This window comes from Mya arenaria, chromosome 8, assembly GCF_026914265.1.
Source record: "Mya arenaria isolate MELC-2E11 chromosome 8, ASM2691426v1".
NCBI classification, from domain to species: domain Eukaryota; kingdom Metazoa; phylum Mollusca; class Bivalvia; order Myida; family Myidae; genus Mya; species Mya arenaria.
The window spans coordinates 39,708,476-39,771,447 of record NC_069129.1 but is presented as its reverse complement, the minus strand read 5'-3'; the positions used below and the strand labels follow the sequence as shown (position 1 = coordinate 39,771,447).

Sequence of the window (62,972 nt, the reverse complement as noted above, 5' to 3'; positions counted from 1 at the left end):
AAACATGGGCCAATGTGCACCTTGATGGCGAGCATGAGCCGGTATTCATCCTAGATGGTGCGAAATGGACCCATACGCATCCAAGATGGCGAGCATCGGCCAATTATCATCCTGTATGGCGAGACTGGGCGCATATTCATCCTAGATGTCGAGACATGGTGGTGAAACATGGGCCAATATGCATCCTAGATGGCGAGCATGGGCCAATATTCATCCTGTATGGCGAGACATAGACCCATATGCAACCTAGATTTCTATATGGCGAGACATTGGGAATGTTTTTTTTTTCTAAATAGCAAAACATGGGCCCATATTCATTCTAGATGGCGAACATGGGCCCATTTAATTCTAGATGGCGAACATGGGCCCATATTCATTCTAGATGGCGAACATGGGCCCATATTCATTCTAGATGGCGAGCATGGGCCCATTTTCATTCTAGAGGGCGAACGTGGGCCCATATTCATTCTAAATGGCGAACATGGGTTCATATTCTTCCTTCATGGCGAACATTGGCCTAAATTCATTTTAGATGGCAAACATGGGTCCATATGCTTTCTTCATGGCGACCATGAGCCTAAATTCATTCTAGATGGCGAGCATGTATCGATATGCATCCTAGATGGCGAGACATTGACGCATATTCATCTAAAATGGCGAGACATGGGCCCACATGCGTCATAGATTGTGAAACATAAGCCCATATGTATCTTAGATGGCGAGAATGGGCCCATATGCATAATAGATGGCAGGCATGAGCCGATTTGCATCCTAGATGGCGAGACATAGGCCTATATGATTTATAGATGGCGAGACATACGCACATAATTATCCTAGATGGGGAGACATTGTCCAATATTCATCCTAGATGGCGAGACATAGGCCCATATTCATTCCAGATGGCGAGCATGGGCTGATATACTTTCTAGATAGCCAAACATTGCCCATATGCATCATAGCTGGCGAAACAAGGGCCCATATGCATCCTAGATGGCGAGACATAGGTTTGTATTCATTATAGATGGCGAGACATGGGCCCATATTCATCCTAGATGGAATGACATAGGCCTATGTGCATCCTTGATAGCAAGACAAAGGCACATATTCTTTCTAGATGGTGAGACATGCGGCCATATGCATCCTAGATGGCGAGCATGGGCCTATATGCATCATAGATGGCGAGCATGGGCCCATATGCATCATAGATGGCGAGACAAGGGCCCATATTATCCTAGATGGCGAGGCATAAGCCCATAAGCATTATAAATGGAGAGCATGGGCCCATATACATCCTGTATAGGCATAGGTCCATATGCATCCTAGATGGAGAGCATGGGCCCATATACATATCCTGTATAGGCATAGGTCCATATGCATCCTAGATGGCGATCCATAGGCCCATATGCATCCTGTATGGCCAGACATAGGCCCATATGCATCCTAGATGGTGAGCCATAGGCCCATATGCATCCAAGATGGCTAAACATGGGACATATGCATCCTAAATGGCTATACATGGGCCCATATGCATCCAAGATGGCGAGCCTGAGCCGATATGCATAATAGATGGCTAGACATGGGCCTTATGCATCATAGATGGCGAGAATGGGCCGATATGCATCATTGGTGGCAAAACATTGGGCCATATGTATCCTGCATGGCGAGATATAAGCCCATATTCATCCTAGGTGGTGAGACATGGGCTCATATGCATCATAGATGGCGAGACATCGGCCCATATGCGTCCTAGATGGCGAGACATTGGCTCATATGTGTCCTAGATGGCGAGACATTGGCTCATATGCGTCCTAGATGGCGAGACATGGGCGCATATGCTTCCTCGATGAAGAGCATGGGCCTATATGCATCATAGATGGCGAGCATGGGCCCATATGCATCATAGACGGCTAGACATTGGCTCATTTGCATCCTAGATGGCGAAACATGGGTACCGATTCATCATAGTGGCAATACGATGGTCCATTTTCATCTTATATGGTGAAACTATATGCTTTTATAACCAGGTCACCAGCTCATATGTTATGTATGCTTGTAATTCATGTCGAAAATAGCTCATTGAGCTTATGTTTCTTGTTAGCATATACAGTCAAACGCCGTTGACTCGAAATCCCAGAGACTGGCGAAAATACCTCGAGCCTCATTAAATTCGAGCCAAGCGGGAATGCTTACTTTTAGTTTATAGAAATCGGTGCTTAACATCCAGTTCGAGCCATCGAGGAATTCGAGCCATGCGATTTCGAGCCAACGGGGTTCGACTGTACCTGACTTTAGATAAAGATTCTCGTATCTTGTGAACATTGGCCCGTATTCATCCTTGATGGCGAAGCATGACCCCATAATAATGTTATATGGCGAGACATGGGGAATGTTTTTATTCTAAATGGCAAGACATGGGCCCATATTCAGTCTAGATGGCAAAACATGGGCCCATATCTATCATAGATGGCGAGAAGTGGGGAACATATTTATCCTAGATAGCAAAATATGGGGCTATATTCATCCTATATGGCGAGAAATGGGGCCATATTTATCCTAGATGGTATGACATGTGGTCATATTCATTTCTGATAGCGAGACATGGGCCCAAATTAATCTTATATGGTGAGACATGGGGATCGTTTTCATTCTAGATGGTGACACATAGGGCCATATTCATCCTAGATGGCGAAACATGGATTCATATCCATCCTTAAATTGCGAGGGGTCATAATGGGTCATATTCATCCCAGATGGCGAGACATGGGGTCCATATTCATCCAAGAAGGCGGGATATGGGGCCATATTCATGACATACTAGTATAGCGAGACATTGGCCCATATTCATCCCAGATGGCGGAACATGGGGCCATATTCATCCCAGATGGTGGGTCATGGGGTCCATATTCGTCACATATGGTGGGACATGGGGTCCATATTCATAACAGATGGCGGAACAATTGGGGTCCATATTCATCCTTGATGGCGAGCCATGAGGGTCATATTCATCCCAGATGGCGGGACATGGGGGCCATATTCATCCCCGATGGCGGAACATGGGCCCATATTCATCCCAGATGACGGGACATGGGGTCCATATTCATCCTCGATGTCAGGACATGGGCCCATATTCATCCCAGATGATGGGATATGGGCCCATATTCATCCCAGATGGCGGGACATAGACATGGGCCTATATTCATCTCAGATGGCAAGACATAGTGACTATATTAAACATATGTGGTGAGACGTGCGGACTGTATTTATCCCAGATGGCGCGATATGGGCCTTTATTCACAAGGATGACGAGGCATGGGACTATATTCATCCTATATTGAGAAAAAGGGGCCATTGTCATTCTAGATGTCGATACATGGACCCATATTCATATCAGATGGCGAGGCATGGGGCTTTATTCATTCTAGATTGAGAAAAACGGGCCCATAGTCATCCTAGATGGTGCAACATGGGACTATATTCATCCTATATGGTGAGGCATAGGACTATATTCATCCTAGATGGCGGAACAAAGGGGCCATATTCATCCTAGATGGCGCGATATGGGCCTATATTCATCTAAATGGCGAGGCATGGGGCTATATTCATTCTAGATTGAGAAAAAACAGGCCCATATTATCCTATAGATGGTTAAACATGTGCCCGTATTCATCTCAGATGGCGAAATATTTGGCCCATGTTCATATACTAGATGACAAGACTAGGCGCATTTTCATTCTAGTTGGCATAGAGACATCTAAGATGGATATGGAGCCATGTTTCGCCATTTCGGATGAAAATGGACATGCAATCTTCCCTGGCCGTTTAGTTAAGGCCCCAAGGAGCTATTTCTCATGGAATATTCACAAATCAGGTGACTGTCAATCCAATCCAGAACCACAATACAAGTTTCCTTGCGGAGCATATCAGAATAAAGCCATGCCGAGCAAACCAACCACCTGTACCATGTGACACTAACATGTAACATCAGGTACCATACCAAGGGCATGCTTGAATCTGCCGTGTTGCCTTGCCTCAAGGACTATGGATGGACATGCCTTACCTATGGCATACCAAACTTTTTGTCAACTCATCTTCACATGATATCTGCTGATACCGTGTATACAGACACTGCCACCAACAATATACTTAAATGTCCAGTACATGAGTACATCACATAGCTTCAGTTCCATCTCTTGTTCGATCGGATCGCCCCCAGTCTGCATCAGCTCTTCGATCGTGTCCTGGTAATCAACTCTTCGCCAAGAGATCATCCATCTGCAACCAATTGTATAAAACCAGTAAATTCCTTTGTCTGGTTAAATTTCTTTAATTCTTAAATTTTAATCTGAATTGCCTGTGCAAATTTACCGAAAATGCCCTAGCTACAAAACACGAGCCAACGGGAGACAACGGAAAAAAACTTTAATAAAAGAAACGCAGTTCCTACATGATTAAGGAATAATTGAGCTCAAAGCAAGATGTCGACATCGCACACACGGGTGCCAAACAAGACCTCCCAAAACAGGGGCGTGATCGTCAAGCCGTAGTGGCGTCATTATACAGTAAACTATGTACATGTAATATGCGAGTCTGTAGAAAATTAGAACGCAAGGGGACTTATATAAGTGATGAATCGGAACACAGCGAAACTAACATGATTGAAAATTGTTGTAACAGAAGAAAATCACTGGGGTCGTAAATGTTCCAGGGGCTCCCAGTAGTAAAGCCGATAAGAGCTAATAAGAATTAGAGCGGTAGAGCTTCTAAGAACTTAAGTCAAGACTGAGGTACTAAGAACTAGTAATAGTTGCTAGTTTTAGAGATACTTTGATGCATTGATATATTATAAATGCATATTAAGAAGTTTAAAGAGGCTTTGTTAAAGGACTAATAAAAATAAATATTGACGTTATTCTTGAAAGCCATTGGAATCCGTTTTTGTGGTAATTTTCGGCTTAGTCATTCCATAGCCATTAACCTAAAATGTCATGAATTCGCTGAATTATATTTCTACATAAATGTATGTCTATCTATGATTTAATATTATCGGTACCACTATTCTCATCGTTGGCAACCACGGTGCATTTTCCGTTACACTTCATATGAAACACAACAAAAATGGCCGAAGCATGGCGCAGTAGTTTCTTGCTTTTCTATGAACAGCAGTTATTTCCTAAATATTGAGGTACAAAAAAATTGGAACAATTTCATAATTGAATTCCTTTCTGAACTTAAAAGGGCTGTCTCACGTATGATAAAATAGCGAAAAAAAGAGAAAATTATCGAAAACTGACATAAACTTGGCATCGATGTGTACAATGCATGGAAACTTACTAACTAAAGTACCACATAGTTCACAATTTATTTAAGTTTAGCAGTTATTTCGTATTTTTCCATTAAAAAAGATTACTGGGTATGTCTACCAGGAAGAATTCATTCCTTATGCGTGATTGGCTAGTCGGTGTTATCACGTGATATTACCGAGGTAGGTGTATAGCTTAAATATGTCACGCAATTTGTATTTAAGCCTTTGTAGCTCAGTGAGTAAGACGCTGGACTTCAATATTGACGTGGGTTCGAACCCGGTTTCCAACACAATTTATTTTTTACATTTAGGTACTTTTTTTACAATTATGATATCAAAGCGTAACACATTCTATTAGATAATTGTCCTGAGATTCGTTACAGAAAAAACTTATTTTGGTGCCAATCTGTGACACAGTCCCTTTAAAATATTGACATAATCACTTATTTCATTACATTACTACATTTCATAGTGTTTTTAAGTACACCATAGTGAATTCTTGCAGTTCTTATAAAGTAGCTCTTTTATATATATCTAGTAACTCTAAGCAGCTGTTAGTGGCATTTAGCAGGACCCGTTCGAGGCACATACATGTACAATCCTGTGACAAATAAAATCTGGTCGACAAGTATATTTGAAATGTCCAAATCAGGCCTGTCGGAAATCACCCGATGTCTTATTTCCCTGTATCCCGGGCCTCACGGTGGGGTAACACATTGATACCTAATAGCTGGTGAATCGTAAACATGTTAAAAAATGCCATGTTTGCCATTATTAACCGTGTAAAAGTCCGTGTCTTAAATGAGAATACTGTCATTTCTGAAATTGACGGCCATATTAAACCCGGACTGTTAACCGCACGAGAAAATGGATTGGCCTTTTCATTTATATATAGAACGAAAGTCGGTCAGGTTCTTTCCTTAGTAACTGGGGAAATCCAGAAAAAGAAAAACGGGAAATCCGGATAAGTGTGTACACTTTTTGTAAATCAACATAAAAGAAGTAAAACAGTGCAATCAAATGACAGAAAATGCACCAAATGGTAAAAAAATTGAACATGAGTGATCAATACGTCCGACCTGTTGATTTTATCAATTTTATATTAGCAAATCTATTTTTAGAGTGCATTGCTCTATAAAATAGCATTTACATACGGGCACTTGTTCATGACCTGATCGTTCATTGGCCGAAGAAGTGATCAGCACTGAGATATTCAATTAATGCAGTCAAATGTAACACTGCTTCTGATTGGTTGAATGGTGGAAGTGGTCAGTTACTCGGTTTGGCTTCTACAAATTATTTCAGATTTCATGTCCCTTAAAAAAGCCTTTATTTACTAAAACACTCAATTCCAGTCAGCATTAAACACTTTATGTATACTGTTATGGGTGATAAAATTAAAATCATTCTCGAAACTACTTTTAGCTTCTATTGCGTCTTGTCCAATCAGAATCTAGCTTTCTCCCATAGTTATTGTCGATACATGATGTTGAGAATTAGCGGTGTGATCTACAAAGTCATTCTTTGAAATTTGTGAAAATTTTCAACACTTTTTGCAGGTAAAACTTTAAAATGTATAGCTTATCTTAAGTAATAATTATTTTTGGTGTTCTGAAATATGTTTTGACGGTAAATTTTGGTGACAATATATGAAAATTATCACATTTGAATGCGCTTCTGTTTTGATAATTTTGTCCAAAAAATCGACCGAAATGGCGATCAAATCACTCTTTTTGCATAATGCATATTTTGCACATTCAAATATAAGACTTGATATGGGCCATGGTTGACTTGAACAAGTGTGATAGTGTTTGTGGACAAATATTTCTCAATTTTCTTCAGTACTACACGTGTTTCGGATAGAAATAAACACTGTATCCGAATTTGATTGGGCCAACAAGTTTACTCGTCAAGTATGGGGCCATGCGTCACGCATGAGTGAACTCACACAAAAAAGTTTTGTTTCTGTTCATTATATGTTTAGAATGATAATTCCCATGCCTTCAAATGACCAAACATTGTACCTTGACCACATTACCAGGAAGTAGCTTTTGTTTTGTTGAGGTTTTATAGGTCATTAGATTTGGTGTGTTTGAAAATGAAAATGGTGTATTTTGGTACTGGTCAGATTGGGAAAATTTGCATATTTTCCTGCGAAATTGATCATTTCAACATAATAACTTGTTTTGGATATCAAAAAGCTTTGGAGGTAAATCTTTTCAAGTATCATTATCCCGTGTGTAGGTCCAACCAAACCTGCCAAAATTTCACTATGTTTTTTGAGTTCACTGGTTCATCACGAAACTGTATAACAGAAATACTACTGGTTTAATGTTTCTGGTGTATGGCCACAGGTTGCAGCTTAAATGTGAGCAATATAATTTTTGTTTTTACAGTTAATACAGTGCACATTGTATTCCATGATGTCTGTCAACTGGTTTGTTATTATTCTTAATCATTTCAGGACTCTATTGCCCTGCAGCCTCTTTTTCAAATAAAAATGACCACGTATCTACAATAGAGGAACACAACACAAAAACCAAGGATGGCAGATAATCTGGGAGGCTTGTTTGACTCTGACCCAGGTTTTCTTGAAGAGCTTGCCAGTGGAGCAGGTGTGTACTGATATAAATTTACATTGTTCCATAGATCTATATGAATTCCGAACTGACTCTTCATTATTTATACAAAATAGTTACTGAAATTCAGTTTTTGTCTTAATTTGTTCACACCACTAGCTCATTCGGGCTGGTAAGCCTTAATTTTTCAGAGCACTAGCCTGTTCAGACTGGCTTCTTAGCAAAACTACTAGCTCAAAAGCTTTTTCACTAGCTTGAAAAATAAACACTATTTCAACCAATTGAGGTATATATTTTTGGATGATGCTTTCAAAAAAATCATGAAAAAAATCTTCGTTTTCATTAACACCAATTTCACATCAAAATTAGAAATCCAGTCTTTTCTCTCTCTGAAGGACATAGTGATGACGAAAACCAAATCTTAAGACATTTCCATGTCCCTATCATCGACATCATCACTTAAACATCTTTTCCCTTCTTCAGACGCCTTTTTATTCGCACAAAATAATCGCTTGCTATTATGTTGAACTGCTATATTGATGCACCTCTACTAAGATTCAATATGTATTTAGTGATCCAGATGATGTGCTTAAACTATTATGGCATCATTGTTTTGTGCGTAAATAATAAATAACTGACATTTCAAGTCAATTTTTAGACAAAATTAATTTTTTGAGAGTATAATTGTTTAAAAATAGATTTTAATCATTACTATTATTGAAAAAGCACTAGTCTGAATTTCTGCTAGCCTGAAACAAAGGTCACAAGCCCCGGGCTTTGGGCTAGTGGATAATGACCAAGACTGGTCAAATGAGCGCTTTTTTCAATGTGATTTTTTTTTAAATTGGTGAAGCTTGAATGAATTGCATCAAAACTGAAAATATCTTGTAATTGTTTTAGATGACACTGGCCAGCCACAGCCTCAGCATGGTATTCCAGGAATGATGCAGCAGTCAGGTCCTGGACAGATTCCTGGCGGGATGATGCAGCAAGGCTATGGCGCTTTGGGTGCGGGCATGCAGCAGGCCCCCGCCCAAAGCTCCTTCCAGAACATGCAATACCCGACACAGCAACAGCAGTTTCAACAGCAGAACTTTGGACCTCAATATAACAGCCAGCAAGTGTACAGTCCACGTATGAACCCTAGTCAGCAGCCGCAGGGCCATATAAATCCTATGATGTCGCCAAATCATAGGAGCCAGTTTGCAGGTCAGCCAGTGGGACATCAGATGTACCCATACACTTCTGGTAGCTCTAGTCAGTCAGGGCCTCGCTTGCCAAATCCTGCCCAACAGCAAAGCATAGGGCAGATGCCGGGTTGGAATCAGAATCCTGGAATTTATAATCAGCAACAACAGCAACAGCAGCAGCAGTATCTACCTCATAACGAGTATTCCATTCCGAATTCCAGCAATCAGCAGATGCCACATATGCAACAGACACAGCAATACCCAACACAAGCCCAGCAAAAGCCTGGCATGTATGTGCAGAGAATGACCTCATCTGGATCTTTGAACAGATTACCAATGACTCAAACTCCAAGTAGTCAAGCAAACATTGGAATGCCTCAACAGATGTACACCCAACAAGGAATGATGGGTTCTCAGAACTTTCCAAACGTGAATATGTCCAACCCCATGACCTCAGACCCCATGATGATGCAGAAAACACAGCCACAACAGCAGTATGTACAACAGCAACAACAGCAGCAGTTTCAGCAGCAGTTTCCATACCGATCACCTCCACATGTTCAGCAACAGAAAAAGCTTGCTGATCATAGCATGACACCGCAGCAGCAACAAGCAAGCATGAGGTTTTCTCAGTCCAGCCCAACGCAGACTAACATCCCTCAGAGCCAGAGAATACCCTCTTACAACGCCATGCAGAGCAATATGAACCAGCAGCCTCGCCCAAATGTGCCAATGCTGTCTCCACGTCCCACTCCTCCTCCCCCCTCCCCATCTGTTACTCCAGGGATGCTCTCACCCACAGGGTCATCCTCCTCCCACCAGGGAAGCTTTAGCCAGATAGACTCCTCACCAAACCCGAACCAACCAACCTTACAACCCCAACAACAAAATAGTGCTAGTGCTCTGCCGACAACAGTATTGGAAAATGCTTCAGGTGATATGAACATGTCAAACTTTCCATTCAATCAATCATCAAATATGAACCAACAAACACCAACTATTAATCAAAATCAACAGCAGAATGTGAAAGCCAATGGACCATCAGGAAATGTTAGTCCTGTGAAGAATGTTATGTCTCCTACAAAACCAGTTACATCTCCACAAAATGCTAATATCGAGATACAGAACCTCAATCAGCAGATTCAGCAACTGTTCAACATGCCACAGACTCCGAACACACAACAGAAGATCCATGAATTGCAGGAGAAGGCTCAAACTCTGAAGTCTCAGCAGTTACAGCAGTCACCCAGACCTGTACAGCAACAGGTACAAAATTTGCAGCAGCAGCCACTGCTGAGTAATATACCTGCCACTGTTCAAACTCCAGCTGTAAGTCAGCAACAGCAGCAACAACAGCTGCCAAACTCTTCATCACCTCAACAAAAGTCCCCACCAAATACTGCAAAACAAAGCCCTAAACAGCCCGCTATTAACAACCAACAGCAGCAACAGGAGACAACTCCCTCACAACAACAACAACAGCAAGTGGTGTCACCAAATCAGCAGCCTGTAAACAATCAACAACAGCAACAGACTGCAAGCTCTCAGCCACAACACACACTAGCTAGCAGCGTGCAGCAGCCATTAATGCCGCAGCCCAGCATGGTCCAGGCACAACAAAACCATGCTCCTGTAAGATTTTTTCTTTGTTTTTGTTATGATTTTAGAATGTATTTCCATAAAAAGTAAAATTATGCTTGGCACTTTGAAAAACATTCAGAAGATGATTAAATATTAGGGATGGCAACGAGTAGTAAAATTAATACTCGAGTACTCTGACGATCGTTCGATCGACTACTCGGGTACTCGATTACTCGGAAAAATTGAATGTGTTCGCGAAGACAAGATTGTGTATACATGTATCGTTAATGGCGTATATTGTGTGTTGGTCGTATTATTGGTCATTTTCACCTTGAAAGTAAACTTTCATTACGTATTTTAACAAAAAATGATATAAAAAGAAAACAAATGTTGTTTCAGGCTTTTATTTTTTTTTATTCGTTTTATTTTATACAGGTTTGCACTGCAGAAATGAACAACAATCAGAATTTCAATGAACGAAAATTAATAGCATATGTAAAAAAGTGAACGAAATTCAATACGAAGTTCAGTTTTTTAGTTGTTTACAATTTTTTTTTTTTTAATTATAGTTTTTCGTACTGTGTAATTGTTGTTTACCTCAATAATATTCATAATTCTTGATTTAAAATATCAAACAATCAATTGTGATAATAATTGCAAAAATAATTAAAATACGCCCATTAAGAAATCAATTCTCGTAACGGTTGATACTCTTTCGCTCATAAGCGTCCATTGTTTGGTGAAAGGTCTCTAATTGGTATTTGGTTGTCCGGTTAGCGCAGTGGTTAGCGCACTAGCTTCTCACCAAGGAGACCCGGGTAAGATTCCCGGCCTGGGCACATGTGAGTTTGGTTCGTGGTCACAAAGCCGGGTGCATGTGAGTTTGGTTAGTGGTCACAAAGCCGGGTCCTCCGGTTTCCCCCACAACACAAGGCCACACTCTCGCGCAACATCGTGCCAACGAGAGTGACTCAGTACAAGCTATCTTAGCTTTCTTCACAATCGTTGTAAAATATATTATGTTTAAACTAATTGGTATACAATAGAATTGTGTAGGTGGAAGTACCGCTATCAAAACTTCGCTAATTGACATCAGTGCTAATTTGAAATAGGGGTCCTTTGTTGACAGTTTGCAACTATCACAACAACTGTCAACTAATTGATTGAGGTCAATTGAATACACAGCGGGGATTAGAGGGACCGTAAATTGTCCTTTTGGCAACTAACCAGATCTGATATTTTGTCTGTAAATCGTGTATTTGGTGATTTTTATAGATTTTTTTTCCGAGTACTCGAGTAGTGATTTGGTACTCGAGTACTTGGACGTTCGATCGAGTACTCGGGTACTCGTTGCCATCCCTATTTAATATATATAACTGATTGCAAGGTAGTTTTTGAATTTCATTATTGAAAAAAGCATACTTTTTAGCGTCTTCGCTTTCTTTTGATTATGGTTTATTCCAAGTGATATAAATTTCAATACCTTTCCATATCACAGACTGGCCAACTAGTGCAGGCTGGAAACCCTATGCCCCAGGGTCAAGTTCCCCCTACAAGTATGATGACAATACAGACAGGCATGTCAGGAATGATTCGTCCTCAGGCCCCAATGCAGCCCAGTCCTCAAATGACATCATTGTCTGGGCCTCAGATGTCTCCAATGGCTGGTCCTCCAATGTCATGCACACCCATGCAGGGGCCTTCTATGGGTATATCCCAGATGTCACCTATGCCAGGTACCCAAATGTCACCTATGCCCGGTACCCAGATGATGCCTGGAACCCAGATAGGTTCAGTTCAACATATGAGGCCCGGAGCTCCAATGCTGCAAGGGCAGATGCAAATGAGACCTATGAACCAGCAGGGAGGGCCTCAGAATGTCCTCATCTTGCAATCACAGGTATGTCCCGGCATTTTCTTTACATCTACTTTGTTTCATGGGTGTGCTGCAATGCCTAAAACAAATCGGGTCGGTAGGTATAGATTTTTTATGCCCCCAAAGGTGGGCATATTAAAATCGCTCCGTCCGTCCGTCTGTGTGTCCGATAACTCGTGTCCGGGCTGTAACTTTCCCTTGTATGGACAGATTTTAAAATAACTTGCCACATGTGTTCCACATACCAAGACGACGTGTCGCGTGCAAGACCCGTGTCCCTACCTCTAAGGTTAAGGGTACACTTAGTGTTTATTCACAATGGAGTGCTGCATATAAGGACATAGAGTATAGGTTATCGTGTCTGGGCTGTAACTTTCCCTTGTATGGACTGATTTTAAAATAACTTGCCACATGTGTTTCACATACCAAGACAACGTGTCGCGTGCAAGACCCGTGTCCCTACCTCAGGGATAATTCTATGTAAGATTTTCAATGAGAGAATTGCTCCCATTTGTCCAAAATTGGTGAGAGAATTTTAATTTCAGTGAGATTTTTATAATACATGGATAACGCAGTGAAAAATTAATGCATAACAGTAACTTTATTCATAAATATCAATACGGTATATTTACAAATTTATTTATATAGATATATAGATATGATATATACATTTGTTTGACTAGAAGAAAACACTTGTTAACAGTTCCAACATCATGAACATTCATACTCATCATACTTGAGCAAAAAATAGGATTTAGCCATTCTAGCTGATAGGTGCATTGACTTTTTTTGGGGGGAGATAAAGGCTTTCCATTTTTGTTTTCATCTGAAGCTGGTATTTTATTTTGGTCCAGAGACTTTTTTTCAAGGAATGCAAACAACGTTTTCTGATTTGACATTTTGATGCTTCCAATATTGTAGACGCCTCTAAAATGCAGTGGTAACCCGTGTAAACAAAATTATTCCGGGTCGCAAAAACGCTTGAAAACAAGTGCGTGGACGATATCGATTAAAACAGTCGATAACACAAATGCGTTCAATGTAGGGGAGGCATTTGTCCGTAATTCAATTAATATAAACAAAAAGCCATCAGCGATTACGATGCTTTATTTTGTAAAACAACAAAAGGGGAAAGACACAAAATACACAAACTGCGATCAAGCGCGAGAATATCTCGCATTTATATGATTTGGATGCGATTTTTATGCGAGAAATTGCGGAAATCGATTACCAGAATTATCCCTGCTACCTCTAAGGTCAAGGTCACACTTAGTGTTTATTCACAATGGAGTGCTGCATATAAGGACATAGAGTATAGGTTGTTATGTCCGGGCTGTAACTTTCTCTTCTATGGACACATTTTAAAATAACTTGCCACATGTGATCCACATACCAAGACGACGTGTCGCGTGCAAGACCCGTGTCCCTACCTTTAAGGTCAAGGTCACACTTAGGTGTTTATTCACAATGGAGTGCTGCATATAAAGACATAGAGTATAGGTTGTCGTGTCCTGGCTGTAACTTTCCCTTTTATGGACTGATTAAAAAATAGCTTGCCACATGTGTTCCACATACCAAGACAAAGTGTCGCATGCAAGACCCATGTCCCTACCTCTAAGGTCAAGGTCACACTTAGGTGTTCATTCACAATGGAAGGCTGCATATATAAGGACAAAGAGTATAGGTTGTCGTGTCCGGACTGTAACTTTCTCTTGTATGGACTGATTTTAAAATGACTTGCCACATGTGTTCGACATACCAAGACGACATGTCGCATGCAAGACCCATGTCCCTACCTCTAAGTTCAAGGTCACACTTAGTGTTTATTTACAATGGAATGCTGCATATGAGGACACAGAGTATAGTTTGTCGTGTCCAGACTGTAACTTTCTCTTGTGTGGACAGATTTTCAAATAACTTGCCACATGTGTTTGACATACCAAGACGACGTGTCGGGTACAAGACCCATGTCCCTACCTCTAAGGTGAAAGATACTCTTAGTGTTTATTCACAATGGAATGCTGAATATAAGGACACAACAGTGTAGGTTGTCAAGTATGGGTGGTATTTTTTTATGTTCAGAGGCAATTTAAAATGACTTGCCATATGTATTTGACACGTAAAGGCAAGATCAACTTTTCATGTACTGACCTTGTTCATAGGTCAATGTCACATTCGGGGGCATTCGTCACATACTGTGACAGCTCTTGTTTTTATTAATTTTGTTTTTGCAGTATTTTATAATATTTCATATTTGGTAATTTCGTAAAGACTGCAAATCACTTAAAAATAAATAAATAAATCTGTTTAAGTTTAAAAAAACAACACAGTTAGTAGGGTATTCTGCAGCAAACCTATTTTTCATAGGCCTAATTATGAAAGTTCAAGCTAGAGGGAAACCTGGGGGAAGTCTTGTGAAACTTTCAAACTCCTTTCAATGTCTTGTGTTGTTAGGGAAACCGGAGTCCCCGGAGAGAATCCACTCATTCGGCTTGGTGACCACTAACCAAACTCCCAACTCAGGATTTGATAGAAACTTTTACCATGACACCTTCTCCTTCAGACCTTGTGTTCTTAGTTAAGCATGATCCCTGGCTTTATATAGTGTCTGGTTGTGAAACATAAAACTTAATTGTATCACTATGATTACGTAAATGTTCAAGGCTGATTTGATAAATGAGTTCTCCTTAAGTTATATAATGTATTGTTTTTTGCAAACATGAAAAAAACAATCTGTATGGATCTGTCAAGTATAAAAAAGAATGCCAAAATAGTTTTTATAAGCATTTTACAATTGTGCTAAAAAAGTAATGGACAATTATGAGGTGTTTAAAAAGTTGTTTAGGAAATGCTTCCTTGTGGCAATGACATATATGCTTGTTAATTTCTTTAAAAAAGTGTGAACTATTAAGGGTTGATAGTAAAACAGTCTGATTAAGTTTCAACTGGAAAAATACATGTTGAATATTGAAGTTGCAGATAAGATACTGAAAAAATATGTATTTCCTGTTATACAAGAATAAGGCTGGATTTATAATAGGTGTAGTCGCATATAACTTGTCATATAATTTGTAAGATGTAACTGTTTAACCATCGTCTGCATGATTTATTTACAGCAGAATGAAATGTTCCATTGCATGATGGGCCACTGGGTATTTATATTGACTAGTTGTGTTGTGGGTGCTGAGTGCTTTAAGGTCATTTGTTATATTGACCTCAGAATCTTGAGTGTATTTATTGACCAGTGTTTTCATTGGTGGTGTGCAGTTTTTGGGGTGTTTGATAATGGTTGAGGGTATACATGTACATCTATCATTATAATAGAGAGGTTGCCAACACTACATGTTCACTTATCTCTGTACTACTGTTTGTGCGCAAAGCCATTAATGTATGTTTACTTTATACACGTTTAAACAGCATGCAAAAAAGCATGAGGAACATGATTAATATGACTATCAGTGAACATACAAGTACAAGATTAACCAGATGATACAATTGCAAGAAAAAAGAGAATTGTCAGAAATGTACATCAAATTTATATCTTTGTGAACAACGCATTAAATCTTTCTTACTGCTTTATCACATTGCTTACAACACATGCACCTTGTCAGAAACACAGTTTTTGCGTATTTTTATCCTCCTTGGAAAGGCGAGGGGATATAGTAATGGTAGGTGCGATTCCGTGCGTGTGTGCGTGCGTCCGTCCGTCCCACATTCATTTCTTTGCATCTCCTCTTTCATTTCTTATGCGATTGCTACCAAACTTTCACAGATTGATGATCAGCGCATATTGTCGGGCTTTCGCGATTCAACCATTTTTGAAAGAGTTATTGTCCTTTGCTTATTTTACATTTAAAACTGGTTTCTTCGCAACTTCTCTTACGTTTTTCATGCGATTTCTACCAAACTTTCACAGATTGATGACTGTATAGTGACGCAGCGCATATTGTCGGGCTTTTGCGATTCAACCCTTTTTTTAAGAGTTATAGCCCTTTGTTTATTTTATATTTAAAATTGGTTTCTTCGCAACTCCTCTTACGTTTTTCTTGTGATTTCTACCAAACTTTCACAGATTGATGACTATATAGTGATGCAGCGCATATTGTCGGGCTTTTGCGATTCGGCCATTTTTGAAAGAGTTATTGCCCTTTTTTTACATTTAAAATTGGTTTCTTCACAATTCCTCTTACGTTTTTCATGCAATTTCTACCAGACTTTCACAGATTGATGACTATATAGTGGCGCAGGGCACATTGTCAGGCTTTTGCGATTTGACCATTTTTGAAAGAGTTATTGCCCTTTCTTTATTTTACATTTAAAATTGGTTTCTTCGCAACTCCTCTTAAGTTTATGACTATATAGTGACGCAGCGCATATTGTCAGGCTTTTGCAATTTGACCCTTTTTTGAAAGAGTTATTGCCCTTTCTTAATTTTACGCATTTCTTATGTTCATGAGAAACTACCCTTACCATTGATTGGCTTTCGTTACAAAAAATGCCCCCATGAAGAGGGGATATAGCTGTCTGTGACCACTCTTGTTCCAAGTTGAAATTTACTGGGTAATGCCAGTAAGTTTAAAAATAGCTTTGGTATATTAACTTGTCCTCATCATGTGACTTTCACATGCTAAATATATACACGCTTCATGGCTTCCCAGAAGAAAGGACATTGCCATCACATGACTTGCATGGTGTTTGGAAAAACCATTCGGCATTTTTTAAACTGGGAAACTCAGTTGAGATAGCTACATGATTGTTGCATTTATTCTTTATATCACGCAGAATGGTGTATTATCGTCCTCATTCTAGCTGGCATTGACAATTCTAGGCTTGTTTTGAGGAAATACTGTATTTGCTGAAAAAACTCCGACTTCATCTAAACTGCAAATATGGCATATACCAGTGATTTTTTTTCAAAATAATTTTACTGCCTGTGCCTTTTTCAATTGGGAAAATAAGCATGAAAAGTCCAAAAGTTGGGAAAATTATATCATGGTTATTTTACTTATAAAAGATTTAATTTTCTGCTTTTACTGAGGTTATTATAAATATATGTGTCCATACAGACTTTTTCTATAACATGGTGATGCAAGACAGCCGTTAACAAGCTTGTCGGATTTTTTTATCTTCTTATATTAAACATTGATGATTAATATGAATACTGTACTGAGAAATGCATTTTTGAATTCAAAACAATACTCACGACAACATGTTTAAAATGGTTGTTAATGTCCGTGTATTTGAAGTCTGTGTATTAAGTTTTACTTTCAAAATCCAATTTAGTCAATATTTTGAACTAAACAGTTCAGTACAAAACATTGAGATACTTAAAACACGCATAAATAAATTGCCTTTGACTCTGTGAAACTGCTGTTGTTTACTGAATACCATACTTCATTGACTATGGCAACAATTGTCAGGTTAAACTGTATTTTGCATTATGAAAAAATTAAAGTAGACTGAAAATTTAAACCGGAAGCAGAAAAATTACGGTGCGACCTGCAAAATATTCCCGGCAAAAAAGACTGTAAACAACTATCAGCTATTTTGCAGTTACCCGGACCGGATTTTACTGGATACATGGACAGATAATCTCTCAAAGTTTGCTATCAAAAAATGTATGAAATGGAAGTAACTTCAATGAAATAACTTTGCAGGTTTAAATTGTAAGTAAAGCAAAAGTCAGGAAATCGGGGAAAAATTAATTGTGTTTTGGGGGAAAACAAGCGATTTTTTGGGGAAAAATGGAGGCTTTTTGACCAGGGAAAGTGTCGATATTCGGCCCTAAAAATAGCCAAAAAACCCCACTGCATACATATGTTTAGCTGCACGTACTAGTACACATGCATGGTGTTTTTGCAGTTTCGCAACCTCTCTAGTACTCCAGTATCTATGATGAAGGTTTAAGGGCTAAGGATATATGCACATCATTGGTATTGTTATGTTAAACAAAAAAAATCTGATTATTTTTTCCGGACTTAACTTGATTTTGTATCAACACAAGGAAGTTTATTATCTTGCATTTTAGAAATGTTCAGATTAAATTAGTTTAGTTTTACATGTCATCAAAGCTAAATCACTATTTATGTGGGGGGATGACACATTGTTTCTGCCCTGTCTGTCAGTCAGTCTGTCGTACGTCACACTTGGTTACCGATCAATAACTGAGCACGCCAATACACAGAACTTCATACTTGGTATGCAGGTTGGTCATGACCAGAAGATGACCCTAATTGATTTTGAGATCGGAAGGTCAAAAGTTGCAGTGACCTTCAGGTTAAAAATGATATGTTGGCGGTGATCTTCTAAAAAATGGTTTCCACTCATCTAAAGAACGCTTGCACCCAAGAAATTCATACATGGTATGCCAGTTGGTCATGACAAATTGATGGCTTTTGATTTTGAGATCAGAAGGTCAAGGTCGCGGTATAGGTCACAGTGACCATAAGGTAAAAAAAATAATTTCGGCTCAATAACTAAAGAAGGCTTGCACTTAGTACTTCATACTTGGTATGTCAGTTGTTCATGACTAGTTGATGGCCCCTATTGATCTTCAGGCCAATAGGTCAATGATCAAGGTGACCTTGAGGTAAAATACTTCTTTCTGCTGAATACCTAAGGCCAAAAAAAAAAATGTCTTGTTTCTGGTCACATGCCTAAAAAAAAACAGGGTTGGTAGGTAGGTTTTTTTTTTTTTTTTTTTTTTTTTTTTTTTTTTTTTTTATTCAAACCTTTGGAATGAAATAGTATAGCGTTTGAAAAATGATGAAATATTGTCTGCCAATACAACACCATCAAATATGGCTTAAAGGAAACTGGACACAAGTTTATAACCATATTTATGTATTTATTAGTTTAACAGAACAACAACAGCACTATTACATGACAAGAAGCAACAAGTCCAAGACTAGAATTTGAAATAATCTCAAGAAACAATTGTCATTCTTTGTCAGAAAACAAATATAAACATGGATGGAAGAAACCGTAATACTGGGTATTTAAACATCACAGAGACAAAATCTAACTAAGTGTAATGTCAATGGTTCTTCATACAGAAAATTAATTTTAATCCTTTAAAACATTAAAAACGAAGGTCCGAAAATGAAACGTTTTAATACGACGTTCGGTATTTGAGAGAGACGAAGTATTTAAATCCATTCACTCAGCATAATGATTCACGCTTCGTCGGCATTATTTTGCCTTAATTCGTCCGATTCAAATAAACCTTGTATATGTGTATAGATACAGTACACTCCACGCGGAACTACCACTTTCCTCGGTGACTCGGAGGCGTTTTTAATTTATCGCGGATTTCCGCCGAGTACGCAACCTTTTTCCTCGCTAAATTTCGCCGAGTTGCACCGAGTCTTTTGAATTACGAAAATGTCGGTGCCAAAACTGTCATTCTCGGTCGAGGCATTATTTGTTTTACGATGGCCCTTTTACGATATCTAAACAACCATACAACTTACCGAACATTTAGCTTCAAGTCGGACATTTTCTCGCTCGCCATGTAAATCGATGAAAAGACTTTTTATTGTTGTTTGCGAATGACACTACAACCATCGAAGTGCGAACATTTGTCTATTTTTATGGCTATCAAATGCGTAACAGACGTCGTCTGCGCAGGGCCAGCCATCTTCGACACGGCCGTATAAAAAACACGTCACGAATATAATATTACTGTCGGATAGCGCGGTTTACTCTTCGGCGCCGGGACCGGGAATCCCGGCTCACTTTACGCTAATTATAAAAAACGGTCTTTACGCTATAAAAAAAAAACGGTCGGGGGGTAAAAAGTAGGGTCGGTCGGGTGACCAGAAACAAGACATTTTTTTTATTTGGCCTAAAGAATGCTTGGGCCCAGATACTTGTTTTGTTTGTTGATCTTGTTTAGTAGATGACCCCTATTGATTTGAGGTCAATTTCTCTGTCAAAACGATGGACACAGTATTATATATTCATCCTTTGTTTGGAATAAGATTAAGAAATATTAGCTACAGGTTTGGTGTTTTGTCTTTGGTAAACTCACCAGTAACATAGCTTGACTTCATTTGTCTTCAAAATTCAGCTGTACAGCATGTAGGTGCCTTTGTGTTGTTGATAAACAGCACCTAATTACTTTTTTAACAGTGACATAAAAAAATAGAGCTCAGAACTGAATCAGTTGACACAAATCAATGGAGGAGACCTGTCTATAAGCAAGGGGTATGCATCCTGAAATCAGGATTGAGACCTTTTAACTTCAGACTATTGTAACGGTCGATATTTGCTCAGACATTTGCATCAAAAATGGTAGGAAGTACCTGAATATGAATATATATGACCTTGGAAACAATTTCTAATCCTCTTGACCCTGCTTTGGGCATCAATCCAATAATAAACTCAAACAGACCTGCAGCTAGTTTTCAGGACTAACAATTGTCAGTTGTTTAAACCCCTGATGGAGCAATCATTCTGGGAAAAAATCACAAGTTGGTTGGAAAAAACTCCAGTCAATAGCTGGGACATTATTATAATGCAGAAGAATTTAATTAAAGAGTTAAAACCTTACAAATTCATCAAATGTTATATGTTACATTGTAGCAAGGTCTTTTACAGAAGAATATTGACGAAGAATAAATGTACAATTTGTTAAATTCTTAAACCTTTCAATATTGCTTGCGCCACAAGTTGAACTGGTGTATAGTAAAAACATGTGGAGATTTCGCTTGGACTTGCTTTAGGGTTCATTCACATTCAATTGCGTGCATACCCCGATATTAACATCAACCCTGCAATTCATTCCTTAAATTGCAGATTTTACTATACATTTCATTAATCATTATATTATCCGCAATTATCAGTTGTTATTTATTATGCCTAATGTGAGTCCCATCGACTGCAATCTAAACTTACACCTGCGAGAGTTTAACCTATTTACACATATGTTAAAATGTGTTGGCTGCAGATAGCAGTGTGAAGTCAGAGCATGAGCTGATCCCATTTTACTCTAGGCTGGTTAACCAACTACGGTATTTATGACGTTTGCCTCTAGGCTGGTCTAAAAAATACCTTACAATCAGAAAAATGATAATCAAAAACTGTCATCTGAGAACCTTCAAATTATGGCCGAAATCTTTGATTTCACTACAAATATAAATAACCATTGAGTGTACAAAAATGAATTATTTTTGAAAATAATTGTGTGTTCGAATTATTAGTGTCTGAAATTTATAAATTTTAGAAGCCCTGCTCATAGCCACAATATATAAAAAAAATGGCCAGATAGCAGTACGTATAGATCTGTGGTGCGCATGCATGCCTTTACATGCAGTATGCGACTTGCTGTAACGCAATTTCCTTTATAGGTGCTCATGTTTAAAAAAATGCGCTGGAATTTCTTTTGCAAATGTCTTCTCTGATTCGGGGATCTAAGTGATCCTTTCCAGCTGATTTGTTTAAAAAAACCATTGTGTCTGTCACCACTTCTCTTGCTGATCCCTTCTGGGCGCCAACTATATTTGATATTACTCAAGACATTGCTCCAACAAAGGGACCAGTTCATAAATTGCAGAACAATGCTTTCAATATGTTCCACATTGCACGATAAAATGTGAAGTTCAATGTGTTATATAAAAAATTCACTTTAGTTGATAATGAAACCTTAAATTAAAATAGCCCTGATTATCAATTTTTTTGGAAATTTTGATTTTAAATACCAACTTTCCCCCAAATAGATGAAGGTTACATGGTACTATTTATTACAATATCCTTTATGTTTCTAAAACTCCTACACAGTAATCTCCCTTGGTGAGCAGCAAAAAAACAAGTTTTGAAAAGTAAACAATGAGCTTATTTGTTTGTTTTGAAAATGTCATTTGAAAGAATGAATTCCTGATAATTCTCTCTTAATGTAGAGTATTTTTTATCCTCGTTCTATTTACTCAGAAGAGTAAAATGTGTTCACAAATACAATATATAAAGCCCTGAATTCACATAACATGCTGGTACAAATAAAAGGTGAATTTCATGCTATTGAAATTCATGTATTAGACCATTGACTCTATTGTCCCTGAAGTAACATGTGTCTATTTTTGGTATAGAGTCCAGATCCAAAAATCCAACCCTCGGGCACGCTGCGTGGCCGGTAACTCAGCAAGCCTCGTTACCGGCTTATGCGCGTGCACTCGGGACGGATTTTTCTATCTGGACCGGAAACACATGATAGATACTTATAGTCAACAATTGATTGAATAATTTTTGAATCGCTATGTTATGATCTAAAAACAACAGTATAAATTATTTTGTATTTAGTTGATAACTTATGACTTTTCATTTAAAATTACTTTCAAATTACAAATAAAATATGCTGCATGTTTCTTCCATGTAAAGTACAGTTACTAACATTCAAATGCAGAGTATTATTATTTTATACCACTTAGTTTTAAACAATTAATGAACATTAAATTTTGATTACATTCTTGAAAATTGATCGAAATGTCTTGATCAACTATAACCAATGATGGATTATGGTTTTACACCAGTTTCAGTCCCTAATTAAAGTTTATAGCAGCTGTTCTTTTTTAGACTCATGAGAAAGGGGGTGGGGGAGGGGGGGGGGCTTCACTTCCAGTGTTGTCCATCTTCCAGTCACCTAAAGTATAGGTTAAAGTTTTATATGTATTTTGTATTACTCATTAAATGAATTTATATCTATGGATCAACAGCGACACTGGAGTAAGCTTATTTAATTTGTAATACAAGAAATATCACCGAGCTGAAACTCTGGTAAATAGATCATATATGATGTCACTGGCCCGTATATGAATCAGCTCTGTCATGTACACAAATATGCAAAATAGAGCATGAAATAATTGGCTCCAGTTATTTGGAACAATGAACGATGCATATCTTGGTAGGAGAAAGTAATTGTATAAACCACAGTGAAAAATATATGGGCAAATACAGATGTAAATGAAGATTTAACAACTCTTTATAGTGTAGCAAGAAATGTGTAATGAGGTCTCTTGTCTGCAAGGAAATAATTTCAAGCCTTATTTGATGTTTAATTCATATGCTCTGTGAAATGTTAATCAATTGATGTTCCATGGTTGTTCTCTGAAATTGATATATAATGGATGTAGAAATGTTTTGTAATAAGTATTGATTTTGCAGTCTGAGTGAACAAAAACTCTGACATTCCATCTCAATTGCCAGTTTGTTAGTGGATTTACTGAAAAAGGGATATTCTTACATGCTGTAATTGTGTAATAGGATTCCAAACTCTAATGACCAATCATTTTCATGATTTAGTGGATGAACTGAGACATTTTTAAAAGTAACATTGTGACTTACAGGTTTAGGTACACTGTGCAAATACATTAACACGATGCTGGTTAGTCATTCAACCATTCAATTGACTAATCAGGGAATTATATTTCGTCAATAAATAATAGCACATGGTTGTATAGTCCAATGGTTTACTTTGACCATCTCTGAAAAACAACCTCTGTCAAGTGACCAGGCGTGGCTAGATTCCTTTTTGCGTCATGCTAATTGGATGATATTCAGCCTCAAATATCATTTGTCATAAGATACTATTGTTCTTGATGGATACTGCATTCTAAGGGAAATAACTATGCTATTGAATCCAGTGTAATTATGTTGGGCAAGTGATGTATCTCTGAGAATTAGAATAATCAATATGACAATCTAACTTAAGTGAGATCTTCATTTTGGTTTTAAAGTCACTTGCTGGAAAAAATGGATGTTTAATATAATTAATCTGCAGTTGTATTGATTAAACTTAGGAGGTTGGCAGAGCAATTTCACATTTCTGGAATTGTGTTAGTTTTTGTGAGTATTTAGTGACAATGGATAGTGTTTTTGTTTAAATCTTACAAATGTCTAAATGTCTTATATGAAATAGTATAATTGTGTTGTAGGCCATGGTTGTTGTGGGGGTATTGATTTTTACGCTGCACTGTTCTTAATATTCATCAATGCCAGGGAAATGATGGTAAATAGCGTATAGAAAACATGTGCTACATATTACATTCTAGTCTTGTGCTTTCATTTCTCATCATCATCAGAAGAAGGAGCCCTAAGGCTTTAAATATGAATTAAAATACTTCATTTGCTTTGTCTAATAGAAATTGAAAAAATATTGAGTGAATTTCTTTGTCAGCCCTTCCTACGAACATCTGTCTTTTTCTAGTCAGCAAACAATATGCATAACAGTTCTATACAGTTAACTCCAAATTCTACATGATTACGGTGTTTGAACAGAATTTAATCTAAACATAAAATATCAGATACATGAAGTCTGATAAGATCATTTTTGTTCTGCATCTCAAGTTTATTCAATCATATGGATGGTAGATTTCTGATTTAATTTCCTTTGTGATTTTTGTTTTAACTGTGGTTATGGAAAAATGCATACATAATTTTGTACTGATACACTTTTTGTACAGGAAGTAAATCTACAAGTCGCCTTTATATAAACTTAGATTTTGTGAAATGTGTAAAAGTTAGCTGTTAGTATTCTTTGTTCTATATTATGTAACATTGATTGTAGTAACAAAGAAATGTTTGTGTGCTAATAATGAATTTAATATTGCATAATCTCTGAAGGAAGTTTTAACAAGTTATTCTCATTAAATAATCCACAAATTTCCTGCTCAGGCATCTTAGGTAATTGTTCTCGTGTTTTTTTTTAGAAATACCTGTGAGAATTCTGATTTCAAAAAATGTTTCTTGTGATGTGAAATAGCAAAGGCAACCATGTGCTAAGTATTACAGTTTAGTGTTTATAGTGCTTTCATATTTCTGTTTGGAGAAGGGAATACTAAGGCTTTAATTTTGAATTTGGATGTTTATAATAAGGTAAATGTAAGTGAGGGATATCAAATTTTGCATCACTCCTGTAATCTTTATTATGGTGATGAATTCTCACTCAACAGTTCTTTTGAATGTTTGAAATATTTTTAAGAATGCCTATATTTTCATATATGTTTTATTTTGATCACTGTAAAACATTAAAATGTGTGTCTTCTTTGTAAATAAGAATTTGTAGTAATAGAAGTATCCATATGATGCTTATATCAGATTAAGACCGCCCTTATTGACCCTACTTTGTTTAGTGAAAGAATACATTGAATCCAAGCCCATGCGCTTTTTTTGTCGAGGGTTATCATACTCGTTTTACAGTTGTGGATATTTATATCAGGTGGTTTGGCCTCCTGTCAATTTGAAGTAAAAGAGAAATGTTATTGTTCTACAGTAAATATTGGGATTTATAGACTTATGTTATCTTCTGTCTTTTTACAGCAGCACCCTGGGGGAATGAGGATGGCAACTGCTCCGTTACCAGGCCAAATGCCGACATTGACCACTCTACCACAGCCAGTGTTGAATGGGATGCCCCAACCACAGCAGCAAATAGTCATCCGACATACTGGGCAAGGTAAGTAAGGTCAAGGTTGAAGTTTCCTGGGGAAAAAACGGTTGAGAGTGGCACTTTCAACCAAGGCAGCCAGGCCCGATGCCGACATTGGCCTCTCAACTACAGCCAGTGTTAAATGGCGTGTCCAATTCCTAACAGCAAATAGTTATCACACTTAATGATACTGGACCATGTAAGACAATAGTTGTAGATAAGTAGGGCAAACCCGGGCAAGTGCAGATGGCCACTGCAATGTTACCACAGGAAGCAGGCCCAATGCCAGCATTGACAGTGTGTGATAGGTACATATTCCAGCAATTATACATACTGTTAAAAAGATTTGCGTGAAATTTGATGGTTTTGTCAAAATAACTATGCATTAATTACTTTAAAAAAGTATCAATTTTCATAGATGTCTTGTTTTCATTGATTTCGAAATCTTCTGTAGTCTGATGAAGCTTGACTAGATTATTTACATTGTCTGCCTGTCCAAATATTTACCAGTTTTATTCGCATATTGACTGCAATTTTGTAACCGACATGTTCAATAACAATGTCATCTTTTTATATTGCCAGAAGAAAAGTAAAAAACAAAATATTCATTTGTCAAAATTAGCTGGTAACAGAGGGAGGGAATCAGGGTTAACCGTCACTTAAAATGAGTGTATTAAGCTTGCTCAAAACTTTGAATTTTATATAGCAGAATTTGTTAAAATTTCTTTTGCCAAGTATTCATATAAGAATTCAGGAATAATTATCTGACAGTCTTATTTTTGATGATGATTGCATATAACAGGTGGACCCGGGAACCAGCCATTGATAATCCAGGGACCTATGCCAGGTCATATGATGGGAAACAATGGCTCCGATGATCCATCTTGCCAGCAAGAAAAGGCCAATAAAATTATAGCAGAGGCCATCGCTAAAGCTCAAAAGTCTGGGACCAGCTCGAATATCCCTCGTGTTTTACAACCTCCAGACCTTCCAGCTACATTAGAAGGCTTAGATAGTTCTGAGCCAACCCCTGATGGTAAAAAACCTAAAAAGAAGAGAAAATATACTCCAAGAAAACAAAAGGAGCCAAAAGAACCTAATGAGAAAAAGAAAAAGAAAGCTAAGAAAGGAAAAGTGGAGGCAATTGAACCCTCACCAGTAATTGAGGAAGGGGAATCACTGTTAACTGTTGATAGTACAGCAACAATGACAACATTTGCAGATGATGAGGATGAGGATGAGTTTCGATTGGAAATTGACGAGAGTGGCAAAGAAGAAAAGGACAAAAAGCCGAAGAAGAAAAAGAGCAGCAGAACTCCAAAATCAGAAAAAAAACAACCAAAAAAGTAAGTTGGATTTTAGTTATTTGGTTAATAACTGCAAGTTTCTTATAAAGGGTTTTATCTAGGATTTAAAAAGATGGTATTGCTGCAGAAAAGGGACAGTGTGCTAAGGGTTTAAAGGGCACATTGTATCAGCAATGAGGAACTAAAATGTAATTTTACAGAAAATGATAGAACTTGTGCTAAATTGGGGTTCTTTTAGGTTATAACTGCGATATTGTTTTTAAATGTTCATAAGCAATAGTATTTATCTTAAACATTCAACTCTATGAAGGCAAAATGTGCACCTATTGTTCTCTATGAGGGGAGAATGGTGCTACCAAAAACAGGCAGGTGCAGCACCCATCTCTTCAGCTAAAACCATATTATATGCTGGAGTATTTCTTAGAACAGTATGTAACATTACTTAACAATACCTAAAGCTTATTTTGAGGTCAGCATATATATATATACAGCTTATTATCAATTGAAATGTTTTTCAAACATAAATGTAAATAGCATATAATACTGAATCACGAATTTACTTGATCAAACTGTTGTATGTCTCATTAAAAGCTTTTGGTTTGTAAATGCAGTAGACCAGGGCAAAAATATCAAAGATTTGTTTCTGCTGCTGTTAATATTGACTAGGTGAACTAATAGTGTATTGGAAAAAATGTTATTGTTTAGTGACGTCATTGATCTGCTGGCAGGGGATGGTATATAGCTGTGAGCCTAAAATGGTACTGGTAGATGTTATTTCTTCTACTGAAATATTGGAAACCAGGCAGAATTTAATATTCATCTCATATTGTATGCAGTATTGGTTTTATGTTTCCCGAAGTAGGTGCATATCATGGCTATGACAGTTCATTTTTTTGCAAAATACCATTAATGTCATTGACTTGCCTATGTCGGCAGGGGGTTTAACTCTTCATTACATGTGGCTGGTGTTAAAGAAAAGTTGAATAGCAATGTAAATATATATCTAAAAGGAACATATTTGCTCATTGTTTAAAGTTCTTGTAGTACATTGATTTAAGGTGGTCTTTTTGGTCAATTATGTTTAAAAGTCTTGGATGTACCATTATACATCCAGTGGTCAAAACCTGTATATCAATGGTTGAAATCAGCTAAAGCTTTAAAAGTTGTAAAAACATCTGGGACTTGTTATACGTTGATATATTCGAGCGTGTTTAAGAACATATCAATTTTCTATACAATTTAAATTAACAGTCAATGTAGCAAGATTTGTTTTGCTTTACTGAAGAAGGATTTGATATCCAGAAAACAGATCCATTGAGAGTAATAGGTGATGCTTGCAGCAATTATTCAATCTGTCTATTTGCAGACCACCAGCAACATTCCTGACAAATAAGAAGAGGAAACGCAGGGGCTCCTCTGATGGTTCAGACATAGAACTGAAAATTACCCCACCTCCTTCTCCCGAAAATGAAGATGTAAGTTTAGCAGAGTTGGAACATGAGAAAGATTTTGGGTTGTGTCTTTTTGGAGGAAAAAAGTCAAGGTGTTGTTTCGTCAGATGTGTGCCTTTGCCTTAGCTCAAAAACTGGTCGTAAACATGTAACATGTTTATCCAGAGGCAATATGCACATGTATAGAAATGCACATTACTTTGATGTTAATAAGTAAGAGTCAAGTTATGTCCTTTTTTAGATTGAAAAAAAAGTTGAGCGTCGGCAATCGCTCCGCATTGCTCTTGTAAGTTTATACTGCAATTTTGAGGAAAGCTGATAGCTTATTGAACTATAGAGAAATTTTAATCCCCCAGTTAGGAACCAGTGCTGGTGTCCATTTTGAGAACCTTGTGAAAATACTTTTGTGAAGATGAAACTAACAACCTCTTTGGTGATACTGTTAATCTTTTCATGTCATTTTTATTGAGACCCACAGTTTGAACTTATTTCATGTTATTTGTAAGAAAAGTATTACATGCTGTTGTTTTTTTGCAGTATAAGAGAAGATCAGGCCGCAATGTGAAGCGTAAGAAGTACACGGATGACGTTGGTCTCAACCTCTCTGACGAGGACACTCTTGATATGATTGCTGACAACATTGAGGGCGCTGTAGTTAAACCGGTACATAACACATCCATTTTTGTATTATTCTTATTTGCTGAAACAGAATATTTAGCTCTTATCTTTTTCAGAACTGAATTTATTAAGTTCAATTTGAATGTGGGGTATTGATCATGCAGTCATCTCTCTTACAGGAAAACCCAACAGAGGAGGATGCAATTGTTGTTGACAAGATTCTCGGATGTCGGATAAGGAAGCCGGATCCAGATGTAAGGATTTTATATATTCATAGAAATAAATGTCTTTTTTTGATAAAATGATTTGAAAAAAATAATTCAACATATAATTATCAATGGTAAATGGTCATTTTCATTTTCTGAAAGGAACAATGTATATGTTGTATGAAAACAAATATTTTGATTTTGTACTTAAAAAATTCAAAAAACAGAATAATGTATAATGAACATGTATCTCCCAGTAATGAGATCATTGATTTATTTTCCTACAGGAAGAGGATCAGGAGGAGGTTGAAGAGTACTTTGTCAAGTATAAGAACTTGTGAGTTACTGCCGATTTTTTACAAATACATTTTAGATTACTTGTATATCAGTAAATATATAGCTGTTAGAATTTTTCCACATTAACTTCTTTTTCAAACCTTGACATAATTAATATTTGCTATGTGCTATCATTGTGAATTGATAGTGCATATACATGTACATTATATAATCCAAAATAAAAATTAAAAACAAGTCAGTAAAAAGTTGTTAAACCATCAAGGAGATTAACCAATGATATTTGACTTTTTTTCTGATTTCCAGTTCGTACCTGCACTGTGAATGGAGAACAGAGGCTGAAATTCAGGACAAAAGGATTCAGGGAAAGATTAAACGCTACAGACAGAAGAAACAACAGGCTGTCGATGTCTATGTAAGTAATGACACACTGGTGGCACTGTTTACTCAGCTATTCTGATGATATTTGAGCACCTTTGAAAAGTATTGATTGTCTTAACCATAGTTCTCTGCTTAATGTACCATCTTCCTCCACTTTATCAGGATGATGAGGAGGAGCTGTTCAATCCCGACTATGTAGAGGTGGATCGCGTGTTGGAGGAGTCAAAAGTAATTGACCCGATCACTCAAGAGGAGTCAACCCACTACCTCGTAAAATGGCGCTCACTGGCGTATGAGGACTCTACATGGGAACTGCAGCAGGACGTCGACCCAGAGAAGGTGAAGATCTTCAAGCGAGTGTCAGCCCTGCCGCCAGAAGAGGAAAGAGAGGTGAATTGGTGGATTTTTATATATTTCGCTACAATGCAAAAGCTTGAACATAGGCTCAATTCTGTGATTTTTTCTTTGATTTAATTGTCATTCAGGGTTTGACACGTAAGGGAGACTGGGTGCTGTCTTCCAAATTTTGGTCCAGACTCCTAGATTTTGGAGCTGGGGAGACTGAAAAACTAATTAAAGTTCAGGAAGACAGTAACAATTAATGCGCTGTTGTATCTTTAAGTATTCTTGAAAGTTTATGAAAAATTCCTTCTAACTTAAGATTTGTCATCAAGTATTGTTAGCTTTGAATTATTATCCTTTCTTGCTGATTAAGATTTTATCTTCATGGGCCTGACTACTTGATTTTGACTCAGGCTCTTAAAAATTTTAAGTGGATAGTATGATGGACTCTGAATTGGACTCTTTAAAAGAGTAAGTGTGTTGTCCAACAGACTTAAAATGAGTAGTCTGAAGGAAGCTAAATTGACTTTTAAAATGTGTAAGTGTGTAGTTCAACAGACTCTTAATTGGACTCCTAAAATAAATGAGTAGTCGGACAGACTCTAAAATTTGACTCCTAAAGGTGAATAGTCCACTAGACTCCAAATTGGACTACTAAAATTGCTAAATGTGACAGACTTAAGTTATACTCCTAGAAGTTGTAACTGTGTCAGACAGATTCTTACGCAAAAACAGTTAGGATCTGACGCCGTTCACAATGATTATACATTTAGACAGAAAGCCAAGGAAATGTTTCATTTCATTCTAATATATTGACTAACATGCAACTCTATTTCAGCACAAAGCTCGACCAAAAGCATCAGATTGGACAGAACTAAAGGAGCATCGTGAATACAAGGGAGGTAACCAACTGCGGGAATACCAGCTTGAGGGAGTCAATTGGCTTACATTCAACTGGTACAAAAAGTAAGTACAAGCACAGTGCTGTTGTGGATTTATGAATATGTTATAGGTTGATTTATAGCAGGGTGATCAAAATTAGCGCTAGCATGCCAGCACTGCACTGGTAAAATGATTTCCGGGCTGCTCAAGTTCTGATTTTTATATAGCAGGGCTTGTTGGAAGTTTTAATGCCAAGCACTAGTTGAAGAATTTTGGCTTTTTCATCCAAAAGTCTAATAGTTTACATCAAGAAATGATTTGTTTTGTTGCCTTAATCATGAAATTGTGTAATGGAAGATTATAGATATTAAAGTGTTATGCTTATGCATTAGGAATATTGTATTCCTCCATTAAGTAACTTGGTTCAACTAGAAGTGTATATACAGTTAAAATGCAATGTTTCCTGTTTGTTGAAAATCATACACCCTTACAGTCATCGAAATTAGACTTATGGATTAACCAGCCCGAATTCTTATACTATTTTTGAACAAGCCCTACTATATAAAATTCAGAATTTAAGCAAGCCCGAAAGACATTTTAACAGTGCAGGGCTTGCGGGCTTGTGTAAATTTCGACCACTGCCTTAAATAAATTGTAAATGTAGTTATATTTGAGTCATCATGCAGTTGGTTGGTGGGTCAGGCGGGCAATATTTGGTAAGCGAACTACTTTCACATTTAGGAAAGTAGGTCTGAAACTTGGTTAACAGGATCACCAGGAGTAGTTTAAGTGCCTAGCATATTTTCCGTTTGTTGGGGCAAATTTGTTTTAGAGTTATAATGTTTCACATTGCAGACAAAACTGTATCTTGGCTGATGAAATGGGCCTTGGAAAGACTATCCAGAGCATCACGTTTCTCCAGGAGATGTTTAATTATGGAATTCAGGGGCCGTTTCTTGTGGTCGCCCCTCTTTCCACCATAGCAAACTGGCAGAGGGAGTTTGAGACTTGGACGGAAATAAACGCCATCACATATCATGGAACGTAAGTGGAAAATAATGAAGTATTTTAGAAATGTATAAGCAGAGACCCCTTACTTCACAGAAATGATCTTGTAAATTTTTCTTGTTTAGCTTCTTCTTTTGTGCACGATGACTGAAGATGTTAAAAATTGTTGTTGAATATTGAAATTTATAATTCATATTAGTGTTACCAATTTGTTTACCGATTTTATTTTTTGTTTGCTTACTTTCCAACTTTGAAAATTCATGTGATCTAAAATGACATCAGAATCTTTAACTTTGCCATTATATCATATGTAAAATCAGCAGTTTGACATAGGTTTTTATTCATTTCAGCTCACCCAGTCGCTACATGCTGCAGGAGTATGAGATGTATTATCGGGATGAAGAGGGCAATAAGATCACAGGCTTCTACAAGTTTCAGGCCATCATTACAACGTACGAGATCATTCTCTCTGACCTGGAACTTCTACAGTCCATCGACTGGCGCTGTATCATCATCGACGAGGCTCATAGGCTAAAGAACAAGAACTGCAGTCTCATCAAGGGGCTCAGGCTATTGGACTTTGTATGTACATCTTAAGTTAGATCCTATCAATTTTTGGACAATTTGGTTGCTGAGATTGGTTTTTTTTTTTTAATATGTCAAAGTTATGTATGGAAGTTATGTAGAGTTCTCATTGAATTTCATAATAATTTTGTGTACAAGAAAGCAGAATTTCAGTTTCAGTAAATCAACATGTAGTTACCTTGCACATAGTTGTTATAGTTCAACCAGAACAATAATAATAGCCTTGTTCATATACAATTGAACCATTTGCCTGAAGTGAACACTAGTTAAAACTGGGATGTGGTTTACACCACAACTTGAGGTTGTCCGGTTAGCGCTTCTCACCAAAGCAAACCTGGCTTCAATTTTGGCCTGGGCGCATGAGCGTTTGGTGTGTGGTCACCAATGCAGACAAGTTGGTTTTCTCAGAGTACTCCAGTTTACCCCACATCACAAGACCACACTCTCGTGCAACTATGTGCCAAACGGGGGTGACTAAGAATAAGTAATCAAAAATTTCTTCACAATTGTTGTAAAATTTATAATGTTAAAGATAACAAGTTTGTTTTAACTTTTTACTTTACCAATTATTTTCAACCTTAACATATTTGGCATTGTTACTATTTCCACAGGAGCACAAGGTGTTGCTGTCGGGCACTCCCCTACAGAACAATGTGGAGGAACTGTTCAGTCTGCTCAACTTCCTCGAACCTAGTCAATTTTCATCAGTTAATGCTTTCTTGGCCGAGTTTGGCAACCTACAAACAGAAGAACAGGTCAGGAAAAAAACACTTAGAAACATTTAGAATTATTGAAAATTGATAGTATGATTTTCATGAAATAGAAGCTAGCAGCTTGCATGTGTGGCCTCCTGCAATTTTACATCAAGAACACACACAAAAATATGATAAATCCTTCAAAAAATGCTGTTTCGTGAGTTTGTTTTTCAACCATTTACCAATTGGCTAACACCCTCTTAAACAGTTAAATAGTTGTTTAGTGACATTACATAGGCTTATGAGAAAACACCAATAAAAATGTAGTTCATCAATGAATTTATGAATCGTTTTCTTTTTCTGCAGGTGGATAAATTAAAGGCCATCCTGAAGCCAATGATGCTGCGCCGACTCAAGGAAGATGTAGAGAAAAACCTTGCAGCCAAGGAAGAAACCATTATTGAAGTGGAATTGACTAATATTCAGAAGAAGTATTATCGTGCAATATTGGAGAAGAACTTCTCCTATCTGTGTAAAGGTGCTAACTCAACCAATGTTCCAAGTCTGTTGAACACTATGATGGAACTCAGAAAGTGCTGTAATCATCCATATCTTTTAAATGGTGAGTATTGGATGATTGTTTGTAGGAATATGTTAATCTTATTTGTTTCCATCTTAAAAGTGAAGTGCATTAGCCTTTTTGACAACAAATATATTATAAAAAGAACGTTCTATACTATTTTGTGTGGCAATAATGCATCATTTGTAGTCTCGCAGGATCTTTAAATCCAAAACTATATACATACTGGTTATGACAATCCATAGGGCGGTGGCCCTGGGCTGCGACAACAGCACCAAAAGGATGAAAGATATACAGCAAAGCAACAACAAAGGCTTTTTTATGTTTAGGAAATTTGAAATATGTGTTTTCCATACCTGTATTTGCCCATAGCCTATATGGTTTTTGGTCAAGCCTTGTCGTATATGAATTGTAAAGATATTCACATGAAACTTTGTACCCATTGGCAATATGAATGTTTAGCAAGGCACATGACACTGCCTTTAATAACTGTCAACTTATCCCACTTATTGATTGAAAAAGCTGAACAAGCATTGGATTACACTCGCTTTTGGTGCTCTTGTATATTTGCATGTCTTTATGCATTGGTTCCCTTTTTACTGTACAGGTGCTGAGGAGAACATCCTGTCTGAGTTGCGTCAGAAGGAGGGCCGGGAACCAGAGCACATCCAGGCTCTCATCCAGGCCTCCGGAAAGTTTGTGCTCCTAGACAAACTGCTGCCCCGCCTTAAACAAGGTGGCCACCGCATCCTCATCTTCTCACAGATGATACGGGTCCTGGACATCATAGAGGATTACCTCATACACAAAAAGTGAGTGGGCCTTTGTAATATTTTATAGAGCAAAATTACCCAGCATGTTAATATAATTACATGTATGTAAAGTCTCCTATATTCAATATCCTTGATTTGACATATGCAGTGCGTAAGCAGATGTATAGCAGCTTGCCAAGTGATTGGGGGACAATTGTGGTATTAAAAGAGGAAAGCCAATTCCAATTTGTTGTTTGCATATTTGGGATTTTGCTTTCCAAGTGAGATCAATATTGGCCTTTAGTATGGAGGGGCAAGGAGATGGGGGCTAAGCAAATTAAAGGTGGGGCATTACCAAACCAGTTTTCTGCAAGTGGTTAATAAGAAGCTTTAATATATGAAATTGCTATTATTTATTTTTTTAAATGCAAAAACAAACTATGGTTATAGTGTTAGTTCAATGATGTGAATATAATTATTAATGTTGTTGGGGAATAAGTTATTTTGATACATGTTATAATTTTTATATATTTTTGTATTAAAATTCTTCTAAAATATTAACATAAAAGAAGACATGATGAAATACGAGATCCAACTCTGAGAGTGTATGGAGAATGTCAGCTTTCTGATCTGTTTTGGGCCGATATTGTTCAGAATTTTGCTAAGATCAAAAACATTGTTAACGACATCATTGTTACCTTTCAAATTTTAACTGCTCTGGAAACTTAGAGAAGACATGTGTAATATGTTCTATTTCTAATAAGATTTGAGACAACTGGTTCAGCTGTACTTGCTTTATGTCAACTTATGAGCACAGCATCAAATATTTCACCTCAATGCTGTTGATCACATTTTAACTGTAAAAATGTTCTGAACAATCGGCCCATTTCTAAGTACAATACAAAAGTCGTGATCAATGGATATGTAATAATGAGATCCAACTCTGAAAGTGTTTGGAGAATGTCAGCTGTCTGATCTATATTGTTAAGTAATACAAAGGCTGTGGTCAAGGGATTTGTTATAGATTATGGAGAATATTCTTTGAATTTTCTTAGTGACCAGACATGATGAAATATGAGATCCAACTCTGAAAGTGTATGGAGAATGTCAGCTTTCTGATCTGTAGTGTAAAGTAATAAAAAGGTCGTGGTCAAAGGTATTTTCCAATGTCATACTGGAATCAGATTTTTTTTTGAAATGTGTGACAAGAAATGATGAAATATGAGATCCAACTCTGACATTATGTGGAGAAAATAATTTTTCTGATCCCATTTTTTTTTCCTATTTTGGTATACATTCAAATTAATTTACTATATTTGGCCCAAATATCTCCAAACATTGTTGTTTTGGTTTAATTTGTGTGTTTTCTCTAGTATTCAACTATTCTGATTGTGAACATGATCAAATTTGTTTGGGTCTATAAAATGAAGTTAATGCTAGTAATTCTTTAGATTGAAGTATCATATTTCATTAAGCCATATTATTTCGAGCTTATTATATTAAAAACTAAAAATGTGGGTTAAGTCTTACAACAGGGCTTTTTATATGGCTGTTGGGAAGATGCAATATAATTTTCTCGGGGAAATTGTGCTTTGAATCCTGATAGAAAAATAAAATTCACATGATTTAAAAACAAAATTTAGAGTGTAAGAGGACTAAATAAGGTTCCTGTAACATTAAATGAAAAGATGACATTTGTAAGGTACCATTAAGAGCCATTCTCACCTGCCATTTTTCAGGTACCTTTATGAGAGACTGGATGGCCGTATCCGTGGTAACTTGCGACAGGAAGCCATTGACCGCTACTCAAAGCCAGACTCAGACCGGTTTGTATTTCTCATCTGTACAAAGGCTGGAGGTCTTGGGATCAACTTGACAGCGGCCGACACCGTGGTCATCTATGACTCTGACTGGAACCCACAGAATGATCTTCAGGTTAGTAGAAAAATAATCAGTCATTTATGACAACTAACACAATTTGCAAACTCCTGACTCTCTAGTAAATGTGGTACTATTCAATTTAGCCATGTTAAAAAAAAGAGCTGGCAGTCATTATTCGCAAAAATTATGTAATCTACAAATTAGTTGCATTGATAAAAAATGTAATGTAGAATCTGCATTCTTTATTACACTTAACGATATATTAAGAAAAAAAAGTGTCTAGAAATATCATGTAGCTGAAATGTTTATATGTATTTGTATTTTTGACAGGCTCAGGCCAGATGTCACCGCATTGGTCAGAGCAAGATGGTGAAGGTCTACCGACTGATTACTCGCAACTCGTACGAAAGGGAGATGTTTAATAGAGCCAGTATGAAACTGGGGCTCGACAAGGCGGTGCTTCAATCCATGGGAGGAGACAAACTTTCTCAACCGGTACGCAGTCATTAACCGCATTGTTGTATATCTGCTGTCAGTTTATAAGCCAACTTGAGTGAGTTCTGTTTGTTTTGCTGATTAAACCTTGACCACAACCAGGAAACAGTTCAAGATATTTGTTTGAAACTATGTACAGTCGAACCTCGTTGCCTCGAACTCCTAGGGACTGTCGAAAATTCAAGCCAAGCAGGATTGTTTACCTTCAGTATAAAGAAATCGGTCCTTTACATCTAGTTCGAGCCAACTAGGAATTCGAGCAAGGCGAGTTCCAGCAAACGGGTTCGACTGAACACATTTCCACTTTGACAATGCATTCTTGAGTTTCGCCCCTTGATTGCTTAAGCAAAACTAAGGAGCATTTTACACCCTTTTGTTAGTTATTTTGTTTTCTGCTGCTTTTATGTAAATGTCTACAATTAAGCTTTTAATGATGCTCTCGAAAAATACTTGCATGTAACCTATAAATTTGATCATACTAAACAACAGCTTTTTGATTTCGTTGATCAACTATACCTCATAAACAGAATATCAAACTCATGTGCGCGTGTATGTCATTTTTTTCCAAACAGAATCAACAGTTGACAAAGCGTGAGATTGAGGACTTGTTGCGGAAGGGAGCATATGGCGCATTGATGGATGACGACAGTGCAGGAGATAAGTTCTGTGAGGAAGATATTGAGCAGATCCTGGCTGGCCGTACACAGGTTATACAGATTGAGAGCGAGGGCAAGGGATCCACATTCTCAAAGGTGAGTCTCATATCTCTAGAATTTGTAACAACCAGTTAATTACTGTTCTGGAGTTCGGTACAAACAAACCCAAATTCATGCATAACTTTTTGGCTTGAAAGATCAGGGGTGTTTTATAATCAATTTTTGGATATGTTCCCAATGTTTTTTCCAAAATGATGAATAATCAGTGATTCAACTCTTTTTTTTATTGAAGAAGTACTGTTTGAAAAACTGCTGTTTTTTTGTTATTGAAGTTATAAAAGCCCACAAAGTATGTTAAGAAAGAGTATTTGAGAATATTCAACTACATACTTATTTATAAGAAAGATCCAAATTTAGTAGAAAGAAATGAGAAAAATACCAAATAAATCGGGAAGATTGTAACAAGTCATATTATTTAACATTTAGATTTTATAGCTTGGAAAAATAACAATGCCAGGCTTGTGGGCATGTGAAAATTTAAATGTTTTATATTTATCATTGTCACAAATTGAAAATCAATGTGGAAGAGAAGAAAATTACTTTCATTTTTACATGTAATTCATAATTAGTAATGAATGTATTGAAATCCCAAAGTAAGAAGTTCTTTGTCAAATTTCTCCTTGATTATAGTTGAGTAACCAATACTTGAATAAAGAAGTGTCTGTTATATATAAAACTGTCCAGATGACATATGTAACAATAGTTTAATGTACATTTCAGGCCAGTTTCTCTGTCACCACCAACAGGGATGACATCGATATCAACGATGCAGACTTCTGGCAGAAGTGGGCTAGGAAGGCTGATGTTGATGTTGACAGTCTAGAAACTGTAAGCATTTTTTCTACACATTTTTACTTACTTTGCTTAAAATCACATTTATATATGGTTGAATTACCAAAAATTTTGTTCGTAGTGAAAAGTTTGCAATGTTGGTTCAATATCTTTATGTTGCATCTGTAGTATTTTGTTCCTCAAAAGGTCAACAATAAGATGTCAGAACCGCTCATACATACATGTGTATTGTGTGCTCTTAAATGAAAAATCTTCAATGTAGAGATTTCTGTATTCCAGCGGGAATTGATAGTTGATGAGCCTCGTGTACGAAAACGTACAGCGCGATACGGCAACAACGAGACAATGGCGGAGATCTCTGACCTCGGGTCAGACAGTGACTCCAATGAGAGTGATGAGGGGAGTAGAAAAGGTGAGGCATGGTGCTGTGTCGGGTTTACTTACTCCTGAGGCAAGATGCCTAAGCTCTACGATAGAGCAACTCGGCCTTTATTTTCACTAAGCAACAATCTGAATCAATTGAGCGGTTGAGAAGAAAGAGTTAACGAATAGAAAAAGAGAGGAAAAGTTTAAGCCCAACCCACAAAAAGTCCATGTTTTTTAATGGGCATATTTTTTATGCACAACCTGAATCGAAAAAGCACTTTCAGCATAGTTCTAGACACAGGGACATAAGTGGTGCTCTATGCTAACTGTTGCCTTTGGAGTTCTCCATAGAAAACTGCTAAAGAAACATGTTCCTGTTTACTTGAATCTGATTGTGTCATACATTCACACAAAATATGATAATTTGCATGTAAATCAATTTCTCGGCCCAATGCTACATGTATTTGAAAATGTGGTTTTGAATATGACACTCTCCGGTGGAAATGACAAACATTCAACTTCTAAACAATTGTGTGAACTGGAGATTCATTTCTGTCATAACCTTATGAAGCAAGCAATGTGAATCTGACACCCTTAATTAAAATAATTTCAAGTACCAGAGCCCATATTTAATATAATACTTATCCTAAGACAGGTCTCTGTTTATTAGTCAATTGGTTTTATTGTCAAATGAAAACATCTAGACTTTATTCCTCTAAGATTAAGATCAATTTATGTGTATTGACTACAGCCCTCGATAAACGGATATATAACAATTTCAGTTGCTTATTTTCCAGGTTGTTCAGGGTGGTAGAGAAAATAGAGGAAAAAAAAATACATGAAACAGATGAAATTAAAATATTTAAATGACCTGTTCCAGAGAACCCTGCATGCTTTTAAACTTTTGTCTTTTTCATGTAGGTCGTAAGACTCGAAGAGGAAGGAAGGAAGATGAAGACCTGGACTTTGAGAAGGAACGACACCGCGCCAAGTCCTCTGGTTCGGGTTATGGCAGGTCTGAACTGTTCAAGGTTGAGAAAGGGCTTCTGCATTATGGGTAAGGTTTTAATTAAATCGTAAATGTTTTTGAATTACCAAAAGTAATGTTATAAGTAATAAAAAAAACAGGAAAAGATGTAAAATATTTGCATTTGGATAACATACATCTCTGTTACTGTTTTTTTCAGCTGGGGTCGTTGGAAGGACATTATGGGTCATTCTCGTTTCAAGAGACCTATGGAGGAAAAGGATATAGAAAATGTTGCCAAGGCAATTGTAAGACAATGCTACAGTAATTGTTTGTATTGAAACAAACTTTCATAGAATTGTTTGATCTTTAGAAATTTAAGTGTATGCTCTATTGTGTGGAAGTTAGTAACTATTAATGGTATGTTTAAGTACCACAATTAAGTAGTTTGTATGCAAAATAAGTAACTTAACCGTATATTTACAGCAAAGGTCTACAGGACTAGATTATTTGATTGTGAGTTTCATAATTTGAATATTGTATTTGAGACCTAATGTTGAGAGATGTCTTGTAGTATAAGTGTCCGTCTTACACCTAAGAGGTTGTGGGTTCAAGCACTACTAGGGATACTCACTCAAGACCTCTCAAAACAGACTCCATTATTGGATTCTATTCATAAAACAGACTCCAGTGTGATTCTATAAGCTCACAGCTTATGTCACAAAACGAGCTAAAAGAAATTAGCTCAAATTAGCCCTTGACAAACTCATTGATATTTTCAGCTGCTGTACGGTCTACAGTATTATAAGGGAGACGAGAGAATCAAGGAGTTCATATCAGACCTGATTGCCCAGGAGAAGGAAGGCGGGCTCAGGAACCACTCAGGGCTCTCTGCGCCTGTGCCCCGTGGGCGCAAGGGCAAGAAGGCAAAGGATCAGGAAAGCCACTTTGACGCCAACGAGGAGATTGAAAAAGCTGGAATCAAGATGGACCGAGACATCATTTATAACAAAAATGCATACAAAAGACATATCGGTAGACATTCCAACAAGTGAGTAACATTTCTTTATCTTTTCCTCCATAAATTTTGGCATGACAATGTGCTTTAAAGGGACTGTACTCCATATGATGAAATAGCGAAAATAGAAAAAAAATGTCGAAAACTGACATAAACTTAGTATTGATGTTTACAATGCATTGAAATTTACTAACTGAAGTACCACATAGTTTACAATATATTTATTTTTAGCAGTTTTTTTCGTATTTTTCCATTAAAAAAGATTACTAAGTATGTCTACCTAGTAGAATTCATTCCGTATGCGTGATTGGCTAGTCGATGCTATCACGTGATATTACCAAGTTTGGTATACAGCTTAAATATTCCAACGTTTAAGGTAAGCCTTCGTAGCACAGTGGATACAACACTGGACTGCAATTTTGGCGACACCGCTTCAAACCCTGTCTCCGACTCGATTTTTTTTTTAACATTTTGGTGTTTTTTTTCTATTGTGATATCAAAGAGTAAAACATTTTATTAAATAATTGTCCTGAGATTTGTTACAGAAAAAAACTTTTTTGGTGCCAATCTGGTGTACAGTCCCTTTAAAGTCATCATCTTGTCAATCGCTCATTTAGGGTTTTGCAATGCATGTAAGTTACTTGGTGGTTTGCAATTATATTTGGTTTACCAATTAATCTGTTTACAGGGTGCTATTGCGAGTGCGAACCCTGTATTACCTGAAGCATGAGCTTCTGGGCGACGTTGTGGAGCAGATTGACAAGGGTCTTCATGTCAAGTATGTAACCGCAGTTTGATTTATGCATTGTGTTTTGCGTGAACATGCACAGTATAACAAAAATATACATAAAAATAGAGTAAGGAGCGAGGTTTCACTATTAGATCTATTGGTGTTTGTTTAAATTGGTGTGTATGACCAGTTTATTTGAAACCGATTTTGAAACATGATGTGATGAAATATGAGATCCAACTCTGATATGTGTCATGGAGATGGTATTAACATTTCTGATCATACAATGGCATACAGTAAAATTAGGCATAATGAACTTCATATCTGATAAATTGCCTTTTGCCTCAAAAATCCTTCCACCAACTTTGTACCAAAAGTACAAAACAATTATTTCAATGAGAATTGGAATGTATAACTAGCGTCAAAAATGAGGCAAAATTAAGATGATGCTTTCAAGACAGATACCTAGTCAAAGAAAAACTATTTTAACAAGAATTCGTATCCTGATTTCTAGGGATATAAACTTACCAGCACCAGTAGCAGACAACGAACCTCCGGTGTACTGGTGGGACGAGCTTGCGGACAAATCACTCCTGGTGGGCACGTACAAGCACGGGTATGAGAAGTATAACCTGATGAGGCAGGACCCACTACTTGTGTTCCTGGATCGGTGTGGGCCGCCAGATAACGCTGCCCTAGCTGCTGAGATGAGGGAGGATGATGATAATGAAGGGTGAGTGAATGGGGTGGGGAAGCTTGCGTTTATGGGTGTATACATGCAACTGTGCAAATAGAGAAGTGAAAGGAACAATGTTCCCAAGTGCTCCTATTTTAAATGTTAATTTGAATATTCCCTGTCACCACTAGAAATAGTCTGTGATTGTCTGTCATCATTTGAATAGTGATTTAAAAGAGATTACAAGATGTATTAGCTATTGGCTAACTGTTTCGAGGACTTTTGTGCAACTGCATGTGTATATTTGGTTATATTTGAAGTATAACTTCAATTATATTTTGAACATTTTGTACATAGTGTTATATATTCAGAATTGGCTGTTACTAAAACATCTATAGAAAAGACTGAGAGATTTCTCTGTTGAACCATTCCAATGATGATTCGCCATGCTAATACTGAGTGCAGAGCTGGTTGACTTGACTGTCCCAGCGGCTCGATGAGTTAAAACAAATCTCTTGACTGAGGAATGCCATCATACAGTTTACTCATATGGTGAAATAATTCCAACAAAACGTTAGTGCAAGCAACTTAACTCAAGTGCATGTGATATGCCAAAGCTGGATTACTATTTCGTACCATTCCAATGATGACTCGCCATGCTAATACCAAGTGCAGAGCTGGTTGACTTGACTGTCCCAGCCGCTCGATGAGTTGAAACAAATTTCTCGGCTGAGGAATGATAGAACAATTCAATCTGAAAATTACATAACATCTGCTTTGTTGATAAAATGGCATCTTGAAAACACAGACAAATTCCTATTTTGTACCATTCCAATGATGACTCGCCATGCTAATACCGAGTGCAGAGCTGGTTGACTTAACTGTCCCAGCCGCTCGATGAGTTGAAACAAATCTCTTGGCTGAGGAATGATAGAACAATTCAATCTGAAAATTACATAACATCTGCTTTGTTGATAAAATGGCATCTTGAAAGCACAGACAAATTCCTATTTTGTACCATTCCAATGATGACTCGCCATGCTAATACCGAGTGCAGAGCTGGTTGACTTAACTGTCCCAGCCGCTCGATGAGTTAAAACATATCTCTAGACTGAGGAATGACATAAAAAAAGTTAACTCATTTGTTGAAAAAACTTAAGTTGCGCAAAAATAATTAAGTGTAAGCAACTGGAGTACATGCAACAGTAAACATGTAAGTTCAGGGATCATGCAACATCGAGAATACGAGGAAAAAAGTCTACAAAAACTTTTGAACTTTTTTCTCTGCCGCCAGAAAGTCCATGTTGTTTTACAATTTATTTTAGATTGCAACAACCTTCAAATAGCAACATGGCAGCAAAATTCTAGGACCAAGGTGGCACTGTGGACCCAAGTACAGTTGCATAGGATTTAGGTTTATAGGGCTTGATAACAAACAGCTTAACCAACGCAGCCCCAACTTAATGAAAACTTTTCCTTAGAGTTAGGAAAACTTCTCCCTCTTTAAGGTCTAGCTTGATCCCTGAAATGGAAGCAAGTTTCACAACCATTTCTGTAATTAAATATGAGTTATAATTCCTTTATACAGTTTCTTGACAATTTTTCTTGCAGAGATGATATGGACGATGCAAGCATCCTAATGAATGAAGATGAGGACTCCCTAGCCTGTGCCTCTGATGCAGCGTCCACCCCACGTCGTGGCACAACTGCCCCCGCTCCAAAACCAGCACCTGCTGAGGGGGAGGAGGGTGATGATGATAAACTGCCATTCCCCACAGTGTCAGAGATGAACACACGGCTGAGGAGGATCATAACCACATACCAGAGAGACTTCAAGAAACAGCAGCTGAAACAACAGCAACAGGCAAAGGTGAGAAGTGAATTTGTAACTTTCATGCACATGTTACATTTATTATAACACGATTTTAAAATTCTTCTATGTGTTGTGAGGATTCTTCCTGGTAGAGAATTGCAGTCTGTTCAATTTTGACTGAGACTGAACAAGGGGAAGACATTCAAATGTATAAAAGCAAGTTATAGGTGAAAAATAAGAACTTAAAAGAAATCCTTTGGAATTTTTGGAAAGAAATGATACAGTATTTTTAGTTTGTCTGTTATTCATAGTAATTTTAAAAAGATAAGGTATTGTAACAGCATTGGTGCTTTTGCCGCACTAAACGAATCATGCACCTAATCATCTCGAAAAACAACAGGAGCATCAGATGTCTTGTTGTTGAGGGCATGTGTTACTTTTTAAAATCTGTATGTTTCAGAAAATGGAGAAGAGGGAAAAGCTAGATGCCATGTTCCGGGAGAAGGAGTCCCGCAAGAAGGACACTCAGCAGAAGTGAGTTGCCTCTAGTTTCAGTAGGGACAGAACTTAAAATCTTAGTGTGGCCAACTCATTAAGAATTCTAGGAGCTATTTTCAATAATGCAGTACAGCTTTTGAAAATCTCCAAGGTACGAAATCTCTGTAGGAAACTTGATGAAACCGCACCTCTGATACATATTTATTCATATTAACTTATGAAAAATCTTAAAGAAAATAGATGTTATTAAATATTTCTTCATTATGATTTTTTATCATCTGTTTTCCCAGAGAGCTTCAGGTGCTCTTGTAAAAGTTAAAAGAATGGAAGTGATGAAATATGAGATCCAACTCTGACAAAATGTTTTGGAGATGGCAAAATGATATCTGATCCTTCTTTCCTTTCTTCTACAGTCTTTACTTAAATATTATGATGCCTTTTGTTCATATCTGTGACTATAGTCGGTATTTTTAAAAGTTGAAAGATTGGAAGTGATGAAATATGAGATCCAACTCTGACAAAATGTCTTGGAGATGGCAAAATAACGTCTGATCCTCATTAACTATTTATATGAGGCTTTTTCCTACAATCGTGATGCACTGCATTTCTAACCCTGCTGTTATCTGTGCTCTGTCATCAACTGCTGGTAGTATAATTTTAAAGTTAACAGAATGGAAGTGATGAAATATGAGATCCAACTCTGACAAAATTACTTGGAGATGGCAACAATTGTATCTGATCCTTAACTTTTATTTCTTCAGTAAGTGACAAGCGACTATGGTATAATTTTAAAGTTAACAGAATGGAAGTGATGAAATATGAGATCCAACTCTGACAAAATTGCTTGGAGATGGCAACAATTATATCTGATCCTTAACTTTTATTTCTTCAGTAAGTGACAAGCGACTAGAGTATAACTTTAAAGTTAACAGAATGGAAGTGATGAAATATGAGATCCAACTCTGACAAAATTACTTGGAGATGGCAACAAATATATCTGATCCTTAAAAGATTATTTGTTTATCTATGAAGCATTCTCTTTTTACTGTATTTGAATCTCTTACTTTGTGCTCCCAATATAACTGTTAGCAGACATTTGACTTTTGTGTGATTTAATTAAAAGTTAACAGAATGGAAGTGATGAAATATGAGATCCAACTCTGACAAAATGTTTTGGAGATGGCCAAATGATATTGGATCCTCGTTTACTATTTTTATGAAGCTTTCTACTGCATTTGAAACTATTTTTGTTGTCTGTGCCCTCACATCAACTTATTATTGTACATTATCTTAAAGTTCAAATTTTGGAAGAGATGAAATATGAGATCCAACTCTGACAAAATGTTTTTGATATGGCCAAATGATATCTGATCCTCCTTTTTATCAAGTAGATGAATGCACCTAGATTCTTGATTCACTTAATGGTGGTCTTGTAGTTTAGATGTCCGTCTCTCACCATAGAGTTTATGGGTTCAAGTTTCAAGGGAAATGTTCTCTTCACCACTTGAAAAGCATATCTGTAAAGTTTCTATCCAGGAATCGGACTTGAGTCTGGTTCATATCAGAATACATTTGTCTTCACAATAGAGGGTAAAAACATAGTTTCAACTGGAACCCTTGCTGTTATCTGTGCTTTGCCATCAACTGCAGGTGGACGCGAAGGGAGGAGTCAGACTTCTACCGCATGGTATCCACTTACGGAATCGAGTTTGACCGACACAAGGGCCGTTATATGTGGGACAAGTTCCGCATCATGGCAAAACTGGAGAAGAAGACTGATGAGCAGCTTACCGAGTATTTCATATCGTTTTACCATATGTGTCTCCGAGTGTGCCGCAAGATCAAGGAAGAAGGTCAGACTTGGAGTGTTGATTAAGGAGTGATTGTTCAGAAATTTGTAATATTAAAAATGAGAGAATGACAGTAGCCTTGTTATTGTTTAAAGGTGAAATAATGAATGATATAGCAGCTGATGTTGTCTATAACTTGTTAGGAACTCTGTTGATCACTACAGGAATAAAGATCTTTAAGTAAACAATGATGATGTAAACAATGATATTAAATTGTACAAAGGTTTGAACAGTCGGCCAAATGTCTTATATAGTGAAAACAACATGTGCATGTCACAGCCTATTTTCCAAGACTAATGTTTGTGTCTTTGTTCATAAGATGGAGGTCTAAAAAACTGTGAATGTTTACATTACAGCATACCCGCCAACCCCAGTGTACATAGAACAGATAACAGAAGAGAGAGCCAACCGATGTATTGCCCGTATCGACCTTCTCTCAAAGATACGAGAGGAGATTGTCGTCCATCCGAAGATGGAGCAGAGGATCAAGTTGTGTCAGAAGTCTCTTGACCTTCCTTCCTGGTGGATTAACGGCAAACATGATCGCGAGCTTCTCATTGGGGCTGCTAAGTAAGTAAAAAAGGAGATTTCCAGGGAGGAGGATGTTCAAGATGTATTTCTGATTTTCGTATAAAGAGCTTTCAACTTCAGATATCTGTATGGTTGTGGTGATTTGGACATTTATATAAAACTAGTAAGAAGTTCCTTTTCAAACACTTCCAACAGAAGTTCTAAGCCCCTTGACACTGGACGTAAATCCCTACTAAAACCAATTTTTCTGGATGTGGATATGTGTCTGTTGATTTCCCTGAGTTTCTATTACAACAACTGTAAATTGAGACATATCTTTTGTGATTATATGGACATATATGTAGGTTAAGTGAATTGCATATGAGTTTCAGTGAAAAACATTTGTCAGTAATTTTCCAGTGTATTATCTTAGAAATATTAAAGTTTATGAAGAAAAGGAGTTTGTTTCTTAAAATATAATGTTAATCATTCATTCATATATCTCAGACATGGGCTTGCACGCACAGACTACTACATCATGAATGACCCAAGTCTGTCCTTCATGGACTCGATCCGAGCGTACATGAAGGTCCACTCCATCTCCCCTGACGGCATGCTGGGAAAGGGGGCTGACAAGAAAGGTTTGTGCTTCCCTTGCACATGTATATTGTATGGCTTTGTAAGATAGAAGCATAGCATTGTGAGAATTGTCAATATGGTTGAAATCATAAACTTTTTGTATGATATTTTCATTTGCTGACATCTTAGTATGTGGATCCCCATGTTCACCTAAAAAATCTGATTAATGTTCCTACAGTACAAGATCAAAATAATAATTTCACTGTAACTGTCAAACAAGCTTTATGACTTGATATGTTTTAGTTGGATGACATGAAGTAAAATCTTATGACTTAAATACAACCTCATTTACCCACACATTGCCAACACAAAATCTGACACAGGCAGTGTGTATCGGATATGTGTATCGATTAGTGGCAGTAGACAGACCTTAAACACCCATAAAAGTTGTAATTCTTGATGATTAAGCCCAGTACTTGATGATTGCCATTCTGCAATTAAATTGGCTGAAAATGATGGTTGTATTTTAAATCTCAGAAAAATGGTTTATTTTCATCTTGCTTTGTTCCTTTTGTGCACTGTCGAGATCAAAGTAATACTTTGTGCTTGTTTCCAGATGTAAAGAAAGAGAAGGTAGAAAGTGCTGATGTAAAAAAGGAAGAGGGGGAATCCTCTGAAGAAAAGCAGGACAAAGAACCTAATGCAGAGGTTAAAAGCGAACAGTCTGATAAACCAGAAAAGACTGAAGACAGTGACCAAGATAGTGCTGCTAAAGCAAAGGACCAAAAAGATGAAAGTGATGCCAAAGAACAAACTAGTCCAGAGAAAGAAAAAGGGAGTGAAGAAAAATCTGACACTGATGGTGAAAAACTGAGTCCTGTCAAAAATGAGATAAAGGATGAAGTTAAAGAGGAAAGAACTGAAGAGCCAATGGAGGATGAGGATGATGATGATACAGATATTGATGAAAATGGTGCTTTAAATCTAGTGGGAAAGACTGAAAAAGATGTTGGTGTGAAAGATAAAGACAGAAAAAATGTTAAGAGTGAAAACGTTGATGTTGATATGGTGGATACGGTAAAGTCAGAGAAGTCAGAAAAAGTGAAGTCAAAAAGTGATTCTGTGAAAAAGGAATTGAAAGAAGAAAATGGGGATCCAGATGAGGTGAGAATAAAAGCAGAAGTTTGTATGTAAGAACAAGCTTTTTGATGTTTTCACAGTCCAAGCTAAAATAATTCCTACAAACCAGTGATAAAATAAGGAATCTTATATAGCATGTTAATAATTAACACCATATAAAGTTAGGTTCATGTATGTGCGTTGTTGCCCCATTTCAGGAGGTGCGACTCGCTATGGAGGGGGAGGATTCTCAAGCTGATCTTCTTTCCAGTGTCTCCCAAACTCTTCTTGCACAATGGCCAAAGGTTAGTGACAAATAAAAAATGGTTGAAGAAAAAAACTGAGGTATTGTCTTGACCTTGGCATCATTGTTGGTGTTGGCATCAACAAACTTGGCTATAACTCAAAAAAATGTTCTATATATTCAAATGAAACTTGATACACATGTTGCTAGAGACAATACATGCATGTACAACAGGGTTTGTAATTCATGGATTAGTGTTTTCTCTGCAGGGATCCTGTTTACTGAGGCATAATATCAAAACCATGAATGTTTATACTCAAAATTAAACCAGAATCTCCTATTCCAGGACCGCATAGTATTCCATCGGCTGGAGCAAATCTGCTACTGTATTGAGACTGGTGACTGGCCGTTCCCTCCAAAGATGAAGAATGTACACATCCTTGGCATTGACTCCAGCAGCAATACCCCCACACGCTCCCTCACCCCTTCCTTGACCCCTAAACTGGAAGAAGAGAGTCGGCCGAACAGCGCTGACCGAATGTCAGGGGTTAACAGGGCAGAGCAGGCAGCTGCCACCAAGCGGGAAAGAGACTTCGAGGTACAGATGGCGGAGGTAATAGGTGTTGTGATGTAGGGAACAACAAACAGGCTTCCTGGTTTATTAATACAGCTGTATAGTTCTTTTTTTAAATTGGTCTGTTTTTCAAAGTAAACAGTCGAAAGAGCCTTGCTGTTAACAATATCATTATTCTTGGCAAAAAAAATGCATTATTTTTTCTTGGCCATACCTCAAAACCTTTTAGAACAGGATCATGAAATTTATTACAAATGTTCACCAGGAATATTTGCATATGTGAAGCAAGTCCTGTAACTATGTTTCCAATTGCAGAAGGTAGATGGCTCTGTTAAATGTTTTATTCACACCTTGTAAATGATAGTTTGTAAGATATTTAGGTGCTGATATCATACTGATGAAGTGTTTACAGTTGTGAACAAAGTTCAAATTGATAATTTCATTTTTAGGGGGAGAGCCTCAAGATGACATTCCACAAGAAAGAGAAAAACAAGAGGATGATGGAAGAAGTAGAAAAAGGTGGGATTCATTCATTGAAATGCCTTAATTCCCTTCCAAGAGGTCATTCTGCATGTAAGTCGGTGTAGAATGTTGCGGCAAGGCTTGCATTGAAGATTGAAAAGTATTTCACACTTTGTTCTAGCAGTCTAGGAACATTTTCAGCTCGAAAGTCAGGGTAATGTGTAAACCTTGGTATCATTGTCATTTTGGAGTGAAATTTCTTGGACCTTGACAACAACCAAAAATTCATTAAAATATATTCAAGATACTTGATTAACATTTTGCAAGAGAACACATGTACAGCAAGACCCATAACCCTGGCTTTAATAATGATTTAGAAATGCCTCTTGTTGGATATAAAAAAAACACGGCTTACAACAGACAAGCGTTGGCGTAAACTCTGCAGAGCTTTTCTTTCTTCTACTTTTATGGGTAAATTTTCATCAAACCTGTGTAGTGTAGATTGTTGAGTTGCAAAAATACCTTATTTTTCATTTGTTTTTTTCTCAGCACAACGTATCCAGGCCATCCTGGCGCAGAGTATGGCATCATCACAGGCAGCCTCAAGTGATGATAGCCAACAGGAATCGTTGGCGAGCATGTCGACGACTCAGGTATCGTGGACTCCGTGGCTTCCTTCCACGCCCCCTCCTCCTTCTCATACGTTACACACGCTCAACATGCAGGTCGGTAAATACAGACAACAGTACAGCATGCCTCGCAGGACACACTCTGGGGTGCTCCAGGGGTGTGGCCGGAGTTAGCAGTCTCCTTTTCTTTTCTTTTTTGGTTTATTAGAGCTTTTTGGAAATATTATTCTTTTTTTATCAGAGCTTTTTGAGTCATGTAGCTTGAACATATTATTCTTTGTTTATCAGAGCTTTTTAGTCAAGTAATTGCTTAAATGTGCAGAGTGTTTTCTGGTGTATATGGGGTGCAGTGATAGTATTATAAAGCTTCATTTTTCATGTTTGCTTTTAGATTTTGCATTTCTATATACAGTGGTTGGCTTTTATTTTGGACACTTTATTTACATATTTTGGTACATACAATATTGTTTCTGTATTTTGTTGCTCTGTCTGGGTTAAATACCGTTATTGATAAGTGAGCCTTGCCAGTTTATCAAAAAGTCATTTCAACACACATTTAATAAATATTTCAAAAAGCCTTTCATTGGTAATAAACAAAACACATTCTTGATTGACATTCTGCAACATTCAAAATGGCTGTGTCAAGAATAACAGTGTTTTGTTAATTACTGTTGAAGGGCTATGCCTGAAGTATAAATTGAATGTGTTGCAATAACTGTGATATAACCACTTCGCTGTGGAGGATAATGAAGAATTTACAAGTGTCAACATATAGCATGAAGCTGTTCCTGATGAAGGGAAAAAAATCTTACACTTCCGCTTGAAACAATAACCAACATGTTCTTATGAAGATAAAGTATCTGTTCTTCAGTGATATTTTGAACTTTCTTTCGAGACTATTTTAATGCCAAATCAATTCATTTTCATTCATAATTTGCTGGTTTATTTAGTCACCAAGTGCAGAGCTGGTGGACTTAACTGTCCCAGCCGCTCAATGAGATGAAACAAAACCCTTGGACTGAGGAATGAATGCCCTTTTTCAATATTCCTTCTGCATCCGACTATTCCATGGCTAAAAAGCTCCTGAATTCAATTCAAAATTACATAATTAAATTCAAAACAAGAACACATCTCCTGCTTGTGTGTTGTCTGTAGTTTTCTACCCACCTGTATGATAGTTACTCCAAATAAGTTGTAAGCTCGCCTTTTTTTGGAACAAAAGAAGTTGAGGCTTTGTCATAGCCTTGGTGTCATCACTGTAGCAAAAACTTGAACCTTGGACATAACAAATAATCGTTTCAAGATATGATTCTATATGAAACTTGGTACACTTGTTGTTAGAGACAATACGCACACGTATAGCAAGCCACATATCTATGTCTTATACTTGGCACTTTAGTATGCCCCTTTTTAGATTGAAAATAAAATCAAAACCGACCAGCATTGGCTTTGCAACGCTCTTGTATATTTATTTTATATTTATAATTTTCGTAGGTTTTGTGCAGAAATGATTGCATGATGATAAATGTATAAAACAATTGATATGACGACGAAATCTGATTAAGATTGCCCTCAATAATTACCTTCATTGTTTTAAAAAAGAATGTTTTAAAAACTAAGTACACTGCTTTTATCTTTATGACTAGTAAGTTATGAATATAAGGGTTTTTTAGCCGTCATGTCAATTGACTGTAAGGATATTATATCTAATGTTAAATAATTGTGAACATGAAATATATAAGAACATACATTATGATGTTCCTTCATGACATTTATTTTACCTTCATATATAATACATACTAGTCAAGTTAATGTTTTGCTATAATTGTTAAGTTGATGTTTGACCTTGGAAAGCGATGTCTTGTACAGGGTGGCGCCGACAGTCCTTTCTTAAATGGTAGTGGACTAACAGAGGATGAACTGCTGATGAACAGACACCTGGTCAGTAAATTTACTGAGATGTTCATTTAGGGTATATTGTATTACAGATTTTCAGAATGGCTTACTACATTGTTACATGTTTGTACAATGTTTATGTAATGTAGCCCATGTAAAAGGATTTTAAGTGTTATTGTGAAATAAACATTGATTTAAATGAGATTCCCAAATATTAAAATCCCTTAAAATTTGTCTGATCTTTATGACTAAACAGTATGTATAACTACATACAGATATGATATGATGCAATAACACAGCTTCATTAACTTTAGCTGGAGCAGGGCCTGTTGTTCCCGCGTACAGGTCGGCGTGGCCGTAAGAGGAAGGAGGAGAAGATGGCTGAGTTGGCCATGGCTGAGGCCCTAGCTCGGAGACAAACAGCAAGGGCACTGGCTGGGCTTGACAACGGTAGGTTGGGGCTTGTATTGCTCAACATTCATTGTAACATCAACCAGTGAGTTGATGGCTGGGCTAGCCTTGGCCCCAGAATAAATATAGGTTTCTACTCAATTTTTGCCCAAGAGTAATATATGTAACCTGACCAGACAGTAGTACTGATAAAAATGTCAAAGATGTAGTTTCTAGCTTGATACCGTTAGCTTTATTTTTTTATCAGGCTTAAATTTGAAAGGAAAAAAGCAAAAACTAATCTTGGATTGCTTCAAAGTATAAAAACAAAACTTAAAAAAAGCTTTTATACTACATAAATCTCTAATTTCAAGTTTAATGAAATCCAATTAAGCTTGGATTGGTTCCGAAGAAAGTTTAATATTCATCAAGTTTATAACGATATTAATTGTTTTACTACAGATTCCCGCGTGCCTTTGATCAACCTAGAGGATGGATCACGACTGTCCGGGGAGGAGGCCCCACTGAAGAAAAACCTTGAGACTTGGCTCGACAAACACCCTGGCTTCATGGTTGACAGTAGGGAAGAAATAGAGGAGGGAGAAATTGTAAGTCTGCGTCATATTGTGTCATTGTTGTTTATATTGTGGGAAACATGATAGTGTATTGACTTCTGAAAGTGAAAATTGTCATCTTTGTGTGGTTTGGCATGTGGCTGTTGAAGTTGTTTGTTCTCTAGCTAGTCATGTATTAAGTTTGTGGTTGTTTTGATTTTGTAATTGTTCATGTAAATATAAATGTATACAGATAGGATAATGAACCTTATTGACAGTTCCATGGATGAACTCCTGTTTCTTGTTTTGTAAAATTGATTTTTAGCTCGACTATTCGAAGAATATGGAGAGCTATACTACTCACCCAAGTGTCGGCTTCGGCGTTGGCGTCACATCTTGGTTAAGGTTTTGCGTGCAAGCACACATAGGTTAATATCTCAGCAACTACTTGAGGTATGGCATTGAGACTTGATACAATGGTACTCAACCATCCAACCTAATTAATTAACCAAGTTGGATAACTCTACTTTGCATTTAATGCAAATAATAGGCCTTTTTTATTCGACTTAGAAATTCTGGCTAAGTTTTTGCGTCCAAGCATACATAGGTTAATATCTCAGCAACTACTTGAGGTATTGCATTGAGACTTGAAACAATGGTACTCAACCATCCAACCTACTTAATTGACCAAGTAAGATAACTCTTGTTTGCATTTAATTCAAATTTAATAGGCCTTTATTATTCGACTTAGAAATTCTGGTTAAGGTTTTGTGTGCAAGCACACATAGGTTAATATCTCAGCAACTGCTTGAAGTATTTCATTTAGACTTGATACAATGGTACTCAACTATCCAACCTACTTAATTTACCAAGTAAGATAACTCTAGTTTGCATTTAATGCAAATAATTGCCCTTTATTATTCGACTTAGAAATTCTGGTTAAGGTTTTGCGTCCAAGCACCCATAGTTTAATATCTCAGCAACTACTTGAGGTATTGCATTGAGACTTGATACAATGGTACTCAACCATCCAACCTACTTAATTAACCATGTACGATAAGTCTAGTTGCATTTAATGCAAATAATTGCACTTTATTATTCGACAAAGAAATTCTGGTGAAGGTTTTGCGTGTTAGCACACATAGGTTAATTTCTCAGCAACTACTCAATGTATTGCATTGAGTCTTTATAGAATGGTATTCAACCACTCAACGTAATTGAATAACCAAGATATATAACTGTATTTTGCAAATAATTGCCCTTTATTATTAGATTTAAAAATTCTGGTTAAAATTTTGCATGTAACCACATTTATGTTAATATCTCAGCACATCATGAATTGCATTGAAATCTAATCTAACAGTGATCCATGCATTTTTCGCCAAAACTTTTTAATCCTTACACTGAAAAGTGGCGGAATAGTCGAGCGCGCTGTCTCTGTGACAGCTCTTGTTAATATATGCTGTCAAAGCAAAGAGTAAGTCTTTTTCTGTTAGATAAATGTTCAGATGACACATTTGGAGAAAAAAAAATGCTATGCTGTGTGATTATTAAGACGTTTACCAGTCAGACTATCTGATCCTTGAAATGCATAAAAAATGGCACTAGGCCCATTTCAAAAAAGATCTTGAATAGCCAATCTTAGGCATAAATTGAAACTAGATTAGTATGATAATAATATTATTTTGCTACATATTTGTGTGAATTAAACTTGAGCCTGTATTGAAAATGAACACAAGTTGAGGTAACCTAAAACCATTTGTTGCCTAATAGTGACCTTAATGCAGATTGGAGATTATAAAGTTACGACCAATATCCTTGAATGAAATGGACCCCTGATCATTGTCCTTGGTGTATGTAGGTGCCATCTGACTTTGGGGAGCGGCGTAAAGGCAGGAAGCCAAAGTTTGACCCGGCCTTCCTTGAGGTGGAGAAACTGACAGGGGAGGAAAATGTGTCTGTTATCAACAGACTAACTGGCAAAAAGGTGCGCCTTTAAGTGATGTTTGCTTCAATCTTACTGATGTTATATCATGCGTTTGTATAGAATTTAATGCTTAGTCAAGACTTAAATAACACGACGTCTAAATCGGATTACAACTGCCCTCGATAATTACTATCAAAAGCATATATATACAGTCGAAACTCGTTGGCTCGATATCCTAGGGATATCGAGACAATGGGTTTTGACTGTATTTAATCCAGGTTCATGCCACTAGTGTAAGTAACTACACTCGCCATTGGTTAAACAGTTATAAGTATTTATATCAGGGCGGTAGGAGTTCTTAACATTTATAAACATTGTTAAGTAAGAGATCTTTTATGATAGTTTATAGTTGGATAATCCATGAACAAATTTTTGCAAACATTTTAAAAACAATTAAGAATAGGTTTCTTTTCAAAGTCTTCATGTTGCGTTGTATGATACTTGCATAAACCTATTGTTCTTATCCTAATGAGAATGCTTTAAATGTTGTTTTATATTTGTTGAAAATTAAGTGTGTATCTTCACAGATAACTGGTGCTAAAGCTCCGCCACTGCGGTATCTAGCCGAGTGGTTGGAGCAAAACCCCATGTGGGATGTGGACCCTAAATGGGCGGAGCTTGTGCGAGCAAAGGTACGCGACCCGGTATGGTAACTTTCTTATTTTTTTGCGTGTCGTACTCTGCATGGGCTATTGTGGGCTTCAGCTTCAAGGCATAACTTTGGCTGCTTTCTACATCTGCATGTAGATATGGTTCAGGGTGAAATTATTGCTGTTTATCATTTAATGTTAGTTTAGCTGTTATTTTCATTCTTGAATCTTTTTCTTTCCTACGCTATGTAATCATGTCCTTTTTAACACATTTCAGGTCTTTTAACAAGCTTTTCTAAATTGGCAAATTTTGTATGTTTGCAGTATTTTCTCTGCATTTAATTTTTGTTAAATTGAAATTTCTTCACCAATTTTTATTTGTGCGAAGATAAATCTAGGATCTATTTCATATATGCTCTCCTTTCAGGGCTCACTACCAAAGCAGTTGCTTCCGAGGATTGTGACCCCATCGCGGAGAGGTCGTCGCCCAAGAGACAGCCCTCTGTCACATTCCATGCTCGGGGTGTCGGACCCCCACCAGGCAGCAGCCATGGCCGCATCCATAGAGGCTGCACAACTGGCCCAGCTCATGGCTGCTGGCTTTGGAAAGATGCCCATGCCTTTTGGCTCCATTCCTGGCCTGGGCTTCAACCCCATGTTGGGTTTGCCAGGGTTTGGCCTTGGTCTTCCTGGGACGTCTGCGGCAGAATCTACACCTTCTAAGTCGGAATCAAAGAGCAAGGAATCCAAGGGTTCAAGCTCAAAGGAGGATAGGGATAAACATAAAGAGGAAGACAAGAATGCCAGCCCCCACCCGTCATTCCCGCTCATGTTCAACCCACTGATGTACAACCCTGCCCTTCTTGCTGCCCACGGGCTTGCTAACTTTCCGCTTCCCACCAGTATGGCGGGCCTCATGGACCCCGGCCTCATTAATGGGCACAGTAGTAGTAGTAGCAAGGAAGAAACAAGTACTAGCTCTTCTAGCAGAAGGGAAAAATCCTCTCATAAAAAATCAGAACTGTTTGAACGTGGAATGGTAGAAGATCTCAGTATACGGAGCAAACGAAAGGAAGTGATAGAAAACACAACAGAGGCTCATGGGGCTAGCAAGCCAAAGTTGAACAAAGATATGAGCTTTGAAAATGATGACATGCCTTGTGATCTCTCCATGAAATCAAAGTCAAAAGAAGACAAGTCCAAACAAAAGATATGCAGCTCAGATAAACTCAGTAGAATTGTAGACACACTGAAATGCCGTGTGAACAAAATGGATGAAAAACCGTCAAAGTATTCTGAGGAGGATAATCGTAGAAACAGCTTAGATGCTGCTTTGAATCTTAAAACTGAGAGTGGATCAAGTCATAGAGAGGAGTCTCGGTCAGGCTCATCCAGTAAAAAGGACTCATCAGGCGCTTTGTCTCATAAACACTCACCGTCATCATCATCAACATCGAGTCACTCTAACCATACCTCAAAAGAACCTGTTCCAAAAATAGTTCAGGAGCTGCTGGCTGCTAAACAGCAGAGAGACCATGATGAACTGCTAGGTGCTTCAAAGAAAGTGAAAAAGGCAAGCTCCAAGTCTACCATCTCACAGGAAGATGAGAAATTGAGTGCTGCCGAAGGGAACGACTCAGACTGATCTTCTTGAAAGTGTCCTACATGTTGCGTAGGATTGTGGTCCATATCGGAGCTATGTGTACATGAAGTTGGCATTTTGATTCAAGTTGAATGGTTCATGGTAGAACCATGGTCCATATACTTACGTTTGAAGTTACATGTACGTTTATGTGGCGTTTTGATATGAATTGATCTGCTGTTTGCCAAATATCTTGGTCGAATTATTGTGTTCTAATAAGCTAAATGACAATTATTTTCTATGGGTTGTGAACCAATGATTTGTAATAATCATTAACGTGGCGAGTGTTATTTATTGAGGTGACTGTAAACACACTGTATGACTGAAACTGATTTGCTTGTATGTTTATATAGTTGCTGCATTTTGAGTTGTATTTTCCTGATATTTACTGACAAAACGTGTTGTAATTTCTGCTGCTGCTGTTTTGTTGCTGTGTTCGAAGTTTTGCTCAGTTTAAGTATTAAGAAAATACTTCACATGTGCATTTTCACATTCATGCATTTTTGATATTAATCGATTATTTGAAGGAACAAATGTCATTTATATGGTTGATTTGTGTCTGTTTCTCACATTTCAAAATTTCTATTTTTGCACTTCGTCATAATTTATAATATATATATGTACTCACTGCATATAATTTACTTAGGGTTTTAGCCAAGATTTAAAAGGGCAGAGTGCTGCAGAAAAGAGGCTGGCTGCTGAAAAGGGTACATTGTGTTGGCCAATATTATTAACTTGACAGAAAATGATAGAAGTTGTGTTCGTTTAGGTAATATCTGCCAAATGTATTATGTTTGTATGAATTTATAATCATAAAAGTAAGTTGCTTTTTAACTAATCAAAAGCAATATTTGACTATCTTGAGCATTCAATGCTATGAAGGCAAAAGGGTTGACCTGCTGATCTCCATGAGGGGAGAATGGTGCTACCAATAAAGGGTAGGGTGCAGCACCCTTCTTAACTCTTCAGCTAAAACCCTATTTACTCTATATAGAAGAAACACGCCTAGAATTCATCCTGTTGTCCTAGGTGACATTTAGTGCAAAACTTTAGATATGTACAAGTTAAGTACAACATTTAATGTAGATAATTATTGATATGTTAATTGAAATAATGCGGCATCATTACTTTCTTTACTGTTGAGGGGAGTGAATATTTTTGCACATGTACATAGATGTGTACTGCTGGTCATTTTGATTGTTGATATTAAACACCTTCTTGCTTGAACCTTGCATGTTTACTATTGGCTTGATTGTTAAATGATACTACCCTCTTTTCATGAAGAGCAATTCTTATTTTGATAGTGTTTTCTTAAATATTTGTAAGAGCTAAAATATAACATCCACTTCTTTAAGAGTTTCAAGCTAATTAGGGCCAGTTTTGATTTGTCGAAGTATTATAATTATTTTAGAATAGAATCTTACAGTAGTGCCATTTTATGCATATCATTTTGCTGCTGCCTTTTGTAAAATGATTTACAGTATATAATAACTTTTCAAGAAAACTTGTTGGAGGAATTTTTAAAACGGTAGACTTGCATTTTTAATGATAAAGAACCTTTCAGTGTTATTATTGATAATGACAGGGTTTTAGCCAGGTTTTAGGAAGGCTGTGGTGGGGTAGTGCAGAAAGGGAAAGGGTGCTAAGGTTTAAAAGGGCACATTGTATCAGGCTAGCTAAAACCCTAGAGACGTGATAGAAAAGAACAAAATGATGACATATAGAATCTGGTTTGTACATTTTTGTGCTGGTACACAAGTGGTATAACGAATAAAAGTTAAGATGCATTTTGTACGCTAGTAGTTTTAGAGTGACAAGTTGATGCGTCCTCATGTGTAAGTAAATCTCATATATTATTTATTACAAGTGGATGCTTGCTATTTGTATACATTCAGGCATTAGCTTGTGACTCAAATAAAACAATATACATCTACTTTGCCATTGTCAATGTCTCTATTGTCATGCCAAACACCAGGCCATGTATTACAGAAGCAATATTGATTAAGAACATTTTAACTATTGTAACTTGAGTGTAAAATTGGGATTTTTTTTTATAGGATTTTTTTTTATAGTTCTTAAAAAAACTTATTAAAAATTAAAGTTTCAATATTGTAATTGCAGAATATATATAAGGAATAACCACATCTACCAGTGGTATAAAACAGTAAAGAAAATTGCGGAACTCAAGGAAAAGATACAATTCTCACTTGCTTCTGTAATACAGCCCCTGGAAGAAAAACGACGTAAAAATTGAATTACTTATAACTGGTCAAGTGTGTGCTTGTTTCAGCCAAAATGATTATGGCTTCTAGTACAAGTTTACTGTGAGATTCACTTCTGGTAGAGGCCCATCTTATACATGTTTAAACATTCACACAACTTGTAGGCATGAGTTGATATCTTCAACAACATTACAAGTGTTGCTAAAATTCAAATCGTTTAAGCACCTAAATTGTAACCAAACCATTTCCATAACCAGTTATTTTAGGAATGCACTTTTTATCTAAATAATAATGGCTGATATTTTGTTTGTATCATGGGTGAATACTGTTTGTATGCATAGGCAAGTGTCAACAGGGGAGATGAGATTGAATGAATGTATTTATTTGTGTGATTTTTTTATGTAAAAATATATTTTCATAGCAATAGTTGTACAGTCTGTGGTGTCGAGCATTTTGGTCAGATATATATATGTGGAACAAGAATACCTTATATGTTATCGAATCGACCAGAGGATATATTTACCAAGGAATTGTTAGAGTTCTTTGAACATGGTACCTGTATGTACCAAAGAGCATGGTTTTACATATTTGAGGAAATATCCTTCTGTAGCTAGGGACATGTCTTTTTGGTTGAGATCTGAGTAGTAAGCCAGGGATGATACAATTCACAATGAATCCTGAAACCTGGATCAAGAGTTTTCAATTTCAGACTGTTGGTCTTTTGTTTTTGCTGGTCATTTGCATTGAATATAATAAGAACTACCTTTGAATTAATTGAAATGACTTTGAAAATATTCTATTAAAGCACCTTAAACTTGTTCAAATCGTTATAAATCATCTAAGACATAACCGCCATAAGCATAACATTTTACTTTCTATCCCTCGTACTTCCAACTGTTTTTTTTCAGGATTGGGATTTTCAGTCTGTTATCATCTCTGGTGAGCTCCAACCCTGCTGATTTAAGTTGTCCGAGTGTGTTCAAGTAGAGCCATACTCTGGTAAAACCAAGAACTATATCTCAGGGAAAAGTTATGTAAAATATTTGAAAAATATTTATAATCTTTAGTTCCTGTAAGATTTTACTGTAATTGCTCTTGAAGATTAGTTTTGCTTGGCACTTGGTTGTTTTTTCTACTAGAATGTTACAATGTATGTACATAGACTACAGACTTAAAAACAAGGACAATACATCGTGATATCAACATGTACTTTGAAACTGACAAGACCCTATTACATTTGTTAAATACTCATTCAAAACCAAAACATAGTTTCAGTATTAGGTCATGAATTGGCTCTGCATTATCAATTTGTCATACCGTAAAATGAGTGTGAAGCATTCTGAAAACAGTGGTTTATGTTTGTTCCATTATTTGCTATAAGATTTACAAAGCTGTCTACTTCCATGATATATAATTTCCTTGAGTTGTACTTGATTTGCTACTTTTCTTCATTATGGTTCATTTTTTACAATATTTTGTATGTGACTTTGTCAAGACATTTTTGAAAATATTTTGTAGATGAAATAAGTAATTTAAAAAATAAAGATGAAATGTGCAGTTTGTGTTTGTTTGAAATGGTACATGTATCTTGTAGATATCTTCTGGACCTCTTTACAATACTAATGAAAAATTTCCAGAGAAAGGCGTTAAGGTAACCCATGTTCAATAATGTTAACCTTGGATGCCTGGTGACCCCATATAACTGATATCAGTTGTTTTGATCGAAAAAAATGTGCAATTTTTGAATTAAAAGAACAAAATACAAGTTGTGATAACTAGTCTTGCATGTATTTTGGTCGTTTTTGTTATTTTAATAAACATATTTTATTGCCTTTTTTCTTTCAACATGATCGGTATTTACAACAATGATAGAGAGTATACAAAAAGCAAATGGGTTGGACGTAGCCCATTTGCTTTTTAGCTCACCTGAGCACAAAGTGCTCAAGGTGAGCTATTGGGATCGGTCTATGTCCGTCGTTCGGCGTCAACAATTAGTTATAATTTTCTCTCCTAAACCGCCTGGACAATTTTGATGAAACTTTATAGGAATGATCCTTGGTTGGTGCTTTTTCAAATTTGTTCAAAGAAATGAATTCCATGCAGAACTCTGGTTGCCATGGCAACCTAAAGGAAAATGTCAAAAATTGGTTATAATCATCTTCTCCTAAACCGCTTGGACAATTTTGATGAAACTTCATAGGAATGATCCTTGGTTGGTGCTAGTTCAAAATTGTTCAAAGAAATGAATTCCATGCAGAACTCTGGTTGCCATGGCAACCTAAAGAAAAATGTCAACAATATTGGTTATAATCATCTTCTCCTAAACCGCTTGGACAATTTTGATGAAACTTCATAGGAATGATCCTTGGTTGGTGCTTTTTCAAAATTGTTCAAAGAAATGAATTCCATGCAGAACTCTGGTTGCCATGGCAAGCTAAAGGAAAATTACAAAACTTTTTATGGCAAATACTATGAAGCCTAGTGCTTAAATATTTGGTGTGTAACATTGTCGATTGATTATCTACCATGTTTATTCAAATTATGCCCCTGGAGAAACATTGGCCTAGACCCTTGGGCTACAAGTTCATTATAGCTACATTTTGTTAAAATTTGACAGTTATGTAAAGTTTACTCTTGAAGCAAGGGCAGCAAGTCTTGCTATATGGTCTCCCTTTTTGTTGGAGATTCCACTACTTTGTATTTTTAGTAACAAGGGAATAGAC

The 62,972-nt window shown here is 36.9% G+C and overlaps 1 protein-coding gene and 4 non-coding genes across 19 annotated transcripts; all 5 read left to right on the top strand.

Annotated features, from left to right (window-relative positions):
- Positions 1-6,777: 6,777 nt before the first annotated feature.
- On the top strand, positions 6,778-61,806 carry LOC128245103 (chromodomain-helicase-DNA-binding protein 8-like). Of its 15 annotated transcripts, none has more exons than XM_052963336.1 (45): positions 6,778-6,861; positions 7,767-7,917; positions 8,782-10,703; positions 12,151-12,552; positions 15,645-15,680; positions 25,840-25,975; positions 26,751-27,294; positions 28,622-28,730; positions 29,244-29,369; positions 29,504-29,578; positions 29,818-29,867; positions 30,131-30,239; positions 30,368-30,595; positions 31,386-31,513; positions 32,285-32,473; positions 32,788-33,019; positions 33,634-33,777; positions 34,084-34,339; positions 34,905-35,109; positions 36,789-36,984; positions 37,261-37,425; positions 37,998-38,177; positions 38,862-38,969; positions 39,213-39,345; positions 40,221-40,356; positions 40,487-40,574; positions 41,049-41,317; positions 41,973-42,062; positions 42,529-42,747; positions 44,302-44,560; positions 44,964-45,037; positions 46,652-46,854; positions 47,208-47,421; positions 47,869-48,002; positions 48,557-49,104; positions 49,278-49,364; positions 49,650-49,916; positions 50,327-50,396; positions 50,889-51,064; positions 52,802-52,909; positions 53,179-53,314; positions 53,717-53,862; positions 55,670-55,795; positions 56,323-56,427; positions 56,813-61,806. In XM_052963336.1, exons 2-45 carry the CDS (start codon positions 7,848-7,850, stop codon positions 58,028-58,030), a joined length of 10,416 nt encoding a protein of 3,471 aa, XP_052819296.1. In that variant the 5' UTR covers positions 6,778-6,861; positions 7,767-7,847; the 3' UTR covers positions 58,031-61,806. The 15 variants fall into 15 exon arrangements, with proteins under 15 accessions (XP_052819296.1, XP_052819283.1, XP_052819289.1 ...); XM_052963323.1 differs by having other exon boundaries at positions 50,327-50,450; positions 56,323-56,439; XM_052963329.1 differs by having other exon boundaries at positions 46,649-46,854; positions 49,650-49,901; positions 56,323-56,439.
- On the top strand, positions 43,119-43,218 carry LOC128245202 (small nucleolar RNA U6-53/MBII-28). Its single transcript, XR_008263110.1, has one exon. It is a non-coding gene; the product is annotated as a small nucleolar RNA U6-53/MBII-28 (small nucleolar RNA).
- On the top strand, positions 43,329-43,428 carry LOC128245209 (small nucleolar RNA U6-53/MBII-28). Its single transcript, XR_008263117.1, has one exon. It is a non-coding gene; the product is annotated as a small nucleolar RNA U6-53/MBII-28 (small nucleolar RNA).
- Positions 43,520-43,619, top strand: LOC128245206 (small nucleolar RNA U6-53/MBII-28). Its single transcript, XR_008263114.1, has one exon. It is a non-coding gene; the product is annotated as a small nucleolar RNA U6-53/MBII-28 (small nucleolar RNA).
- Positions 43,711-43,810, top strand: LOC128245204 (small nucleolar RNA U6-53/MBII-28). The gene has a single exon (XR_008263112.1). It is a non-coding gene; the product is annotated as a small nucleolar RNA U6-53/MBII-28 (small nucleolar RNA).
- Positions 61,807-62,972: the final 1,166 nt, after the last annotated feature.

Coding starts and splice junctions, on each gene's coding strand:
- LOC128245103 (XM_052963322.1), top strand. CDS start 7,848: ATGGCAGATAATCTGGGAGGCTTGTTTGACTCTGACCCAGGTTTTCTT. Junction 30,240..30,367: donor AACAGGCTGTCGATGTCTAT/GTAAGTAATGAC, acceptor CCACTTTATCAG/GATGATGAGGAGGAGCTGTT. Junction 49,105..49,277: donor AAAATGGGGATCCAGATGAG/GTGAGAATAAAA, acceptor GCCCCATTTCAG/GAGGTGCGACTCGCTATGGA.